Genomic DNA, 72,089 nt, shown 5'->3' on the forward strand with positions numbered 1-72,089 from the left:
AAAGTTGAAGGCCATTCCTTATTCAATCTAAAACTTGAAAAGCAAATTATTTTATGGGAAAGTATTGGGTACTATTATAATTTTTATAAACTTTGGCATATTGGCATGGCTTAATGCCTAATAGTAGGAAACTTTAAAACAAACTAAAGCACTTTTGAAGGATGACTATGTTCTATGTGTTTGTGAGACACTGGAGAAAATAAAGGAATGAATTGACATAGGTGTTGCAATCTGGAAAAAGGCATCACAAATGATAATCCAAACAAGAAGGGAGATGGTAACCCATCTGAAAGAAAATACTGCTTGATGAATACCCTACACACGGATTTTCCTGTCTGTGTCCGATTGAATTGGTGTTTTAGTCAAACTAGTCTTCCTTTTGCTGTAGTCGACTTCAGGTGAGGATTTGTATCGTTCTGCTTTTGGAACCCTAGTATTTCAGGGCAAATCGTCCTTCTCAAAGATCTAACTTTTTAAGGATCTGTGAATATAAATGGTATATTTTCCAGTTCCTGCTGAAAACCAGAACGTATGGATCTTTTTATAGCCCAGCTTTCCTCTAAGTTGTGTGCGATGTTGATAATGGAAGAGAACGGTGAAGAATTAGCGTCTAAATCTAAACGTGCACTCTTTGTCGGAGTGCCCGGGCGCTGCTGGAAATCCGCGGCGGAGCTGGCAGGGCAGGAGGCTGGCGGGAGGGCTGCAGGCAGGCAGGGAGGCAGGCAGGGAGGGAGGGAAGGAGGGAAGGAGGGAGGCGCAGCCGGGCCGGGGCCGGGGCCGGGGCTGGGGCGCCCCTCGCGCGGCTCGAGCGGCGCCGCTTGCGGCTCTCGGAGCGGCCGCCGAGCAGCGCCGGGGGCCGGCGGAGCGGAGCGGAGCGGGGCCGAGCGGCGAGTCCCGGCTGCCGCGGGAATTACCGAGCCAGGCAGCGGAGAGGGGTCGGGCCGGGAGCGCTCGCGGCCGCGGGAAAACACGGCAGAAGTGGCGCGGCTCGGAGGCAGGCTCCCGCCGCACGGCGGGCGCCGCGCAAACCGCGCCGCGCAAATCCCTTCCCGAGGCTCCTGCTCCAGAGAGGAGCAAACTTTCTGGCCTGCCTTCGTGGAGGATCCTAATCCTAAAGACGCTGAGATATTTAATTGTGAAAAAAAAAGACTATTAAGAATTCACAGATTATTGAAAACATCAGTTAATCACCCCACGCCTGTCCTAGAAGAGACAGACAGACGTTGGGGAAAGCGCTGGGGACGGGCTGGTGTGAAATGCAGCAGCCTTGCAAAGTCTTTCTAGCTCCAGCCTGCTATTACAAGAAAAGGATCATGTGAGGATCCTTTGAAAGGCAATGTTCTGACTTAAGCAAGCAACTGCATTAATTGGAAGTCTTGTATTCATACATGCTGGGCTAAATAAAGCAAGCTGGTTTGCTGCGGCAGCCTGGGGAAAATATATAAAACTAACCCTTCAATTACTTTGTCGCTGATTAGAGTATCCATAACAAATGTAAGAGTCCCATGTAGCACAGAACATCTTTCCAAGGCACAGGACAAGCGTCCTAAACAAAACCCAAAACGACCAAAGGTTTTGGGAGGGTTTTTTTGACATTTGGTGGGTGGCGGAGGGAGGCACGAATCGCCACGATTCTCTGCTTTCGAGAGTTGCAGCTACAAGGTATCCCCCCCCTTTTTTTTTTTTTTTTTTTTTTTTTTTAATCCCTGAAGTTAACTTTCATGATGGAGAAAAACTCGGCAGGACAACAAAGCTTTGATCTTTGTGTGAAGAAAGAAAGTAATAGAGTGAAAGTCTCTCCAGAGGGTAATTATTCTTTGGCCGCTCAAGCAAGAAGTTCCCTGTCACTCTTAAGGTTAATATTAAGGTAGCTCGGCTATACTTTCCCATATTTAAAAAAAAAAAAAAAAAAAACAAAAAAAAACAAAAAAAAAACCCCAAACCAACCCTCCCCAGAATGTTATACTATTAATTGCCAATTTGCATATGTGTGCAGCTGCTGTTTTGGCTCCGATCTTCCATCCGATAAGCTTGCTGGAGGTATCACAGAGCACTTGGCAGCTTTCCTATTTGAAAAGAAAGCCTTCCTAACTACAGAACAGCTGATAGTCTATCAGTGATAGACCCTGATGGCGTGAATTACAATTACACTACTTTTCACACTAAATCTGGGTGATAGCTACTTGGAAAGAAGTTTCATCATTTTTTACCACAAACTGGAAAAAGAATTACATGGTCATGCTGTGCTTTTAAAGGCAGTTTGGTTCACTTTTGTCTATTTAACACCTAATTCCGAGGAGTCCATAGGCATCTGGAGATCTGAACGTCGCGTAATGAATTCACTGTTTAGATGGGAGATTTTTTAAATCTACCTCAAATTACATTTATTAACAAGGAGAGCAGGAAGTGTTAGAGTTGTTAGACGCTTCATTTATTAAATAATTTGTGGATATTTTCAGTTGTCATATCCAGAGTCATGGGGGTTTACTTGTTTTTTAATTAGCAATTCCAAAACAATACTACCACAATTTAACAATTCATCACGTAATCTCGGGCTGTTCAGTTCAGCTACTAATGCTAGATAATTCAGATTGTTATTTTGATCTGTTGATAACTCATTTTGTTGTGATAAGAGAACTGCTGCCTTGAAATTAAATGGCATGTTTTCCTATGGACCTTGTTGGGACCTAGAAACCAACTATATAATCTTTGTCTACCTATTTCTTAACATTATGTCTGGTATAGCAAAGCAATAGTAATTTTAAAATGTCACTTATTTGTTTTCTCACTACATGATTAGTCTTTATTTTGCATTAATGTGTTTTCATATACCACTGTGGAGGAGGAGGAGGTGGGGAGAAATGCAAGTGTCAAAGTAAATCTAATTCTACAAGTAAGTAACCCACATTGATGCCGAGGTCATGATGTCTAAACTTTTTCCTTTATATGTCAGAAAGTTAATTTAGTGAGGTGCTACCCTGATAGTAAAATGTAGCTGCTTAAATATCTTATAAAGGCATGGTGGAAAGCCTGACTCCTGATGTAGCTAACCTAACAGAAAATAGACTTTGTTTTCCTTTTTTAGTTTCTTGCTTTATTAGATTTCTCACTCTCACAGATTATCCAAAAACTACCCATTGATTGATCGCCCGTAGAGCTGCATTTGGTGTAAAGAAAAACTTCACAGCTTTATTGGCTCCCAGGAGACAAAACAAACATAACAGGATATTCGTATTAATACAAACAATGCAACAAATGAGAAAACCATCACATTTAAATAAGATGGTAAAATCAGTCCAGTGTACATCCCAGCCTCTGATATAGCAGACATGGAAGTTCAGCTATTCACCAGTGCTCTCAGGCACGGGTCCCTCTGGGAGCTGCGTTATTGCTCACAGCATCTCATCACCACGAACAGTTAACCTCAGGAAATGCCACCGAGTAAAACTTCAGAACCCACTTGAATGGAATTTCACTACAGCTTTGCAACTGTAAATATAAAGGTTGAGATTAGTCTATTTCTTAAAAAATATTTTGAACAAGGGGTGGTTGGGGTTTTTTTGTTCTTTTTGTTTGTTTGTTTGTTTGTTTGTTTTGTGTGTGCTTGGACCTGGAAGCTGTTGCTTATTTATTTTAGGGCATCATATATCTGATCTTAATAAGGCATTTATTTTGGGAAGAGAAAGCGTGAAGGTTCAAACTTTCTGAAGACAAAGAAAGGGATGTGTCCTTTAGCCTAGGCTAAAAAACACAACCCAATGAACAGTTTTATTTTTAAAGAAAGAAACTTTCCTTCCCAGCACAAATCCACCCATGCATGCCATGAGTATTTTTTTTAAAGGAAAGCTAATGCCCTCTTAGCTTCTGTACCAGCTTTGAGGAAAGGTACCAGTTTTGAAGAAAGCAAGCTGGCAAGTTCATTCTCAGTGTTCTTTCCTCCAGAGTCTTCATCACAAGATGCAACCAGCCTGTTACATAGTAACATTTTCTTCACATTTTCTTATAATAACTATTTTAATAGAAAAGTCACTTAGGCCCAATGGGAAATATGGACCTTCTGAAATGCAGTGGGAGTCTTATAATCCTTATCATCTTGCTACCCTCACGCAAAGGCTAGGAAATTTCTGTTCTGCCATTCTGGTGATAGTCTTTTCTGGTGATCTCTGTGATGGGCTACTAAATCAAAGTGAAGCTGAACTTGGTGGCCATGTGATTCTTTTGAGGCCCATAACAAATCTGACAGGTCTCCATTTTCCACTGGATGGTGAGGTTGAAAAAGGCTGAGGGGACTGCCTTTTCATTCTGTGTTTGTAGTGTTCAATGGGCATTTCTTGGCATTCTGCTGTTCTACAGGAAAGAAAAAAACAAGACTAACTTATAAATGGTTGCTGCAGTTGCCCTGGTCACGTTTCAATGGGTTTGTGAGCTTGCATGGATGACTACAGACTCTCTGCCAATGACATCTATGTTGGTCTTTTTGCACACTTGACCATCGATCACCCCACATGCTACGATAACAGAGCTTTGTGTGGAACATTGGGGATTGTCTGTGTGGGTGCTGTTTAGGTCACCTCTTTCATGGGTAGGTCAGTGAGACACATAGAGGGGTAACACACACATGCTTAAATAATAAAATTTAGAAAGTAGAACTGAACTAACTTTAAAAGAATTTGTGAAGCATACAGCATTTTCTTCTCCTAGAGGAGGCATTCACAGGTTACTACACGTCTTCAAAGAGTTGCACTTGCAGTCAGGGCATATAATGCCAAGTTATCACTACACAAAGTAAATTTTAAAATGATGACTCTTAATTTCTTGCTAGGGTGTAGGATGATATTTCATAACCAGCTGATAAAACATTTCATATTACTTTCCAGCTGTGTATTCTTCTTCAGTATTACTTGCTGAAATGCCTCTGTGTGTGCATAGAATTATATGGAATAAAAACTTTGGAAAAATGCAAGGAGTAGTGTGCTGAAAGAGATTTCAGAAATGATACATAGGAATGACACAAAGTATGTTAGAAGTAATGGTAGAAGTATGGAAGAAGTAAATTAAAGGTAGGAGCAAACCTGCTGTTCCTCTTCCCTGGGCAGAAGGAGGTCTAAACCTAGCAGCTTTAATCTGGAAGATTTTTATCATTCTTTGAATACTTAGGGACACTAAACTCCCTGAATAAAGAAATCAGATGAATCCATTCTAATTAGGGATATTCCTGTTGCTGCTGTCTTGTATCACTTGAGGCAACTGGGAATCTATAAGTAACAAGCTTATTTGATTTGTATTAACTGCAGTTAAATGGACACATGGATAAGAACTCTATTAAAAAATCAGTGTATGCGATTTTGGCTGCTGAGTCTCTGTGGGCTTTCACATCTCGGATGGCATGGAGCCCGAGGTTTCTCTCCCGTGATCCTATTGAGCTTGGACGTGGCTTTTTCTACGCCCCCACCCTTATGTCCAGAGTTATGTACATGTTTCCACATATTAAAAATGCAGTCTATACTGCTCAGATTTACAACGCTAAGCCTCTCCAGACATATCCATCACCAGGTCTATGTACACTCTGAACGGTACCATTCCAGCCAGCTAGTTCCTCTGGGCTGGTTCTGTACTGGCAGAGAACTTGCATAAAACTACAGTGATTTTTTTTCTGTTCACTTCACGTTCTGTACCTCCTCCTACAATTGCTGTAATCCCTTTAACCCCACAGAAACCTCCAACACTCTACTGTTGATAAATTGGTAGGTCAGATGGCCTTTCACCTGGTTGTCACCGCTGGAAAAGTGCTAATGGACATTTGTAGATAGGATTGTGACCTGACCAGAGGCTCAGTTTCTGCTGTGCAGGCATGGGCTTGTCGCACAAAGCCTCTAATCCACACCCAGTCTGTCCGTATATTCTTTTGCATGCACATTGACCTCGGGAGTGGTTTCTGTGGTTTTTTCAGGGCAACTGTTATAAGCAGATGTTCTTATAAGAACATCTTATAGTCCATGAACTCAAGGACTTGTTTTATTCTGTTGTCCTGTGTATGTGGAGTAACCCTTGTGATGGTGAGAAAGGAAGTTGATCAATTAAAAACAAACAAACAAACAAAAACCCACAACAAACTACACCCCTCACCAAAAAGAAAAAAAGCCCAAACCAAAAAACAAACCCCAAAGGTTATTTGTCAATTATAAAGAAGAAACTTTGAAAGACTGCATGTCAGCAAGGATAGGAGGGGCAGCAGTGCAGATGTACTGCCTGGGTTCATCCATCATTACCTAGCAAATGAGCCGACTAGCTTGCGGGCAGGTACAGAAGCCCTGGCAGGCAAGCCAGAGAAGAGATTATTTTTGCACATCTTCTGTGAATCTCCAGGGAATTCAGTGGCGTTCCTTATCTCAAAAGCTTGTAATTAAGAGGATGGCATCTTTGGGCTGGAGAATTCCGGAGAAAATCATTTTCACAGCACCTAGAGGGCTCGATGTTGTGCTTGATGACAGATGGGAAACCTTTATGAAGGCTCCATAACCTCTTGCCCTCAGAGACTGTACTTTTGACACTGCAGAAATTGGGAGGATATAGATGTTTTTACTCGGGTGATCGTGTGGTGATTTTTTAAAACAACGAGTCATTTGTTAAAGTATTCTAATGAACTATACAAACAGTGAAAACCTGGCAAAGCTTGTGTCATTGCTGAGAGCGAAAACATAACTATTAACTATAGAGTGTTTTGCTTATGGAGACTTTTCCATTGCAGGCAAATAAGATATAGGAAAAGACTAGCAGATAGAGTTTCATGTTTCATCTTTTCAGATCGTGACCTCAGGAGTGTCATGCCACTTCCATTAATCCTTTTCTCGACTTAAAGATCCCTGTGAATGTGAATAAAGTTGTATTTCAAAAACGAAAGAAAGAGAGAAAGAGAAAACAAAACTCATTCACATTCCGAGTCTGCTTTCTGTCTCACACGTATTACATTTCACAAAACAGATAGAAACAATAGAGCTTATTAAGAAAAACTTGTTTTGAATGGCAAATTAAGCATAATGAAAATACACACGTTTTTACAAGTAGTTATTTTTTACACCAATTGCATATTTTAAACCTTTTTAAACTATGTACTTGTCTCTGCAAAATGTTTTTCTTTTAGCTCATTTGCACCCTATCACCCTGCTATATATTTTTATTTAAAATTTTAATTTGGTCACTTCAGAAACCTGGATAAGCACAGCACCTTGTCTGCGGCCAGGCAGTAACCAATAGGGATGCCTTACCCTGGATATTTATGAGCAATATCAGTGCTGGTTTCTGGGCTGAACAGGCTGATGCATGGGTTGCTCCACATTATGTCTTCTTAGGCAGGGAAAAACTTATTATATTAGAGAAAATATCTTGGCATTCGTCTTTGATACAAATACCTTTTTGGTGCAGTGTAAATCATCAAATAGATATAACAGTTTGTTTCCAGCTTGAAAAATTATATGAAATCAAGAAACAATCCAAGAATCTTTTAATGAAAAGTAAACTCGATCTAATGAAAACTTATTTCTGCCTTTTATCCTTACATACAAATGTATTTGTTTGGCACGGCCTGGTTTTTTGGTAGCAGGGGACCACAAACAAACCATGACAACAGTTTAAAAAAAATACAGATAATAGCAAAGGCAAGTTTTTATCTCCATCCCCCATATCTCTAAATTCAGAAGCACATAAAAAAGGGTGCAGAGTTTATCTCAAATTTTGCTTTATATTGTAAATGCCTTCCTAATATGCACAAACTTATGTATCTAGTATATAAAATCTCTTAAAACATAAAGGACTCAAATGTAGAGCATTAAGGTGGACTGCAATTTTCTATTTCTTAGGTATTACAGCGATCTGGGAATTTATTTTTACAGTCTGAGATGTCAGTATGCCACAGAAGCATGAAAATCTCACCATCTGTATGCTCATGGACAATCTCATCAAGTACACTCAACGACAGACTTAGAATAACAAAATTTAAACGCTATTACTACCGCCTAGCTGTACATACACTCAAATCTACTTTAAATAGCATTCAACCTGAGTTATCATGCTGCTTACCTCAGGCCTAAACCAGTTTATTCCCTTTCAGTGTTTTCTTATCCCCATGAATCCTGCTGTAAACCAGACACATACTATTTGAAATAACATTTGTTTAATTAAATGTGAGGTTACACACAGACTTACATGATTTAATTTGGCCAAGTGCTGATCCATAACCCAGTGAAGGTTCAGGAGTTGAGCAATGGCTTCACCTAGCAGTTTAGCTAATGTGCTGGGCAATGTCCTTCTGGATACGTGTTTCTTGTCAGTGCCAGAAAGCAAGGATATGTTTTAGTTGGAACTCTGTTATAACAGACACTACATAGTTTAGATTAACTCCTTTCAGTAGTACAGCATCAATGTGTTATTGCCTTAACATAAAACATACAGATTATGTAAATCTGTAATAAATACTATTTTGAAGTGTATAGTAATCAAAAATCTTTCAGGGCAGGATGGAATGGAAACTGAGAAATATTGGAGAGTAAACATTCCAACGCTCATTCCTCTGCTTCTCCCTGGCAGAGTGGAGCACTTACAGTAGCTGGGCTGCTAATGCTCCAGCCCCGGGGCTTGCCCTGCGAGTCCTGCCGAGCATGGGCTTCCCGGGAAAGCTAGGGCCAAGAGATCCCCCAGGAGGCATTTCTGCTGTCTCTGCAGACCCTGGTGCACTGTTTGTGAAAGGGAATGATGGTTCCTGATCTGAGAGAAGGCCAGACCTTTTAGTACCTCCTCACAAGGCATACACTGTGTACGTGCAGTCAGGCTTGCAAGGCCAAGCAATCCGAGAGGCAAAAGGCAGTGGTGAAGAGAGGCCACTTGCTTATTGCATGTTTTAGCATTCTGGTCTCTAGTTCCCGTGCAGAGCTGAGAGGCCACTGGAGCCCCTGGAGCCCATCAGTAATTGGCACAGCTCTGCATTTCCCCCATCTCGGCGGCCTGGGCTGGGGTGCGGCAATAGATGGTCTCCGACCGGGCAACCCACGGCGCTGCCGGCTGTGGCCGGGCCTCTGGCGGGAGGGCGCCGGGAGCTCAGCCCGCAGAGCCCGCAGGACTCGCACGCAGAGCTCCTCGCCTCTGCCCCTTGCGGGAGCGCACTGACGGGCTACTGCCAGCCCGTGCGCCGAGGGCGAGCTCCGAAATGTACCACTGATACCCAGCAGCCTGCCAGGTCCCCCGGGTGCCGCCAGCCCCGCCGCGCGGCCCCGCCGGAACTCTCTCTGGGTTACCACCTATGCCGGGTGCGGTGCCGCCTGCTGCGGAGGGGCCGGGTAGCGTTCGGCTTGCCATGCGGCCAGCGAGAAGGAGGGATCGCGGCAGGCAGGCAGGCGGAGGGAAGGAAGGAAGGAGGCCGGGCTGATTAGCATGCAGCAGCGCTCGCAAGCCCGGCTCCATTGTTTTAACACCTCCCCTCTCCTCCGCGCCAATCTGTCACCGTTCAGCAGGCGAACGCTGCTGCCTCGAATGCTGCTCTTCTCAAATGAGACGGATAATTAGCTGCCCCGCACGAATGGCGCACTCTTCTCACCCCTGATTGCTATCACCTTCTTGCTCCTGGCAGTTTTGACACCTCGTAATCAGCCTGCTGCTTTTTCTCTTTTCTTTCCCTATTTCTGATTTTTTTCTCCCCCTTCCTTCTTTTTTTTTCTTTTTTTTTCTTTTTTTTCTTTTTTTTTTTTAATGCAATCCCAGTTGCCATTTGGATTGAGACTCCTCTGTTGAGTTAACCTTGTATGATTGCGGGGGAAAGGGGAGTGTACGGTAGGGAGGGGAAGAAATCGCCTCCTCTGAGTCTCATCTGCTGAGAGAACCATGGGGTGGGGGTAGCAGCATCTCGACTTGATCCTCCACTGCTTTTGTTCGTAAGGGGTAACAGCCTCTCCTGAGCATCCTCTGAATTAATATTATCTCGGATGGGGAAGGATGTGTTGAGCGTGTTGTGTGTTGAGCGACTCCTCCGCTCAGTTAATGAAGAAAAGACTGCATTTCTATTATCTGGTTAGATACAGCCATACGGGGAAGGGATTTTAAAAGCAAGTTCACAAGGCCAGGAAGCTCCTTCTTCCTCCTGGGTAGGCAGGGGAAGGAAGGTAACTTCCTCAGCCTCCTAGAGCGAATTCAGTTTCATGGGAGTCGGAAGAGAGATCTCATTGGAGTGGAGTGCGAGATCGGAGAGGGAACTTTCCTTCTGATTCTAGAGAAATAAGAAATCTCAGTTAATGCTCTGGTGATTTCTGCGAGATTTTTTTAAAAAACAGAGGACTCGTGGAATCTGTCATAGGAGCGTTTTCCTCTCCTCTAACAAGCAGTGACAGTCTAATTACTGGAGCTACGAGCAGCTGTCGAGTTAGCCGGATAGACAGAGCAGCTACATGTGTTCTAGCCGGCCGCCGGCACCGAGCCCTCGCAGCAGGCTGAGGCAGCCGCAGTGTCCCTCAGAGAGCTCCCGATAGGAGCGGGGAGCGGTTTGTTTCCCTGCGAGCGCTGCCTGTGAGCGCGGGGGGCTCACGCGTCGCGCACCGTCAGCGCGGGGCGGGGTGACAATGAACTCGTACGGGAGCCCTGAAACTGCTCCAGCCCCGGGGCTGCCCTGGCGAGCGCTCCGCTGGCCCTGGCGGAGTTGGAATTCGGTAGAACACCTTGGCACGAGTTTGCTGCTCTTCCTGTCCTCTCAAGTTCCTTCCACCATATTTATGATTTTTAATGACATTCTACTTCCCATTTGGATTCAGCCTCCTCTGCCGGGTTGAGCTTGTGTGGAAGAGGGAGGGAAGGGGAGGAATACTGAGCCTCCTCTGGTGAGTGTAATAAAGCAGATGTCCCTGCTGGCAGCAGCAGCCGCCTCCAGGAAAGCTGTACAAGGGGGGCCCGTTCAGGGACCGCACTCGCCTCCCACTTCGAGTCGCTCACAACTGCTTAGCGTGAGATTTATTTATTTATTTATTGTTTATTTAAAAACTAAACTAGTGCTCCTCGCAGTGGTCTGATCGGTGAGCCTATCTGGATGCCCTCAGGCAGCAACAGTTTTACGCACGCAGGATTACACAGCTTCCTAAAATGCAGCACTAGGCAGGAGCCCTCACAGTGGGAGATGGATGGGTTCCGCCGGTCGGCGAGACTTTGGGCAGCCGTGTTTCCCCCACCTCCTGCCGCCCTCCCCGCTGCCCCAGGCTGCCTCCAGCAACAAAGAGCCTTGTGCCTTGTCCCCGCGCGGGGACTCGGGCTCGGCGCAGGGCTCCCGGCTCTGCCAGCTCAAGGGCTCCTGGGGAACCGCATCCACGCGTGGGGGCGGGGGGCACAAACAGATGACTTTATTTTCTTCAAAGGTGATTCGCAGTTTGTGCATCCCTTAATAACGCGAGCTTCTGAGCTCGAATTTCACGGCTGAGAGCACGGGTCGGTGCTGCGTGTCGGGCCGGCTGGAGATGTGCGAATCCCCTCTCTCCTCCCGAGGCTGGAACCTGCGCCTCTGCCGGGCACCACCCCCAGCCGCGCTCTCCGGGGAGGCGCTTCACACCCCGCACGGCGCGGCCCGGCCGAGCATCGCCTCCCCGGCGCTGCGCACCGGCCGCTCCAGAGCTCCGAGGGGTAACAAACTCTCCCTCCAGGTCACGGAGCAGACGTGCTCTGTACAGTGCTGTTTATTACACTACACTCTGCTGACAGCCCGTCACAAACACGACATGTTTAAAATAGAGAAAATAATTGCAGAAAAACCCATTTCTAAAAATTACGCAGCTGTTAATTCTTCCAGAAATTTGTCACCTGCAAACAAATCTTTAAAAAGAAAAGGTGTTGTGCTTTGCTGCTATGAAAATATTAATGCTAATTATCAATAACAGGGCTAAACTCTATATTCAGTTCAAATGCAAAAAGCAAGCACCCTTTATCATTAATTTAAAATACTTGGCAACACCCCTATTTATAAATTTGATATCAGTTAATCCAGAAAATGTGCAAACTTTATCAGACTTCAATGTTTCAACTAAACACAAATTTTAATTGCATTGAGAAAGCCACTATATTTTGGATAAAAATAAATTCACTGAGATTTGGATGATTAAGTTTTCCCCTTTCCTTTCTAGTCTGTACCAGACTTGGGCAATCCATCATAGCAGACCAGAAGGGAAGGCAAATAATCTTCGGTATTATTAGTTTTGGGGAAAATTTAACCTTTTCTATCCTTCATACTTGTTCCCTGAAAGCATTTTTAGTAATTATTAATGCTACAAAGGTACATGAACAAGATAATAATTATTTTTTTATAACATCTAACAGATATTCATAAAATCATTACTGCTGCATTTTGGCAAATGGGTCATTTATATGTTACTTTTGATTACTTGCTTTAGTAAAAAATTCATCTGGGAAAGTCAACCATTCATTTACCACTTAGTAGTGTACAAGCCTATCCTAATTCTGGCACACCTGGATTCAGCTATAATGATAATTTTACAGGAATCTGAATTAAGAGGTTCACTATTTGGAAATTATATAATATAAATGAAAAATGAGGGCCTATTTCTCTTCCTGTTTACTTCAGGGAGAACATAATCACATCACTGGATATTGTCAAAAAAATCCTTGCATTACTCCAATTTTTGCCAGCCAGATTAAGGCATTAATCCTGCAAGTCTATATTCATAAATATAGTCACAACTTCAGGCCTATTCAGGCAAAGATTAATTGGGAAAAAAAAAGTGTTTGACATCACTCTCAAAGTTAATAGTGAAGCATAACAAGCAATAATGTGAATTACAGTACTGAGTGACTTAGTTTCATTTTCCCTTGTCAAAAAACAACTAAAAATGTGCTTATCTGACAAACAATTTCAGTCATGAGTTCTTTTTACAAGAAGTCTTAATTCTTAAACTCTTATCATATCTATTGAATAAAAAAATGTATAAATGTATGCAAAAACAGTGAACCATTGAATTCTCATACATTAAGACTGTACTTTAAAGTGGGAATTGAGATGCCGAAGAAAATCTTCCTTAGATGTTAGAGATGGTGGGAAAACTTCTCGACAGAATTCACATATTCCACACTGATTCAGTTCAGAGTCTGCATATGCTTGTGCCAGCAAATCATTGTCTTGAGGCTGCCAAATGGGCTAAAAGAAACAGAAAATTATTATTGCTGAGGTATACAATATGCTGTAGTTTATATTTATATTAAAAAAATATCTGCCTCTTTAAATTAGGATTGCTTTATACCTGTCTGGCCAGAGATGTTAACTAGAGAGTTCTCATTTAAGAAAAGCAAGATAAGACTTTGTTTTTTTAAAAAGTTCTATAAACACACTATCCTTGCAAATATTTAAAAATATCTTGGTATCTATTAACGATAAATATTGCTATATTGCTATCAGCAGAAGTCTGTAATATCAGTCTGGTACATACTTAAGATTTTCTTTCAGTATTTTACTGAAGAAGTCATAATACACAATAGCCATTTAGCAGAAATGAGAAAATACATTTTTACCTTAGAATAAAATGTTTCTTCTACAGAGTTAATATGATTCATATTTTATTTCCATTCTTATTCACATATAACTTGTTTTCAGTTTACTTCCAAAATAACTACCATGTCATGGCTTAAGGTACTTATTTGCTCTGGCTGCCTTTTAGTATAAATGTGTCACAAATAATCTTGTTTGGGATTCCTCCTGCTATGACAGTGTCAAACTCACTGGAATCATTCTGAATATCTATCCATGCATTCTATCCATATAAACTACATTGGATTTGGTTCAGCAGCTGCACTGCTCTTGGTCCCTGAGCTAGTTAGTTTCAAGCCAGCAAGTCTGTTTATTCAACATTGGAATTCAAGGCACTTGAGCCCAGAGTCTAAGTGTATACTATTTTGAATCGTACCAACTAGGAATCAAAAAGTCTTCTATCAGTTTTCAAAGTTAAAACTTTAGTTTCATAACTTTAGTATTAGCAACCCAAGATCAAATAGTTACATTATATGTCCCGGACAATGAGGTTTTGAGTCAAATAAAAACCAAATGCATCCTGTGGTGAGAACGAAGTAGAAAGAATGGCAGCAAGCTGCTGTGAGCTCTATGTGGGGATGGAACTTAGAAGAGAGTGTGCCCTACAGGGTTTTTTTTGGCTCAGTCTTTTCCTCTTTTTTCACTCATACATGGGTTGGAAGGCAAGGAAGAATACAAAGTAATTTCTTTAGAAGTTTTAAATTTCTTGCTACTGATACCCAAGATTTTTAATTTTCAGCACTTCTTTAAATTTCATCACGCCAAATAGTTAGAATCTATTGTTTATTTCTCCCACAGCAACCCACTGTACAACTAAGCCGACTTTCACAGCATTTAAACCTTCTGTTTAAACCACCCTGAACTTCTTGGGAGTCAATTTCCTGGCCCATTCTGTATTTAAACAGTGTTTAGCTTATCACATAGCAATAGCAGACTTACTGTCTTTCATTATGGTCAGCAATCCATATAATTAAATTGACTAATTAGTAATTAAGTGCAATCACACCACTTTTTTCAGCTCAAAGAGTCTACTTATTGTATGTTGTTGGTGTAAATTGCATATTAAATCTATCTAGACACTGACACACTTAAACAAGTTAACACACTTAAACACACTCCATGAATGTGTTTAGAATTATTTGTTTCTGATATGATGTAAAGCCCCGTTTGAAAAAAAGATAAAATAGTATTGTAAAAACTATTTGGCATCTTGGAAACATAACAAGGGGAGGTACCCATCCAGCAACCCACACACGCAGGCACTTAACTTCCATTTCTTGAGCGTTAAGCTTGTGCTTAATATCCTTGTCAGAACAGAGATCTATTTAAACACACATTCCATTTCAAAAACATTAATATTGAGATTAATAGACTACTGAATTGCTTTTAAAATCATGAACAGACTTAGAAGTATTTTTGGTGGAAACAACTCCCTCAAACTGCAAATACCAATAAACATGTGCATCTATATGAAAGTCTCAGCTAAATGTAGTCTGTAAAATCCTAGGTTCACTAATATCCATGTTTATTTTAATCTACTGCTCTTTTCAGTCACGTTTTTTTTTTAAATTACATTCTAAGAAAACAGTACTGATTTTTTAGATTTAGTATCCACATAGAAGGAAAGAGCTAAATTTATTACACCAACTGAGAGCAGTTCCAAGAACTTGCTGTTGCCAAATCTATTGCATTTATGGGGTTTTCCATTTTATAAGTTAACATATGTAGTAAATACTTGAAAGTTTTATCTACACTAGGAAAAAAAAAAAGAGGTATATAATTCTTTCCTTTTTGGCTTTTCCTTCATTTTTGGAAGGGATGATAGAAGCTGTAAGCAGCATAACCACCCCCTAGAAAGGTGGTAAAAATACTAAGAACAAGTTTATACATAAATTTTGCTAAGGTTAACACAGTGAAAAGGGCATGTATACAAGTAACTTTAAAAAAAGTACTCTTTTAATCTACATATATATTATCTGTGACCAAATCTTTAGCTAAACTTACAGTCAGAGAAAACCTCTAGAGCTGAGTCCAATTAATTGGGAAAAATACTTAAAACCTAGTTTGAAAGCCGCTGAATAAAGGTGATGGATATTTAAATATACTGATATACACAGATGTACATTTAACAGATTCTCAAGCAATACTGGCTTGTTTTAAGCAAACTTCTGAATAAGAAATAACATTTTAATCAATGCAGTGCTATTGTAGATATGACTTTCAAATACTTAACAGTTCACCATTAGCTTTCTTTTTCTCTGCGTGCTAGCATTAGTACATTTTTCTCCACAAAACAGATCACTCACATTTTAAATGCTGGCTCCAAATTAATTTCCTTATTTTGCAGAAATACCAGTGGTCAAGGGCTTGCTGCTATTCAACCACTGTTCTGTACTTTTTTAAGCTGCAGACTCCCCTATCAATTTATAAGCACATACCAGCTGTTTCACTTGCTGTAATGTACAATGCAGGGTGCCATCTATTGAAAAATGAATACACAGACTAACTAGTAAAAGAACAGGCTGGAGAGGGAATACAAAAAAGGAGGATAGTAACAAGCAATGGAGTGAATTCTTTGCAGTTCCACAGGAATTCTACTAGCTGTAAAATAAATGTGGTAATTTGTTTAACTTAGTCACAACTTTAACGGGGGATCCAATGAAAAATACAATAAAAACTGTAATTAATAAGTTGGTAAAGAATTGAGATCTCCTACATTACAAATAGATATTTAAAATAGCTTTTGAAAAATCAAGCTTATAGCAGCAATCTTTCAACGCTTTAAAATTTTCACTCAAAAAGTGGTTTGCAATAGAAAATTAAACTAGATTGGGTAAATTTTTAGTAGAAGAAAACATTAAAGCTATAATGGCCTACAACACTTTCTAAATGCTGGTTTTGCAAGTCATCCAGTGACCAAATGGAGAGGTAAAGCTCTTCTGCTGCATGTACCTTGTCATTAGGAAAGAACATAAACTTCATCCATGTAAATGGTTAAAATAGGTGAATTCCACCCTCACAGAATTCCAAATTATCACTATTTGCTTATTCTTGAAAATCTGTCCTTTCACAAGGTACTAGAAAACCCACAGAAATAAAAAACCAAACAAACACTAAATCAGTCTATAAAGCTCCATAATTTTGCGAGCTTTCATCTGAGACAGGATGTTTCACAAAAGAGGGAAAGTATTCAGAGACACGAGTGTCAGAACACGCCAATATGTTTTACTGCATTACAGCTACTGGGCCTTGTTTTCAGAAGCTCTCATGGACTTCAGGCTGTAAGTGAAATTTAAGCCCAAATTACATACATAAACCTATAATAAAGTATTTTAGTGATCTTTCCTTCATTCAAAAAAATAATTCCTACAATGACAAAAATTTAAGCTTCTTAGAGCAGAGGAATAGGATGTTGTTGATACCTCATATTGAGGAAAAAAGTAGCTTTTTTTTCATAGTGGAAGTATTTATCTGTTTAGCTTTTTAATTGGTTCATTTTTCCAATTCTCTGCTGTACATGAAAAACAATTAAAACAAATGTGTGCCCTATACAACTGAGATCAAGGGTAGAAAGAAAGCAATCTAGGGGGCAATTTAGGATTAATAACAGCTTTGAAATAGATATAGAAGCAATTAATATCTAGATGAACTGAAATTTGTAAAAACATCCAGTGCTTATGTCTGCTTATATTCTTGATATTTCACTGGGAAAGCATCTTGAACACATTCTGCAGTATTAGGAAGAAGAAATGACAAGAGACATTGTCTTAAAAACAGACTGATCAGCTTTCTTAGAGAATATATTAATCTAGTCTCAAAGATCTTTGCAAAATATGTGTCTGAATCATTATAATTTTTTGAAATGTAGAATATTTATAGAAAGATACCTGATGAGGACCTCTGACAGTTGTTCCAGCAGCTTCTAAAGAAAAAATGACTTCAGGTACACCCTGGTTTGTGTGCTTAGGTACAAATGTGAAACCACTGTCTGTTTTTTTTAAACATGGTTTGTCACAGATATTTTCTATGGGCATCTTTGCATGATCTGAGAGGTTTGTTTTGTCAACAGTGGTTAAACTGTGTAAAGCTGAGGCCATGAGATCAATGCCATGAGCTTCAAATGAGTTAGGTTCCAATTTACTGAGGTTAACAGCACGGTCTCTGTGCTCCAGGTTAAAATGATGATCTTGAAGCATGTTTTCAGATATACCAGCACAAGGAACTGTTGGTTTTTCCTGAGTGCTCTGCAAGAAAGCAGAGTCATTGTCTGTAGGTGGAAACTTGACATTAAATTTAGAAAGTGATTCTACAGAGTTGTTGTCCTCATCTTGGCCCACTCCTCTTGGTGTGATAGATGTGATGCATGATGCACCTCTATTTATATCCTTTATAACCCGAGGCTTAAAAAGCTCTTCTGCTTGTTCATCAGTTTTATCTGTGCACTGTATCGGCATGGAAAACTGTATTTCTGTGAAGAAAGAATGGAGAAAATATTTAACAGTCCATTGAAATATAGTCATTAAAAATGTGGTGTTGGTGTATGTATTTTTTTTCTTACTTCCCTGCTTTTTTAACTGTTTATTTTCTCTTTAAAATCAGATTGAGTTGTAGTTCTCTTTCACAAACATCAGTTCTGACACAAAAACTATCAGAACAGAAATAGAAGGAAATACTCCCTTCCAGTAATTATATTTCTCTTTGATTCATGGCTATAAACATTTTCATTTTATTGAAAATTATGTTGTCCCATACTCTTAACACATACTTGCATATTCACTGAAGTGTTCTGGCAGAAATAGAAGCTGGAACCCAAACCACTTCACACAGTGCCAAGAACATGCAAGGCACCATGAGCACGATTTTAGAAGGTATTCAGGTACCCAACTCCCACTGGTTTCCAAATTAGTTAAATATTTAAACTGAATAGCTATTCAGAAATGGGACCATGTTTTCCCTTTGTTTTGAGAATTCACCCTTCATTTTTGGCACTATATTAATAAAAACGGTAATGGTTACTCCTAACCAGGTCAGAGAGTAACTTAGGTAAAAAACTGATTGTACAGCAGCCTTCTGGCAGTGGAACATGGAAGTAACAAATCAAACATTAAATCTATATAGCTTTTGTCATGTATACCTTTACACACAGGTGATTTAAGCACTTTTTTTATTATCTATAATGCTTACATAATGTATGGATTATCACACAGTTGAGTTAGGCACTTTGCTGGGAATCAAAACCATTCTTGTAAAGTAAGTTGCCAAACACACTTCCCCCAAAATTCCCACCCTCAAATAATAACGTTATTAGCATACAATCAGACTACCACAATACAGTTCAGAGCAATTTGAAGCAAGGAGATACCTGCTAATGCTTCATGTAACAAAACTTCAGTAATGGATGACCTAAATTAAAATCAAATGCTGAAATCAGCACCTTTTGCTTCAGCTGTGTGCATTTGGCAGGTGTTTATTGAAATCACTTAATATATTGAGTCTGATCCTACTATTAAGGAAAGTTAGTAGAGAATACCCATAGTATTACATTGTATTACCCAGAGCTTACATTGTATTAAAGGTAAGCATTAGCAGAACTGGCCATTCGGGATCTCTCACAGTTTCAAAAATATCAAGCCTTCCCTATGTCTTCAGGAAGTATTGGATTAAGCTCTTGTCCCATATAAGAAAAGAGTATTTAAAAGTCTGCACAAGGAAGTCTAGAAACGAAGTCCTCTGACTCTCCTCAGTCCTGCAGTTTTCCTCTAACAGATATGGGGCTAGAGGCATTCATAGCAGACATCTTTTGAACTGACAGCTAAATTAAAAGCAAGCAAGTGCTGTCATTCACACAGTATGATGGGATATCACATGTAGTAAGTGCCTGCCTCTCACTCCAAGGGACAAAACAATTACAAGAGCCATTGATGTGATGACTGTCTTTTATAGCATGTGATTTGGAGCATTCGTCATAGAATGCCAAAACTGGCGGTGCGTTTTCTTGGTGAAATACTGAGCACCATGTGAACAGACTTGAAAAAGGCAGATGGTAAACAGTGGAAGTACTTCTATGTATGTGTAATTTGCAGTATTTTCAAATATAAAGCAAAGCTTTCAAACAGTTGAATCACAATAAGAGCTTAAGTATGATATTACCAGTTTCAGGTTCTGGCTTTATCTTAAATATACTCAGTTGGTCTGTTTGTTCTCTGGCTAGCATACATATTCGATGACACTCTTCTTTCATGTCCTGGAAAATAGTCTCCAGATTCTCTCTGGAAGATCAAAATTGTAAATTAAAGAGTCAACCAATTCAGCTTGTTGTGACCTTTAATCTAGTCACACCCACAAACGAGAGAAAAACAATAGTATAAGCTACTTTTCTTGGATATCTTGCTCCTCAACATATGTATACATATTTTTTGTTCTCCTCAGTAAAAGCAAGCAGAAAAAAAGAAAAGGAAATGTTGTCAAAGAGTTGTTTAGTCATATCATACACATATATATCTGAACATAGGAACTGACCCTGCAAGGACCACCCCCAAAAATCCAGCGTTTCAGTTCTTTTAGTCTTTCAGGTATTTTGTGGAAGAGTTTATCTTTCCCAAGGGTACTGTTTCCGCCTCAGTTCTAGGGAAAATAAGATGCTGCCACTATGAACATTGTTTGCTGTCATTGCCAGTGCACTCCAGACTGCAGAAGAAGGAACACACAAGCATTTGTTATGGCTCTTTCCTTCTCTGTCTACCTGGCATTTTGGGGAGGAGTTTGTCAACTCATGCCCTCTGGTTTCATACAATATGATATAACTTTTCTTTTTATTCTGAGACATTTATTGTATTATGTATTTTCCAGAGTATCATATGGGAATGTGATATTTAGTTATCTGCACTGAGAATGGTAAAAATAGTTCATGCTGGTGTGAGTTTCTGCAAAGGCACTGTTATTTAGTTACTGATGCTTCCATAGAATTCCACTGTGGAATTTTGATAAACTTGCTGAGTAATTTATATTTTTAAACACAATATAATGGATTTTATAAAATGAACTTCAAAGATGAAAAAGTCAAGTTGTCTTCTCTTTTGCATCTTTTCATCAAAAGATCTCAAAAGGGATTTTTCTTTAATCCAGTGAATTGGTTTTTTATTGCTTATTCATACAGCAATCTGACTGTATTCCTACTTCTGTTGTGTTTCTCTTTCTGAAGACACAAATGTCTATTTGTATCTCATTTGAAAAAAATATGTACAGAAGTAGTTAAAATTATTACTGTTAACACATTCTGATGATTTTCCAGAAGTTTTGATAAATAAGAAATAGAAAAAAAAAATAAAGGTTCTATTCAGAACTTTAAAATATAGCTATGATTAGATGAAGCAGTCTTAATTTGCTAGACATTTGTGATACTATAATCTTAATCTATAAGATTACTAGCAATCTTACCAGTCGCATACCTCCTTCCAAGAAAACAGTAAAGTAAGGAAGCTATTTGAGAGCAGAGGGACAGAAGACAGGTAAAAGTTTTTAATTTTTTAGATATAAATCAAAAAGACAGGTCTTTCTCACATTACAGTCTTATTTCCTCTCTTTCTTATCATAAAAAGAGTAGTGAGCCAGACTAAAGATCCATGTGGTTCACCTAGCCTAAGTATGGGAGTGGTCAAAAGCAGATGCCTAGGCAAGAGAATAAAAAGAAAGCAAGAAATTGATACTTTCCCTTAATAACTCCCCTAATATCACCTTAGAGAATCTTCTATTTGACTGCAGCAAAGTTGTTAAAAGTGGCATTACTGGCCATCCTATGAAAAATACAAACCTAAGACTTTGTTCAATATTTTTCTGAAATCACTGGCAGAAGAGGAAATCTACAGCTTTTGATGCCTTGGCCATAGCAGGGGCTTGCTGCCTTTGGCTTACAGATAAACTTCATTTCAAACTATCCCATTTGGGATGGATCAGGCCAAGAATTATTTCTTCATGCTGCCTATCAGAGAGCTTCCTGGCAGCACAGCAGGCTCTGTGCTGTGCTGCCATCAGTTAATCCATAATGGCTGTACATTCCTGCCCCGAAGAGTTAATGCAAGGCAGTGAATGCTTATGCAAACCCCAGCATTAACACCCACTGCCGTTTCCTGGAGTTTAACCTCCTGCTGAACCGAGTGGATATCTTCCTCCCTCCCAGCTTAGCCCTCCATACTTGTAAAGACCCAGCTATGCTTCCACATAGCTGTTGGCTCTATTATCTTCCTGCATTAACTCTTTGACCTTCGATGCTGCCCCCTCCCTACTCCCTGCCCAGCCAGTTCTTAATGCACTGTGCAGAAAAGAGGGCAATAGCTGGCCTTACTCAATTGCAGAAAAGCCAAAAGCAAATTTGAAAAATGCTGCAGAAGTATTTACCTTTCAGGTGAAATACCAGAGATCCCTAGAGATAATTCAGGCTTATCTGGAACAACTTTCTTACTTTTCACCTTGAAGTAAAAGATGAAAATATTGAGCACGTTAGCGTATTAATTTTGCGCTTCACCTTGATATGAATAAAAATGTCATGGAGTCCTTCACCTAGTCCTGTTGAAAGCTCTCAAAGCATTGTCAAAATGACAAAAGCAGTTTGTGTGAAATTCCTAGTTCCTTTTAGGTTCACTTATTAACTCAGTGTGGCATTTCTCTGCTCATACTCCCTTGAAATGGAACTAGTTCTAAGAATATTGCTTGATTGTAATTAGTTTTCAGTCATGTATAAGGTAAGGTTCAGTCTTTTGTATAAGCTTGTTACCAAGCTATTTTACCTCTTAAAAATCAATTTATTCACTGAAAATTTCAATGAACACATCGGAAGCTAATATGTCAGGAGTTCTAGCAGTTTTTAAAATAAGTTATTAACTTTGACTACCACCGTGTGGTTCACTCCAGTATTACATAGTGTTACATCTGCCAGGCATTAAGGGAAGTTTTCATAATAACCAGTCACTAAGCTGCAGTTCCACTAGAGCTACATTACCAGATGGCCTGAGTAGTTCATATGTGCTCCAAGTCAGACACGAACTTGAGCACGCCTGCCAAATCAGCTGATTTCAAAGATGTGTAAGCTCAGAAATCTGTATAAGCTGATCCATTGCCTATAACCACAGGCATGTCTTACCTGTAAGGCTGAAGTGCAGCTGCAGCTCCTGCAGATTCATTTGAGCTGCCTTACACCCAGCAACACAGGATACAAGTCCTTGCTACAGTAAACTAAGCAATGCTTAGGAGGTCTAATAGCAACAAGTTCTGTGTTGCTGCGCTCTTATGCTCACCTGTGTTCACTTTAAATTAGGCAGCTAATATGTGTATATGTGGTTAGATTCACATCAATGACTGCACTCTAGCTATCCCACAAGGACAGAATAGCACCCTGGATGCTATTCTGCAATAAAAATAGGGAGCTAATCTGGAGTTTTGACAAATATGATAATTTTCAATACATACCATAAAATAATTAACATACCAACTAACCAATAAGTATTTAATGGTGTTCCCTATGTGCTTTGTATAATTTGACAATTTCCTAGTAATTATAGAATGATGACATTTAAAATAAATTTTTCAGAATAATTAGTATGAATTCCAAACATTTCATGTTTGAAAGCAGTAATAATTTACAAATGTTTGTCTTTATTTTATCTCTACTTGGTTTCTTATCTTACCTCCCTTTTATACGCTGGCTTCTGTATACCCTTTTGTGCTTCATTTAATTCTTGCAATTTGCTTTCCAGATTTCTTATTTTATCATCTTGATTGGAAATAATAGATAAAAGCTTCCTTTCCTTTTGATTGCTTTTGTCCTCAAGTTGCTTCAATTTCATGCTCTCACTGTCTAACTGTTCCTAAAAAATAATTTTAGAAACACCAGTACAATTAATAAATTTGAGGCTTGTGGAATATCATTATTCAGCAGTCTATAATAAGCTAAATGTATGTTTTGCATCACAAGTAAGCATCAGTCTTGTTTATTACATTAATAATTTTCAATTGATAGTGAAGACCTTCTACCACCACACATAGCTGTAACTCGTCATAGGTGATTACTCAAAACAACTGTATCTTTCTCAAAGTCATATTCATGTTTATACAAAATCAAGATACTTTCTTGATTCACTTACTATATCATTTACATTAACATTTTATGTATAATATTTTGCATATATGATACATAAAATAGTATTTAATTAATTTCAATCTTATACCATTTTGAACATGTTGATAATTCTGCAAATTGAGCAAACCCAAGAACACAATCACACAATCACAGAATCCTAGATTATCTCCAATTGGAAGGGACCCATAAGGATCATTGAGTCCAGCTCCCTGCTCCTCGCAGGACTACCTAAACCTAAACCACAGAACTTAGAGCATTGTCCAGAGAGGCTCAGTGCCATGACATCTCCCCTGGAGAGCCTGTTCCAGTGACCAGCAACGGTCTCAGTGAAGGACCCTTTCCTAATGTCCAGCCTGAGCTTCCCCTAATGTGACTTCATGTCCTGTCACTGCTCACCAGAGAGGAGAGGAGAGCAGCACCTCCGCATCCATCGCTGCCCTTGAGGGAGTCAACTGCGATGAGGTCACCCCTGAGCCTTCTCTTTTCCAGGCTCAACAAACAAGTGACCTCAGCTGCTCCTCCTAATTCTTGCCTTTAAACCTTTTCACCATCTTGGTCACCCTCCTGTGGACATGCTCCAATAGTCTGATGTCCTTTTTGTGGCACCCAGAACTGCACACAGTGCTCGAGGTGGGGCTACAGCACTGCAGAGCAGAGCGGGACAATCCCATCCCTTGCCTGGCTGGCGATGCGGTGCCTGATGCCTCCCAGGACAGAGCTGGCCCTTTTGGCTGCCAAGGGACACTGTGGACTCCTATCAAATTGCCAGCAACCCAAACTGCAGGTCTCTTTCTGTAGGGCTGCTCTCCCTCCTCCAATCCTCCAATCTTTATGTATAACCAGGATTGTATTGCAAATATTTCAGTCCTATAAAGATTTGTGGAAAAAGCGCTGGCTGCTCCCACTTCGATGATCCATCTAGGAATTCATGGAACTTTTAACTATATGGGATTTTTGTGGAATAAAGAAGAAAATAACAAACAAAATTTTTTAATATGTTGAAAGATAGTAATTGCAAAAATTTTCAAGAAACAACCAACAGTTAAAAACTGCTACTATGAAAACCTTATGGTTGTTAGTTTATGCAATCTAGGGAACTGTATCAAGTGTCACAGAAAGTGTCCCCAAGCCCCATGATTGTCTCTGCAAGAGAAGTAAGCCCAAAGGGTTAACTCTTAAAGAAGAATGTATGAGAATATAGTCTGTAGACAGGGAGGGTAAGATGAAGAGGAAAGGAGCAACCATGTGCTTTTTCAAGATCTTTTGTTTTATTTTCAAATGGAACTTACATAGGGTGAGGTTGTGCATTTGGAGATCAGATGGGTAGGGGCTACCCTGCTAGACAAAGACAGCCATGCAGTAGTAAGAGCTTCAATGCAACTCCAGACCTGGGTTGCATCTTGAAGGTCCAGATTAAGCCTCTTCTGCTCAGCGACTTCAAAACATTGTCTAAAAATGGCATGTTTCAATCCCAGCAGAACTCCTTAATCCTAACTCTACTATGCTTTGCATTTCTGACAGGTCAAATTCAATTTCCCATTTAAACATAAAGTAAGGAGATACAGCTTCTCCTGTGTTTTCCTTCATAATTTGCTGGAAATCCAAACACCTAAGAAAAAGCTTTCATCAAAGATAGTACTTGCCCTTGAGACACAATTGTATCTTAAGGACAGTAAAATAACTCACTGAGCCTTTGATACAGCATAATTTATCTCTCTAATTCACATGTGGGTTTACAAAGGCCCTCAGATAACTGGAAACCCTGAAGAAATGGCCAGCAGTTCTCCCCCATTTCTCCTACATCTGCAGGAAGCGAGGACAAGATTTAAACAAGCAGGGAAGAAAGCCACATGAGAAGAGCCATGTTACAGTGAAGACATATCAGTATATGCTGATGGAAATCATCATTCCTGTGCACCATCAGGATACCAGGCAAAACACTGGAGAAGCAATTACACCTTTTGGGATCTTTCAGTAACACAACCCTTCATAGCTTGATGATCTTAAGATTTCTAATACTGTGCCTGGCAGTTTGCAATGATGTGGTAACCCTTCTAAACTGGCTGAAAATTACAAAGCTAATGCTTGATAAGCTTCATAAACTTTATACATTTTATAAATATGTCACACAGGTCTTTTAAGCATTATGGTATTAGCTGTCAGCAAAGTGGTCATGTATATATTATGAACAAATCAGTATCTTTTCTTTTGCAGAGGCTTCATAGGATCAGAGGATAATTGAAATTGGAAGGGACTTCCAGGATTCTCTAGCTTCTAAACAAATCAGGGTCAGTTACAATGTCTGATCAGGTTACTCAATTTAAACTTGAATTTCTCAAGGATGAAGACTGCACTTTTCCCATGCCTGGCTGTCCTCATGGTGAAATGTTTTCCGCTATGTTCAGTCTGAACCTTTCCTGTTTCATCTGCCCGTTGTCTCTTATCCTCCTGCCATGCACTGATGCCTTAAGTTTTAACTTTCATATTTTCCAGATTCTGCACTGTATTAGTATGTAACTCTGAACTTCATATAAAGTGTTAGCAAGTTCTCTTCACAGTTTTGTTAAACAAAACAATCCTTTTCCAGCCTGAGAACCGAGGACACCGTTGTAGCTTCAGGCCCAAAAAGTGTAAACAATGGCAAATTGAGGAGAGCAATCTGGGAGGATGGGACTTCATAACCTGAAGCTGTAATTGGACAATTAACTCAAATATGTAAATGGACCAAAACTTAAAAAAGTGTGAAAACTCGTGGTTGGGATCCACCTTGGGTGGAGCCACGGCCGGGCTCGTGGACTGCCCAAGGTGTATCCTTTACAGGCCTTTTAATAAACACCTACTTTACTCTTTAACACTGTCTAGCCTCTGTCCTAGGCAACCTCTCTAGGCATCAACAACACCATTAAGAGCCTGGCTCCATCTGCCTGATAACCTGAATATAGGTATTGGAATGCTGTTCACTTTCCCCAAAGCCACCTTCGGGGAAAGGTTGGACAAGAGCAGATTTTGCACCTTCTCATGGGATATGTACTCTAGCCCCCAGTTAGCTCAGTGGGGCTTCTGCTGAATTCACTGTAGTTTGTCAATGTTTTTCCCATACTGGAGGTCCCTAAGCCCAGTGTATTATTCCAAATGCAGTTCAGTGAACACTGAATAGAGGGAGATACTCACTTCCCTGGGTGTGCTAGCTGTGCTCCTGTTAATACAACACAGGGAGCTGTTACCCTTCTTTTCTGTCAGGACACGCTCCTGGCTCATGCTCAGCTTGCTGTCTAACAAGATCCCAGCCCTTTTCCAGCAGAGCTGCTCCACAGCCAGTCAGCCCTCAGACTGTACTGCAGCAAAGGCAGGTCCCTTTATTTTTCCCTAATGTGTGCTATAATGGTCTATATTTCAGTGGCTTCCTAAAACAAACAAATGGTCAGGTAGTTTCAAGAAAAAACACAATTCAACTGATGAATTATTCAACTGATGACTACTATAAATGGTCTCAAGGAATATTAACTGCGACTTTTAACAGTTTCCCCACAAACTCTTCTTTATTATTGGGTAGAGATAGATTAAACAGATGAAGCAATAGGATAAAAGGCTTTCAATACCAGAATTTCTTATATCTTATATTAGGGCCTAATCCTGCTGCATACACCGTACCAGCAGCAAATAACAGCTACATGCACAATATTATCAGCCACCAAAAAAATCAAGTCCAGCTTTCTTTGCATTAAAGACAGGAAACAAAGTGACACTAATGAAGCTGGTATGGACTGGAACATGGAACTCCACAAGACTGCTGCAGTAGCTGCTCTTGGTTACATAAGTAATTTTAGCCCTATAATTTAGAACACAAAGATGGCTACTATATGTCTGCCATTCCTCTGCCTATGTTCTGCACAAAAGAGCTAAACATTTATTGTAGGATGAAGAGTTTTGAAATGTATAATATTTGTATCATTCATCCTTGACACACAGTTTCTTCCTCCTTTTTATGGCACAAGAAACTCTTGACAAACCAATTCCAGACAGTGTTTAATACTGAGGTTCTTGAACCAGCAACATGGGAACATAAGCATGTTTTCTTGTCACAGGAGCTGACTTTAGCTTCATGTCTTATTAAGTTCACAAAGATTCTGATATCTGTTCTAAAAAGTAGAAGCTTGACATCATCTCATCTCTAAGGTTTTTGGTTTGCTGCACAGCTTTGGCTCTGAGACAGTGTCTGGATCCCAGTTCTTCCTACTTAATAAAGTTTAGCCAGGGTCTCAAAACTAGACAGCAATACAGGCACCTTTGGTCTTCTTGGGCAGAGGGCTGAAAAATTCTGGTAATGATGTATATAGTTGGGTACTGACCACCGAGCCAATCTGGCCACTCACTTCTTTCAGTGAAGACAAATGTGAACAAAAAAAATCTCAAAGCGTTTTATGACACACAGGCAAGAGACCTTGACAGCAGCATATAAAATACACATGTATGACCACCTACTAGAAAACAACGAAAAGATAGCTCCTCCTCCCTCATTTTAAACCTCTGAAATTCAAGCTCTAATCATGCACCTATTACAATCAATTCAGGATTTCTATTGACTTTACTGCAGGACAGAATACAGTCCACTGAAAAATCCCACTGGATTTAGCAAATGACAGTTTCAAAAGGTTTCAATAAACCCAAGCATCTTCTGCCATGGGAGAGACTCTGAATTTCAAGGACAGTGTAGAGGACAATGGCTGTAGGAATAATTTATTTGGTTTAGAGCAGATTGTGGATAGAATATTATTAGAAAAATACAGGCTTTCAAAATAGAATATTCAAACTTCCAAATTTCAGTACCTGAAAAAGCCAATACTTTATGAATTACGCACAAGAAAACTATACTGGGTCAGTGACAGGATGGTGGATTTTCAGTTTAAAAGATGTCAAAATATGACATCTGAGGAAAAAAAAGTACAAGGAAACAGGAGACATTCATGATATATCCGTTAATAAATTCCCAGATCTTCTTAGTAATAGTTTCCATCTATTTATTAACTCTCAACAGATGTCTCTTCCACAGAGTTGTCCAATTTTCCCTTGAAGCATGAATTCCACTGGCTTACTGTGGTTTTTTTTTTTTTGTTCAATCAAAAGATAGCTTGTGTAGAAACACTGCTGTATATCTTCCCTCGTAGCCATGAATTGCATGGCCAAGACACAGCCAGAGCTAGTACAAGTGTGTGTGCCTCTGCTGTGCTGTCTGGACATTTTTGTATCATTCTTGCCAGATCAGTGCAAGTTTACTAGACACAATGCCAAACATTATGGTCCTCCTTGCATTGGAAGGATGGTGCATATATATCCATGTGCCTCTGCAGAAGGCAGCCTTTGTCCAGTCAAACATACTTTCCCAAGCTCCATGCTTTTTCCTAGTAACAGGAACAGAGAATAGGCTGGGTCAACCCAGCTTTGCATGGGTTTAAATCTCTACACATCCCCTCTAAAAATACCTTATTTGAATAGCAATGTGCCTGGGTTTAAATGCATCACCATGCAGACAGACTTATATAGTTCATTCTGCATGGAAGTATTTCAGAAATATTTCTGTTCATGGAATAGAAGAAGCAAAATCCAGATGAAATGCCTGTTGCTGAGAGGTAGCTGCAGCAATGGGCTACACAAAACAAATATGCAGATAAAGAAAATAACCTACATTCCATTAGGAAAATAGCTCCAGAAATGATGATTCCAGCTTCTCATGCATTGCCTATAATCTCCTGTAGAGATCACATTATTTCAGTGTTTCCCCATAGGATGATCAGGTAACACACCTTCCTTTCATTCCTAACTCATATGACTATGTTGCTTAAAACTATTGTTCTTTTGTAAGCATTCAGAAAGAAGACTATGAAATACTAGACTTGGTCAGTCTTCATGTGCAACCATAAGATCTAATTTTTATCCAGCTCAAGACAGCAAACTGCAAAAATAGACCAAGATGTTCCATCAAAGAATTAACCCTTCAGCTGTGTTTTAATGCAAGTGAGTGCAAAGATAAGGAAAGAAATGACATCTTATAATTACAGATTCTGATGTAGAAAAAATATAAAAAGACTTTATTTTAAATAGAATAGGAGTGTATAGAAATATTTGCTGGCAGTATGTTTAAAATGTTTGCAAAGGCTTGGTCTCATATAAGATTCCTTCAGGATAGCTAAGTAAGCACCAGTAATTCAATGAAATTACTTTTGGATCTAAGGGAATTGCATTTCTGATAAAAAATGTGTTTCTGTGAATTTATCACAATTAATTTGTTTGTAGCTTAGGAAATAAATCCTGAAATTGACTCTTTAATTCTAATGCCTGATTTCTCACAAGGGTCTTTTAAAGACCCTTAGGAAGTCTCTGCTATGGAGATTCACATTCAAAAATAAGAGACTATGTTACAAGACAGCTCTCAAAAAAACCAGTGAGATGACTTACAATAAGAACAATGCCACTTTGTACATTTCTGTCACTGTCTTTTCTCAATATGTAAAATGCATTCAAGGCATTTCCCAGCTATTCTGGGCTATTACTTTATGACACACAGGCAAGAGACCTTGACAGCAGCATATAAAATACACTCAATAGGCTGTAGTGAAAATCTTTATGTTACTTCAATGAGGAGAGGCAGAAAAGACATCATCTTAACACTGGCTATTTAAAAAACCCAAACAAATCAGCATCTCCCGAGCAATGGATTGTTCACTTCCCACTCCACAACTTTTGGAGTGCAGATTCTCCATTTCTTGCAAAAACACAGAGACCGTTTGCAATGTGAAATGCTCTTGTAAGAAAGAAAAAGCCCTTTTATGAGTTTTGGCAAGGTAAGAAATAAATAATCAACTAAGCTCCTGCTTTGTGGTCAAAACTGTTCCACAGAGCTTGATGGCCAAACAGAGATTTCGCTGGGAAGGACCAAAGATAATGCTTAGTTCACCTAAACAGGCTGCAGTGGCACAAAGCTCATGTACTTCATGTGTGGTGTCTTATCTTCTTTTTCGCCAGGGATTAATGCACGTGATGGTATTTCTTGTTCTGTTCAAAGGCACCCATAAATATCTCACTTATCTTTTAGGTTCTCACAGCACAAAAGTGAATTTACTGCAGGTGACATACCTTTAGGAGTTTTTCTCTTTGCTTTGCTATATTCAGTTTTTCAGAGAGCTGCCTGAAAGGTAAGTTGGATGTTTCAATGTCTTCATGCATCAGAATGTAAGGATGTGCATTGCCTTAAAGAAAAAAAAAAGCCACTGACTATTGCTGCATTTTTCATGGTCAGCTTCTAAGTAAAAGCAAAATCAAAAGAAGCGAGACTCATAGCTTCTTCATAGACTTCTTTATGTTCTTTGAGCAAGCCTTCATATTAAACAAGCAAGAGATGCTAAATTCTGTGGTTAGAGACAGATGCAAGACTAAATCGGCAATAAAGAAATGTACATGTACTCTTAGAAATAAAAGTCAGCCACTTTGCTAGTATTTATGAAAACCAGGAGTGTTAGGCTAGTGTGAATAAATATTTAATGAGCATGGCAGATTAACACATGGTTACTTTGACTCTTTTCTCTTATTTGTGTAATACAGTCAAACAGTGAAAAATTATCCATCAATGACTATTTGATCTGAAAGAGAATTACCTGCTTATAAAGTTCTGCTTATGCAGTAAGATTAGCATCACAAGATTCATCTAACATAAAAGACATACAATCATACCACTCACATCTAGAACAACCCGAGATATACTTTTTAACAGGTAAGTGTAAAAATAATTATGTAACAATTAAAAAAAATGTAGCAAATTATTTGAACCCATATTTTCATAACTTTTATTGGCTTCAGTGTAAGCAGATTCTACCTCTATAGAAAATCTCACCATTTCTTGAAGAGGATAAAGAGAGACCCCAGAAGTGTTGAATTTTATAAATAGATCTTGAAACAGCACATTTGTGTTAACTCTCACATTCACAGGAAAGTATGATACTCATTTGAAATATGTATATTGTAAAAACTTTGAAGCAACAAAGTCAGAACTATTCATCAGTGCAACACAGCATAAAAAGCAATCGTGTAAACTGGAGTACATACCTCTATTAGCATTCAGAGCAGCCAACTGTGATTTCAGTTTTGCAATAATGCTGTTTTGAAGCTCTATCTTTTCCTGCTGTTCACGTATTTGCTGCATGTAGTTTTCTGTCTGCAAATATAATTTAATTAGCATTAATCTTATTCTGTTTTGACTAGGGGTCTCCTATTTGGCATATAAAAAGCAGCTCTGATTTTTAAAGATAACAGTAGTTGTGGTTGTCTGAGTAAAAACCTTTGGCAAGTCCATCTTTTTGTAGAAAAGGTATTATAGGAAACAACCTCTGAGTTTTAATAACTATTTCAGCTGTGGCAGTTGTAAAGGGTAACTTTTAAGTTAGGATTCTTCATTTACAGATGTAGAATACATTGTGCTCAAATTAAAATTTGAGTATTCTTCAGAATGCTTGTCAGTTTATCTATAGAAAAAAGTAATTTTCTCCTGCATATTTTCTAACAAATAATATAAAAATAGGCTTTTAAAAATGTAGATTTTAGATGGAAAACAACAACATCGTTTATTTCATACAACAAATACTCTGTAAACAATTTTGACTGCCTATGAACAGTTTTGTACATTTCTTTGAATGTAGTGGACTAGTTTTTCTAACCTACATAATGGGGCTGGGGAGGAAGGTAGGCATAAAGCTCCATCCTTTGTCTCCAATACTACAACTCATGCTATAAAAGGCCACACAGGCTCCTTTAATAATACTGCTTGTATTTTATCAAACTGTAAATTTTGCTAGACAGTCCATTAATCGAATGAATGGCCAGGTGGCAGGAAGTTGCTAATATTCGAAACTATTATTTCATTAGCACATGCTTAATGCTGCAGTTACAGCAGTGCTAAAAACAAGCAAGAAAACTTGTGAAATCCCAACAAGAAAACTTTCAGGAATGCACTGAATGTTTCTGCAATTAGGAATATGTCTATTACTGAAGAGGTCACCACCTGCCACCATCTGGGACAAGACTCAGCATTGTTTTCATGTCTGTTAATACTTTAGCCATAGTGCTATCTAATTCTCAAATCTCAGCCACATTTAAATTCTATACCCTCCTACTGTCCGCTGTGTTTGTCTGTAAAGCAGGCAAGAAAAAAAATCCACAAGCAAAATTGATTTTAAAAGGCCAGGTAGTAGTTGTGCTATGAGATTTTTTTTTTTTTTGTTGTGCTTAAAAAAAAAAAAAAAAAAAGTGATCAAAGAGCAGTACACTCCAGCAGCTATAAGAGACCTCATGAAGCAGAAAAATCACTGAGAACCAAATTGAAAATGTACAACAGCAATGTCTTGTCAACACTTCTGTACAGAGCACAGACATGACAGCTAAAACAGACAGAAGAGAAGATGCTTTTGACAGCCAGTGTGCACAAATTATTCCTTGAGTCAGATGGCAGCAACAAGTTACCAACTAGAAGATCTGCATGACAACCAACCATCCATCTGTATCAAACACCATCTGGCCGAGATGACTCTGGCTTCTGTGTGCTTGACATGGCTCCCAGCTCTAGAGACTGGCAAAACAAGTGGCCTATCGGTAACTTAAGTAGTAAACTGTTAACAACAGCATGGTGGACAATCCAACAGTGTGTGGAGGCCACACAATGAACAGAGGAAGTTACTAGAGTAAAGCACTGTACAAAGGTCATTCAAAAAACAGAGGAGTTTGGTTCAAAAAAAGCAACAAAAATAATAAACCCCAAGTAATTTTAGTATCAACTCTTCTTGAAAAAAATATTTTTGTTCTCTTTTGAAATCATAAAATTCAACTGAAAGTTTGATTAGGACAAAGATTTAAACTGGTAGTAATCCTTTACCAAAGGCTTTAGATTTTTAATTTCTGAACCGGTGAAAATGCAGAGAGCAATCTTGCAAGCATTTAGTTCACTTAGCAGTGATGATCTCACACTTCTCTGGCTTTCTTGTCTGGATCTTGGAAGGACTATCTCATTTTGCACTCAATGCTTTGTTTCTTGGTCAGAAGATTCTTTCATGTAGTTTTAGATTATTCAGGAGTATTAACTTAACTGGCTTTTCTTCAAATAGTTAATAGCTCACCCTAAGAGACAGAATTTAAAAGATTCCTAAACATTCTAAAATGTCTTGCCTTTTGTTAATTAGTTGAAATTTCAGCACAAAAATCACACTACTTATGCTTGTTCTGTAAAGAGACCCGTACAGATTTACACCAGCACTGCTGCAAGCCTATGAATAGAGACAGACTGTACAGTGGATGACTGCACACATGACTGACTTGAAGTGTGTTTGTTCTGTGATGCCTTGGCTAGTTAATTTTGCCATGCAAGGAGATAGCAAGATTGGACCCAGATATCAGAATATTCTCTATTAGATCCTTCCCTGCTTCCAATTCTACTACTGCTCCATAACTTGACATGGAATATGGTTCATTTGCCCCTGAGCTAAGTCCCAGCCTACCAGCTCTACTGAGTATCAGAAAGTTCTGTAGCAATGAAAACATTCAAGCTTTCCTGTAACAGAGGTTCCATTGCTGGGCAGAATATGTATGATAAAAAAAACTATGACAAAGCCCAAACCTGATAGCTTTGAAATATGCTGTCCTACTTGAGAAGTTCCAGAGGAGTTTTGACTGAACTAATGTTTTCTGCAACAGACTAACTAAAACTTCAAATGTGCTTCTTGGTGGTCAGAATGCCTCCAGAAACTTTCTGTTACTCCATTAACGAATAAATGTACTGGTTATCTTTAAAAGAGGAATACTTATTCTAGCAACTTTCAGGTACATTTGTCACAAAGATTGTTTAATTTAAGCTATTTACATTAATAATATAAAAATTATTTTTTAAGAATGCAAATTAAATTCCAAAATGTACTTTGTTAAAGTAAGGAAAATTTTATATACATTTTTGCTGTGTTTACATTATAAGACTTCATTAACCCTCCAAAACAGACAACACTTTTCCAACCTTTAAAACTATTAAAAATACAAAAAGAAATTCTAAGGTCAAAAACCAGAAACCCACCTACTAAATTCATAGCCTAGTGACTTGCTTTGCTGTGTATTGACATGGTTTCATAATGGCAATTTCCAACTTTAACAGATGCACTAAAGTGTGCATAGTTAAAGTGAAACTGGTATCTACATGTACTACCATCCCCCATGGGAAGGATGGCTTTAAAGATGGAATTCAGCTTCCAACACCTACTTTTTGCTGTAGCTCTTTCACAGCATGGTCTCTCTCCATGCATGCTTGTCGATAGGCTTCATAAGCTTTGTTAAGCTGCTCTCCAATGTTTTTGTCCATAGTTCCCAATGTTGTTTCATCACATGGTCAAGTTAACAGACCTGGAAAGTAATCAGAAGGAAAAAGAACACTAAGAAACAGCAGTACATAACTAAAAACATATATAGCATGACTTGTACCACTGTTGTATTCAACTGATACGTGCAGTATTTCTGACCATTAGCAGCATAACTTGAACTATAGCTCTGTTCACCTCAATGTTTAATTTTATGTCCAGGGATGGGTTTAAACAACAGACAAATAAAAGCAGCTTAACTCTTAATCCAATTCTGGATGTATAGAATGTATAAATGTATCTTTAATTACAGTGTTTAAGATTAAGACTTAAAATTGGTGCAGATTACCAGTTACCAGATTTTATATGATCTCCAAAAGTTTAACATTTGCATAATTGTGAAATAAAGACAGTATTAATGAGCAAAGCTTAACTCAGCTTTTGGCATTGTGTGGAAAAATCATGCTATGGAAAGCCAGTGTCCAGAGACAGAGTCCTGGAACTTGATTAGAATAAAGGGAGGGAGAGTCCCCTGGGGCACATCGCTGGGCATTGCTGCCCGTGGGGTTTTCTCTCAGTTTCGGAGGTGCAGCCTCCTTTTATCCTGAACACCCGGCTGCATGATGCCCCCTTCCTTACCCCACTGGCTGAGGTACTAGGAAGGTACAGCCTTCCCAAACTCCCTACCACATATACCCCCTTGAACCTGTCATTTTATCCCAAAGTTCAGACACTCAGGCTTGTAAGGATCCATTTGTTTTAGGAGTCAAACTGTCTGGGCTGTGCAACAAACTTGCTGCTTGAAGTTGGTAAAGACATTGAGACCCATTTCAAAGATCTTAACATCCATACCCTCAACCAAGGAATTGTTTGTAAAAACATTAGCACACATCTTTCCCATCAGCATTAAGAAAAAAGATAAAAACTCAATTAGGTCACAAAAACCTATCCCATTCTGTGCCAAATTTGAAAATGTCAACACAAGCTACCCTAAGGTAGACTTAAAACATCTTTTATCTAAAAATCAATGATATCAACCAGTAAGAATTATCAAGACTTGGACCTTTTTATCCAATATTATGAACTTTTTACACTTTGTGTACAATTTCAGTAACTGCCAAAACTACAGCTATCAACTTTGACACATAAGGCTAGAACACTACTAAATGTCAGAATCCAATTTCAAGAACTTTGCAAACACAGGTAATCTACTTCTATAGTAATATATGATACTAATTTTAAGAGTTCAAAATTTAGCATAATACAAGTTCAGTAGAGAACAAGTTAGTCAAGTCTCAACCCCACCCTAGAGCAAAAAAATAGCAATTTCATTTCTCGTCTATTTCTTATTTTAAAAAGTGTGGACTGCCACTATCATCTCTCACTATCTCCTGAGATTATGCATAAATCACAAATACTACTAAAGAAAGTGACATGAGGATAAACCCGGCAAGAAGAGTATAAGTGTAACTTGCCTTGGACACTGCTCAAAATTCTGAAGATTGCAGCTTGATGATTTTGTTCATGTTTCCTTGCTTTTGAATATATTCCCTATCACAGGGCTTGAATACACAAAGGTGGTCTAACTTTTCTAAAAGGTTCAAAAGACTACTGTATGAACATCACAGTTTTTTGTCCTGCAAATTTTATTTTACTGGTATGTTCTGACAGGAAAAGCAATTGTATCTCACCTCTGGCTTGGCTGTACTTCAATAGCAGCAAAGCAAATTCTTTAATGACTTGGAATCTTTTAGGGATCCTTTGATGTTATAAATATTACTGAAATCCAAGTTTACAAGTTTTGCATCAAAGGCCTACATTGTTTCACATGAAAGGCTTTGTTTGTTTGACTTGTTTTGTTTTCCTAAATACCAGTTCAGTAATTTATAATCCCTGATGGTGCATAGTGTCTCAAAGCATTGTTAGTAACACAGGCTACTTCATCCACCTTCTTCCTCCCTGAAATGGTACCCTTCAATAAATGGAATACTCATGCTCATATCTGGGGCACACCTTTAACTAAATGGGTAGGCTTTCTTTCCTTTTCAGATGGAGGACTGTTCTGTGTAGTTCAATGAATAAAATCAGATATTATATTTGCCTTCAGGGACAGGTGCTAAACTGCAGAGAGCATTGTTATAGCTGAAAGTGACTGAAAGCATGTTCTCACAATCTTTAAAACTTGTGAAGTTTGCATCAGTATTGATTTTGTACTCATCTGAAATCCTCCAATGTTAACAACTTGCCTAGTAAATGGCATGTCCTGTACATATGAGGTAACTTCAAAAAATGAGTACAATGGGATCTAAAAAACTATGTTCAGCTTCTAATGGAGAGAATAGGGCTCAGCTCCACGTGACTCACAGTTCACAGAAAATGAAGGTTTTAATTTCATTCATGCAAACTCAAACCTCCATTTGAACAGCAGTATTTAAAACTTATACCTGATTTCCCACCTTTTAGTCATTCATTGCAAATGGAAACATTAAGAAACAGTGCTTCTGTCATTTGGACTGATGGTATCAAAAGTAATTGATTCAGCAGGCAGAACTGTAGCACAGTGCCTGATTTTCTACTTTGGATGGAAAAATAATTTACTGGTAGCTCCCTAAACTTCAGACTCCATGCAAAGAAAGGTCAGTGAAAGTCATTACTAGTGACATTTGAAGATGGCACTGTAACTAGAAGAATTGGTCCTATATTTGCCCCATACCCCAGACATTCTTCTTTGACCTTACCCTTCCCTTTCTTCCAGCACGAGCAACCTTTCTGTAAATTGTATCAGCAAACCAATCCAGTTTAAAACTAAACACTAAATGTATTTTTGCTGCATTAGTTTTAATGCAGGTCAGATCCACAGACCACTTCAAATGGCACGGTAACACAAGGGAGCCTGCACAGGGACAGAAATCAGCAATAGGCAGAGAGAACTATGTTCAACAGCAGCACTGTTTTATGTGTTTGAATTGTAACATGAAGTCACAGTTGTGTAACAGTGTCACAAGTCTGCACTAAGGATAGGCCAGCCTTCCCACACCTCTGGCCGCACATTTTTGCTGCTTTACTGGTCCCGCTATCAGTACTTCTATGCTACACAGCTGAGTATGCCAAAGTAGCTCCTTACTTCCTCAAAAAAGCAACAACAAACCCCCTAAAAAAACCAACCTCGGAATTAAAACTGGAGCTAGCTCACTGCAAGGCTGCTGGAGCACTACTACCAGCACAAGGAGGCAGTGGGAACATGCGACTAGCCGTGGGCAGGACTGCCGCAGTCTACATTTAGATTGGATTAAACTACTCTGTAGTCACACCCCGGGTTGCCTGCTGCTGGAATAAATAACTGCTTCTTATGTTATCTGTCTCATATCCAGAACTCCTTGCAGTTAGAAAAACTGGCTCATTTTCCTGCTTCTCCTCCATAGGCATCAATATTTATCAGGGAATTTGCCAACTGTTCCTTGTCATTTACCCTTCTCCCTGCATCCAATGAAGAGGAAAAAACTCCCTCCCAACAGCCCTAAAAAACCCCCCCAAAAACCAACAAACAAAAAAACCCCAACCCAAATATCTCCACTATTTTAATCAGTTATGATTAGTTATGCTGTATCCAAATGGCAGCTGGAACATAATTCAGCTCAAAGCTGACAATCCTGATCTTCAACACCTTACATTGTGGATATTCATTAGATTCTAAAGGCTTTCACAGTCATTAACAGCAATATATAGCAGAAATGCAGCACTACAAAATGCTGCATTTATTCTAAGAGGGTCAGAATTAAGAGATTAGTTACAGAAGTTGTCCTGCAAGTGTGAATACCTATGAGTGCTATGCTGCTGGAGCTATGGCAATGATAACTGGAATTTCATATTTGAGTAAAGACTTGTACACTGGATAACCACTAGGTACACCTAATGTTTAAGACAAACTTCTAAGTAAACAACAAATGAAATCTGCAGATTATATTAAAATACTTGCTTAAAATCAGAAATATTTTGCTGATATAGGTGGTGGGAAGAAAAGTAGTAATATGCATTTTCTTAATCAAATGCCAAAAAAGCTCCAACACAAAGATTAGCAACATATTTCTGCTGCAATCCCAGCTCACAGCTCACCAGAGTTTTCATACTAGTTTTCATATTGCCTCTATTGCCATACTATTTTCATATTGCCTTTAAATTGTGAAACAAAGGTTTTAGCTAATCATGTGTATATGCACATTAATTCATAATACACTTTCCTACCTCTCATAGTTTCATGAGAGATGAGAACACAGGGGCCATCCAACCGAAAGTACTTCTCTACATATTTCTGCTCTCAAAACAGATGTTTCAATTGCTATATTTTCTAAGTTACACTGTCATCATCTTGGGAACAGGAAGCCTGTTGAGATAATAATTTGTGAGAGACTGAGAGCTCATTGAACTTTTATGTGTTTTTTTTTTCCCTTATTTTTTTCTGAGTAGACACAATTCCTGCTTTGCCCGACGGCGGGGCGCGTCGTTAACACAGCAGGAGCCCCTGACGGCACAGCAGGGTTAGCGCTGGGCAGCCCCGGTGCGCTCAGGGCTGGGGACGGCGATTCCCGCAGCGCTGGGTCTCGCTCCCCCCGCCGCGCTGCCGCCTCTTCCTGCTCCTGCGCTCGCCGCCCGGGCCAGCGCCTCCCGGCAGCGAGCCCGCTGCTCCCGTCCCCCGATTCCCCGCTCCCGGAGCGCCTCCGCACGCAAACGACGCGCCCCCGGCCCCGCTCCCGAGCCGGGCCGAGCGGCGCCGAGGGGGAAGCGGCGCCGCCGGGAGCGGGGGGCGGAAGCGCGGCCCGGGAGCCCCGCTCGGGATCCCCTGGCGCGCACTGCGGCCCCGGGCCGAGCCCCGCGCTCCCGCGGCAGCGCCCGAGCGCGTGCTTTCCAAAGCGACTCAGACTTACGAGCGCCGCACGGAGCCCGCGGCCGCTCCCGGCACAGGGCGCTCGCTCCTGCCCGGGCGCCTTAACCCAGGAACCAGAACCGACTTCCTGCCGTGCCTCTCCCCGCCCTGTGACGGGTGCTGCCCGCGCTGAGTCGGGGCAGGGCAGGGCAGCGGCCGCCGGAGCCGCCGGGTTCGCTCAGGGACGGCGCCTTCCTCGTCCGCCCCGCGCAAGGCTGGGAGCCCGTCCGCTCGCCCCCGGCTGTCGGGCAGTGCCTCTTCAGGCTGCAGAAGACTTCTCAAGCAGCCTCTGCGCTGCTCCCGACGTCCCCAGGCCTCTCCTGTTTCTGTCTGTGATTTGTAAATAACACTAGTTACATTTGTGATATACTTCTCATGCTCACGGTATTTTCTCTCTGAAGGGTCTGTTGTAGGTTACTAGAGAGGCATTTCCCTGCCTGCGTTTATTTCATGCAGGCAATGAATACTATAACTAGGAATATAATGGAAACAAACAGTTTTAATTTTGCTACTGCCTGAAGCCCTTCTCTCTTCAGGTCACATGTATAAGAACAACTTTCTATCCTGACGGTGTGTAGGAGGATGGGAGCTGATGGGAGAACATGAGGCATTTGCTACATACTTGCGCAGGATACCATCGCAGAGCCAGCGGCAGAGAAGCACTACAGATTTTGAGTTAAACTCTGCTGTCTCTGAACCCCGGTGAACAATACCCATGCACCCGAGCTGCGGTGTTTGTTCTAGGGCAGAGCTTTTTGCTTTGCCCACTCACAGATCAGAACTTGCATTCCGGCAATTTCAACCTATCTACCCTGGGCGCCTGCCCTTGGAAGCTTGGGGACTGAGCTCAAACATAGCCACAGAAAAAGTAGCCAGGTGTTGCTCTCTATGCTGTTTTGAAGATTATTTCTCTTATAATTTATCTTTCCTGCAAAGACTTCAGCAACTCTTTTGGTCTGTTTTGGCCTGTACTAAGGCTAAAGAGACTTACAGGCAGATAGCTTAATGAGCCTATACATATACTTCCTGTTTGGCCATTTTTAAGAATTTCAGGTGAGGTCCTAATGAACTATTAAGATTCAGAGAGAGTTTGCTCTTTTAGCACATTTTCAAGAAAGGGGAATTCAATTTCCTTTCTCAGAGACAGTGCTTGAGACGTCCAAGTTAAGGTTTCATTCAATGGGATCTAAAAAAAATAAAATAGGGTGTAGGGAAAAATGTCTATTGTTTCTCTTTTAATTCAGCATGTTAAATTTTTAGTCAGTTTTGGCAAGCAGTTACGCTCTTAAAATTATAATGGATATTCAGCTGAAACATAACCTGCATTTCTTAAATTCAGATCAATAAATGCAATATAATTTAACTGCTGCTGTATTTAAAATGGATAATGTGCAGAAAAGTACAAGTAGGTGTTTTCTGATGATAAACATGCCTCAATTAAAATTATGGCCACCTGAATTCAAATAGCCATAACATGTATACCACCTCTGAAATACTATCATTGCATGTTAGTTGTTTTAGGAGGAAAAATTGTTTATTTAATTCTAGGAATGTACTTAATGTAAATTTGCTGGGAAGGTCTTAAACTCAGCAACTCAAAACTGGCGACTGTCTACAAACATGACTTTTCAAATCACATGGATTAATCTCTTAGTGCTTTTTCAGTAATATTCTTTCACAGTAAAACATGGGAGAAGCTGTTTTTTCCTCTCTCTTCATTATTTAGTGCCTTCTTTCTTTACATTTCCTCCCCCAAAACAATAAGGTATATTTTACAAGCTTTACAGTAACCCATCTTGATAATCTTAGAGACTTCAAACCTTTGAATAAATTAAATAGAAGAAAAGAAAAATACCCATGAAAATAGTACAAACCCTCCATTTCATAGCTAACTTGATCTCTGATCTTTTTGAGCATTTTCTGCTCTACGGTCAATGACTAAATTACTTTTTGTTCTTTTCTGCCTCATCTTGCTTTCTTTTTTTTTGTTTTTCTGCTCCTTCCTATTCCGTTTCTGTACTCCCTTCCCTACAGCTATTTCAGGAACAGTTTTCTGTATTTCTGCCCCACATCAATATTTCATACTTTTATGTCATTGTCAAGGCAGGATTGCTTTCCTATATGTAATCCTCACAAGATAGCTGGAAAGAGGCAGCACATATCAGTGTATTAAAAATGATTTAGGATTTTAGGAAACTACTGATCTTAAAAACAGTTGCAAACCACTTATCTGGGGTTTGGGAGTGGTGGCGCAGGGCTTCTTGTATTTTAATACTTTATTTCCCTTTGTGTTCAGAGTCAGAGAAAGTCTTACTTTGACTACTTATGCTTAGAAATTTAGAGTGAGAGTTTTTGTTGTTGTTGTTGTTGGTAGGGGGTTTTGTTTGGGTTTTTTGTTTGTTTTTTTTTCTTGGTGATTGGGAATAAGCAAGTTGATACTTTTTTCATCATGAAAATTCGAGTTTGTGCTCAGTGGGTCAAACAGCCTATTTAAATACTTACATCATGCATGTGCAGTTTACTGTTTTACTTCTGAAATGGTGTTTTAACAGGAGTTTTCCTTAGTGTGCTGATGTGTTAACACTGCTCGTTGGTTACACTGCGCTGAGGTCAGGGGAGGAACTCACTGCTTTTGTGAGATGCTGCTGCTGGAGCAGCTGGCAAAGGGCTGTAGTTCATCAAAGGTTTCATCTGATTCCTTTTTATGACTCTCTAAGCTTATAAATGCAAATTGGCTTCTGCTAGAAAGAGGTTAAAATATTTGTTGCAAGTTTAATGTAGCCATTCGTTCAGACGCTAGGTGGCTCACGTCAGATGTTAAACCTTTTCCAGAACTTAGAGACTGTGGTCCCAAAGGAGTGTGCTGGGTGCTGAAAGAGTCTCTGTTGCTCTGGGGTGTTTCACCGTTCTTTTAATCTATTGCTGCTTTAGCAAAATGTGCTTTAACAAGCGTGTTTTGATCTTGAAATGCCTTTCCTGGTCAGAAAATGAGAACTGTGGATTAATTTAGACCAAATGCTGTCATTCCTTAGTCTGAAGGAAGTTGAGGCTGATCATTTTTTTCCCCACCATCAAGAATAGTGGTTGATGAGCCTGTGTAAACCTTAGTATGTCATTTGCCTATAGGTTGTAACAGACATAATAAGTTTCTGTATTACAGAAACTAAAGGATATTTAACCAAAATGCAGACACACATATTTGGAGCACTATAAGCAACATAAAGGTAATGTCGTATACTTTTTCTGTGTATCTGAATGCTGAAGCTGATAAGTCTAATTTACTCATTGTCTTTGCAAAGTGTAGGAACAAAAGGTTTGGATTCTCTTTTCTCATTTCTTTAGTAACAGTATAGGCAATCTTTATGTTCCCTGGAGGAGTATCAACAGGATTATGAAATGTGGTTTTGTGCTTCTTATGACTAATATTAGCTGGGAACTTCCACTGAGAAATACCCAACTGAAGAACTTCCTTAAATGCAAGAGTGTGCAGAGAGTCATTCTCTGAAACAGAGACCTTAGCAGAAACAGTCTGCAAACCGGTTTTGAACCCAGTGCAACATTCTTTATTTCTGTAAGTGATGTCAATGATTTCTGGAGGCTCCCTACCCTGGAGGAAGGTTACCCTGCATGAAAAAGAAGCAGTGCATGAACAGGCAACCCTACCTGCATGGGAACACCTAACATACAGAGCAGCTGTTGGACCAAATATAATGCATACTTTTTAATATGTTGTGAAGAAAAAGCCCATGATGATAATGACACCAAAAGAAGGTAGCAACAGCTTTGGAAAACAAATGCTATTCCTCTATATAGAATATAACCTGTGTTACACGTGGAGGGAGTAAAAAAGGGGGAGTGTATTACTTCTTTGAGAAGAATTGCCAATCCACTGATTCTTAGTTAAGCTCCAAATAAACTGTGTTAGGCAGACCCTTAAGCTCTGTTTTATTGTAATTGTGTCTCTCCCCACTTCCCCTCAAACCACCGAAACTGAGTTCTGTAGAGCAATGCAGGGAAACCGCCTTGAAAAATTAATTTTCTAGCATAAGTGCCTTATTGCCATAGAGGCAAGTATTCAGGAAATTTAACATATAATCATTAATTCCCTAGATCTGTCAATGTGAAAAAGTGAGATATTATGGTATTAACTACATTATATAGGCCTTTTTCCTTTGTTCCATGCTAAAATTCATTAAATTTTGATAACTCATTTGTAGAGAACTACATTATATAGAGTATCTAATATAAGAAAACATGATTGATAAACAGAGCCTTTGCACTGTTTATTGAATGTTTCTTGATCCCAAGCTTGTATTTAGGTTTTCAGTGTGGAGTAAGAGTGGAAGAAGTCAGGGAAGATGTTTTGAATTGAAACATACAATTTCTGGAATCTTATGACCTCTTTTGCTCTTCTACAAAAAGGGGAGCTGTGTCATGCAGCAAGACCACAGATTCCACAGTATTATTTTTGTTTCTGTCATGTCATAGAATTCCAAAGTTTGGGGAGAAGGAGGAGACAGGTGTTGATGAAAAGTCATTACATTAATGGACCTGTGTAGTACACCTCTGGAATTTCTTGTCAGAACTGTTCAGGATGTGAAAATTTTGGTGTTCAGGGGGAGATTGGACAAGTAAATACTTGAGAGATTCGATGAGGGAAACTAAAGAGACAGGCAGCATCAATCTCAGGAAGTTCTCTGACCTGAAAATAGCTGGCAGCTGGGAGAAGACTCTGAGGAAGTATTACATATGCTTGCCCTGTTCTCATTCTTCCCAGGGCATTGATTTCTAGCCACTGCTGAAGAGAAGATGGGTCTGAACCAATGTGGCATATGTTCTTACGTTAATGACTTCATGCTGATAAAAATGTGTAGGAATTTCTCTACATTAAACAACCTCCTGTAAAAGACCTGATTCTGTAGAAGTATAGGGAACATTACTATTGCAGAAGCTCCAAAAGATCTTAGAAAATTCATTCATAATAATTTCTGAATATTTTGAGAATATCCATTTGAAAGATAGAACCTTTGGGCAAGTTTTTAAAGATATTTAATCTGGTTTCTCTCAAATATGCTGTGTATAATTTGACTGCATTTCTAATTGAAATGTGATGACCAGCAGATCAGCTGCATAATATTGTAACTGCTCACGAGGCTTAACAGAAGGTTTGTTGTGTAAATACACAGGTGACCTTCTTCTCCTGTGTAACCTTTTAACAAAACCACTATAGTGAAAAAAAGCTTTTGGAATTAATTCATCTCTGTAATATTTTTTTTTGTGATATAGTTTAACTCCTCATTTTAATTTTTAAATATTTGTATAAATGAAAAGGTGGTTTTGTGACTTCAACAAAGCATTTTTCTTGATTCTCACTCATAATCTTCCTGTGAGAGTTTGGTGGATCTGAGCTTGACTACTTAGAGTGGCAAGACAAAATAAGAATCTCAGATTAATGTTTTTGTAAGTCTCAAAATGTACCATTGCAATGAAGTTCTAAACTGAATAAACAAAAAAAAAAAAAAAAACCCCAAACCCCAAAACCAAACAAAAATAAAAATATATAAAATTGAGCAGTCATTGAGCAGTCAGGCTGCTCAAGTTTTAACTAAAATTTCTTGATATCTGCATGCACCAAGGAGAAATCAGCAGCTGTGCCTGCTGAATTTTGTGGTAAATCTTTCCCAACTCTAAGCAAAGAAAGCTTGAAGCCATGTGCTGTGTAACTCATCGTGTTTTGACACTGTGCTGGGTTGAATAAAGTCTCATCATCTGTGAAGCTAAGAGGAGTTAATGATAATAAAAATTCAGACCAGCTTCTTGCAAATGATATTTGTTCTTACCATGCAGTAAACAGGAATATATGTATAAAACATAAAGAAATGAAAATATTATTCATTGTGTGTTGTCAGTTCTAATACAGAAATTACATCAATGGTAATAACTCTGACTTTCTAGATGAGCTATCACACTTCAAGATTTATTCCTGGTGAAGTAGAGAGAGAAACACATGATCAATGGGTTTGGGCCTTTTTGCATAATTAGTGGCAAAATGCCTGTGCACACACACATGCACACACTCACTTCGTCTGGCACAGCTTCAGTCTTCTGATACATCAGCTGCTAAGACATTTTCCTATCCGTAGCTGCTTCCTCTGAGTGAAAACACACCTGCTCTTCTAGCATTGTATCCACTTATTGTTGGCTTTCTGGAAGCAAAAATGTACGAGAATTTTGGCTTGTAGCAGAGATCTGAATTAGAATGGGATAATTCCAGTCTTATAAAAACAATTATACATTAATTTGTATTTATTAATTACCAATTTACTTCTTTAGATACATACCAAGGGTCTAGAATGGCATGTTCAAAGTGGCATTTTGTTCATATTATTTTCTTCCTTCAAATACTCTTACTTGAACAGGTTTTGGCCATTTTGGCAGCTCTTAATATGAGGGATAAAACCAGGAAAGATAAATTCATACATGTCAGGTTGGTTGGGAGTAAGAAAATGAAGTACCAGAGGACTTCCTTCCCTGGTGCTTGGCCTTACCTTTCTGTCCATACTGACAGCTGTCTCTAAACCAATCTTTTAAAAGATGTGACCTACACTATGGCCTGGAACTTAAAGAAGCGTTCTCAAGTTTTTTCTCCAAATTCTTCAGAGGCAATGGACAGATAAAGTATTGTTCTATCATTCCCACCCCTCATACACTTGTATCTTCCAACCTATCCCTTCCTACTTTGTTGACAGATGGTAGAGTAGCTGAAGACAAGAATCAGAAAAGGAGTTTATGGTTATGGTACCAGTGGCTTCGTGGGGGCTGCTACAGCCTCTGGTACAAAACTTTGCTACACAGAATGTAGAGCTTGCTGAAAAGCAGTGTTTTAAGTATAGCTGCTGTCTCTGGGTAATACTCTGTAGCTCTGAATCCTTTCTAGTCACATCTCCTGGAGATGAGAATTAGATTTTGCATGGACTAATTGGGAGAGATCACAGAGACTATATTTCTCTCTTGGCTACAACAATCTTTGGGTTCCAGTCTCCTTTTAACAATGTTTACATGTTTTTTGGCACAGCAGGCAGTAGGTCATTCCCACTTTTCTGCTTTTGACAATCAGTTTTACTGACTGATTTTCTACTTTACTGGTGCCTAGAACAGCCCTCTGAAGATACCATCCTTGCCAAAGGCAGCATCAGCTTTACCTAAACCATTTCTAACATATGTTTGCCTGTTTTGAAGATCTATATTGGTGATAAAGATTTCACAGCCTCCCAAGGGACCTTCTGTTCTTTCTTACAGATTTTTTTTTCTAAATCTCTAATTATTCTTCAGTTGAACCACATTTTCCACAAGGTACAATGAACAAACTGGACTACATGATCCAGCTGATGTTCCACCATAGTTTTCAACAAATACATGCTGACTGTTTTATATCTGTAAAACGGGACAAAAACTTAAGTTTTTAAGGAAACTTGTTTAATTATTTGCTCCAGTATTTTTCTCAGGAAGAAAGACAGAACAGTATGTAATTTCCTGATTTCTTCTCTTCTCTGCTCTTAAAGATAAACATGATATCTGTTCTTTTTCATTCTTTTAGAAGCTCATCTGTTCTCCACAAGTTCTCAAAGATTTATTGCTAATGACTCCAAAATGTTTTTATTCTGTACTCTAAGTATCCTGAAAGGAATTTGTTCAAACTCAGCTGGTTTGAAAATATTTTATCTAAGTTATTGCCCTGTCCTGTGTTCTCTTTCCTTGTCTCTGAGATTACTTAGCCAGCTGATTGAGGCTGACCCTTCTAGTGAGAAAAAGTAAAAAAGGTATGAGCTTTTTTGACATAATCTCTAATAATATTTTTCTCCACTGAGTAGCTGATCTCCCTTTCCTTTGTCTTTGTCTTGCTATGAAGATATTACAGGAATACATCCTTCTTTCGCAGCTACTTATCCCATTTTGACTTTTCTGATTTTGCTATTTTTTACATTCTTTTACACTCATTAGTAACTTTATTGAACTTAATTTATCTAGAAAAACCTTCTTATTGTTATTTCGCACGTTGGTAATTTTTGAAGTGTATTTCTTGCTTTGTCCCTTGCATTAGGGGGGTTTGTTTTATCTCCTCTTTCTCTAAAGGAGATGGAAAATCTCTTAAACTCCTTCATTTATTTTTTTCAAGGATCATGATGATATCTAAATACTAGGTTTAGGAGCTAAAATGTCTGTGTAGATGTAGTCCTAACTAACTTGCCAGAAATCACACTGTGCATTTATGTTAGAGATGGGTTTGAAGCATAGAAACGTCTTGCTCACATCAGTGGCTTCTGTTCCTACTTAATGTTTGATCTTATTAAAGCAGTATTTGGTTATTATCTGATTTCTGTAGGTTTATTTTATGCTATCAAATTTCCTTACTTACCAGTTCTTCTTTGCGTGCCCTTCATTGTCCTTGATTATTTCTACATTGTATTGTGGGAAAGAAAAAAAGTTTCAGTACGTATTTTTCCCATCTGGTTAGTCCAGCACTCTTCTTAATTAGTAAAATGCCATCCTGTCGGATTCTCTCCTGCCAGGAAGTCATTCAGCTCTGAAATCACTTCTTCACCTCCATCGTATATTTTAACATTTGAAAAAAGCAAAAGTCTAAGGTACTGTATTCTTCCTTACAACAGAAAAAGCAAAATCAACTATAGCAATGCTAATTAAGAGTAGTTTAGGATTAATTTGTATTTAAACAAGGCCTCATGGGATTTCAGAACGTGTACTCAGAATGCCATAAAATATGTAACAACGCTTCTTAATTAATATTCCTTCATTTGGGAATAATGAAAAGCAGCAAAACAGGTACAACCTCTTCCTTACTCTTTCCCCAGAGTTTATGCAATGCCCAATCTGCTTTCCCAACTCCAAAGGTCAGCTCCTTCTTAGTTTTGGGCAATACTAGACTGGATCAAGCATAATTTTATTCTCTTTCTTGAGTATTAAACCTCTTTTTTCCACTATAAAGCCACTTACAGACAATGTGTTGTGTATTAACTCATAACCCAAATGTCTGGCTACAGCAGTTATGTTGCAAAGACATAATTATTTTGTTTCTTTTCCATTGTGTCAAGAGAAAAGTCAGCCATTTAAAAACTGATGTATGGTTTAATTATTTTATTTTTAAAATGATTGTCATTTCAATAAAAATGCTTAAATTAGTCAGTACAATTACACTGATTTAGATGAAAAAGTAAATAATTGTTAAAACAGCATTCTTTCAAAAAAAAAAAAGACAGTCTCAAGGAGAAACCTAAACCACATCTGTATTCAAAATAGCTAAAAATATAACTAAAGGTATTTGAATAGTTTGTAAGTAATTAGGAAACAGGAAAAAGCCACAAAGTTACAAACCTTCATAAAATTTCAATTTTAGGTGGAATTTGCTGTAGAGGAATTAAATAGGAGATAATTATTTATATAATTTTAAAGTAGATTATAGCATTTTTCTATATTTTTAATTTTCTTTGTAACTGCTATAGAATATATGATTTTTCTTTTAATTTCTGTAGGAATTTTTCCTTTAACACGGAAATAATCTGAAAATAACTCTCAACAGTAATTACACCCACTAGGTATTTCTCCCAGAATATGTCTCCTGTATTTTGACTCCTCTGTGATAAGGGCTGTGCTATGTTTTCTGGACAGCTGGCAGGAGTGTTTAGGCCAGCTTTAAATAAAATGGAGCAGAAGTAGGAAAGGTAAAGTTAACTACTCAGAGAATCTTCTATGCATAAAACTCGCTTCCCTAGGCAACATCAATTTCGAGTTGGTGTTGGGATCTCCAGATCAATTAGGGATTTCTGCCATGCAGGAACTTCTACTTTTGTGGAAGAAAGCAAGGGAAAAAGAGATGACAAAACCAATACTCAGTTCTGTAGATGTGACTGTTCCAAGGTGTGAAAAAGCTGGGTAAGATCATTCTATATACCAGGTTTTAGGTTTTACCACTAATATCTTAGCAGAGGTGGAAAGCAGTTATGGTTTTTGTTCCATAGGGTGGCTTGTGAAAATTGGTGTTAATTGAATGATACAAATTCTTGTTGAGTAAAGGCCATATCCATAGTATGGAGCTAGGCTAAAATGTTATGCGAATGAAATGCAAAATGTAATGCTAGTTCAACATAATTCTTATTTATGCTTCTACCCCAGCTAAAGAAACAGAAGACGCCCAGGCATCACTTTGGTAGTTAAGCAAAGCTTTCCTCTTATTTCCAGCAACATACCATGTAAGATGTCAACATTTCAGCCAGTAGGCAGAGACTCAGTGAATGTTCCTTGGTTCCCTGAAGCTCTCCCTAGCATGCTTACACTCTTTTCTCATACTGGAGTCACTCCAAAAAATAAGTATATCAAAGCCAGTATTTAAGAACATGGAAACAACACCCCCCCAACTGGTCTTTATTAATCACTGTCTCTTTGGACAGTATTTTGCTTCCCTAAGCGTTTGTCAGATTTGTGCCCCAGGCATGCATACTTGAGAAATAGAGTTTTATTTGGGTATTAAATAACATAATACATCTCATTAGTAATAAGCTGCTTCTTCTGACAGAACATAAGACTTATTAAACATGACTGTTGAGTTCATTCAGTGTCTAAACAGGACCTTGCTGCAAATCCCAGTCTACTTGAGCAGACATGCAATAAAATGCCATGGGTAATACCTCATTATATCATTAGGAATAATGATAATAAACAGTGATAATGAACCTCTTGGCCACTTTTCTATTAAAAGAAATGAGAGGATATATCTCACTTCTGGAAAAAACAGCAGTTGATGAGAGGTTAATATGGATATATAATATAATGAAAAAAATGAATTGTGGAGAGATGTCAGCAGTTATTTCATCTATAATAGTAATATTTCGTTACATTACAAATACAGTTTCCACTTGTATTCCTACCTTTGGTGACCAATTAATATGCAAAGGGTATTTTAGGAAGAGTACTGTATATTGGGATTTTTTTGCCAACAAAGCTGGGCAATGCTAGGTAAAGCTTTCTTTCTTTCAGCATGCATTGATATTTCTTTGTTTGTTCTTTTCCCCTTAGAATCCCTTCCATTCCTTTTAGATCCTCCTGTTTTCATCTCTGCTGCCTCTGCATGTCTTATAAGAGTTTCTCAGTTTTTGCTGTGCCTTTGCCCAGACCCCACCAACTCTCTCTAACTCAGCCATTCCTTCATATTCTGCTTCTTGTGCCTCAGAAACCCCCTAGCCTTTGAATGGTGTAGCTACTGCAACTTCTCTGATTTTTCAAGCAGCAACCTGAAGGAGCTGTGATTGTTGTTAGCTTTAAGTTCTTTCTAAAGAGTGGCTGCAGTTGTAACAAGACAAATTCTATTTGCCAAGATGCTCTCTTGCTCTTGACTATTAAAGTAACAAAGGACACTGGATTGTGGAAAAATAAAAGAGAATGTGTTGAAGCAGATTCTAGAAGTGATAGCAAGTAAAGAGAGGATTTCTTGGGTTCTAGCCTGCATAGCGCTCGTTACTTCTCTGCCATCTTTGCCTTTTCTCCGTAGTGCAAATTTTTCACTGTCTGATCTCACTGCCTTCACAACCTCCAGTGTAAAGCTCAAACTGAACCTTTAAATCCACTCAGCATTCAGAATATACTAGATGGGGGTTTGAACCAAATTGTTCTTGTTGTTGTTTAAAATGGTAAGTTTTCAAAATGAATTGATTTGAAAGCAAATATCTATTTACGTTTTTTCAGTGTTTGAGAGCCCTACAAATGTTGGCCTGGCAGCAAGGGTAATGAATATACAATTATTATACTATCAAATTTATTTATTTTACCAAATTTACTTATTTTAGCAGATTTCTTTATCGTTTTTATCTCTCCCCCATTTCATTTTGACATCTGGCTGTATTTAGTGGTAGGGGAATGTTAAAAATAACCCAAAAAACCTGCTTGGCTAAGGTTGAGTAAAGGGCTTCTAGAAAACAAAAACTGACTTGCTGTTTGCGGGGGGGACTAATTTAGAAAAATGACATTTACTTTAAGACTATCCAGTTCTTCTTGGATTTTTCCTCTGTGCTTCAGGTCCCATTTCCCTATTATTTTTAACTTTTTTCTTGCTAATCCTTGAGGATGAGCATGCATACATTGCTAGTTAGTAAGTATTCATGTCTACATGAATAATGCAAAGGATATAAATAGGCTCCCGGAAAATACAAAAGCACTAAAAGATTTGAAATGCTGTTAAATAGAAAAGGTGTTTTTGGAAATTATTAAAAGTGCTGTCTTCTTATGATCTTAACTTTCATAATTTTTGTGTGCATATCATAAAACAGCATGATTCATTAAATGCCTAGTTTGGCATTTGGTTTCATCATATGTTTCTGAATATCAAAACAATAGACATATTACCTCAACGGGTTTTTTTCTTATAATAGGCTTTTAACAGAATATTACAGATGGTGCTTCTTGATTGCTCACAAAATTTCAGGTTTGTAGTTTTCCCAATAATTTTCTTATATAATGGATTTCAAGACTTCGTGTTAGGCCATTGAGACAGGGGTGAACTTCTAGATGAAACCCAGAGTTGTTAAAGTGAAAGGAATAATAGAGAGTACTTAAATTTTATCTCTGGACGATGCTCTCAAATTCATCAGATTTTGCGTCAATACAGTCTTGAAACTTGGATTGTCTCTTGGTCATTCGTAATGTCACATAATTACCATTCACATTCTGATAATTTCCTCTTGGCAACTCAACTACAAAAAGACAGTGTACAGTAGGTATGAACATGGACAGGCAATTTTGAAAGAAAATGGAAGCATTGCTTGGGCATGCAAGGATGGAAATAGGAAGACCAGAGCTAGAGCTGGAACTGAAACTGAAAGAAATGTGGGCAGCAAAAAAAAGCTGAACAAACTCGTGGGGGTACGCTGGCAACAGATGGAAGATCTCAGAAAATGGGTCCCCTTGATGAGTGGAGCAGGCAATCTAATACTGACGATGACACCAAGGATGTCTTGTTTCTTTCTGTCTTCATTGGCAAGGTCTGCTGTCAGGCCCCACAGATCTCTGTTCCCAGCAGCAGAGTTCATGGCAGACAGTTACTGTCCACAACAGACAACCTAATCAGAATCAGCTTGAGAAACAGGGCGTGTGTTAACACCATAGGATTTATCTGGTATTGCTGAGGGAGCTGATTGGTTTTCTTCAATGTAAGGTGTCTCTAAAAGATAGTTTGAAAAGTCATGATTATTAAGGAAAATTCCTGCTGACTAGCAAAAACCCAAATATTATGCCCATCTTCTGAAAAGGCAAGGAGGAGAATCTGATAAACTGCAGATCTGTATTCCTACCTGAAGTATAGGAATGAGGTATTTACAAACACATAATTTATAAAGAGATAGGATGGTGTGATCTAGACAAACATTTTCATAAGGCTTCATAAGGCTTTTTTATTGCATTTTCATAAATAGGTTTGGACTCTTTATTTTCTTGCTGTCATAATTCTTCCTGAAAAAATTATTTTGAAAATATTTACATATGACAGCTGGCTTCCACACTGAGTCTTTTCCACAGAATATTGATGGCAAGGACTACAAACTAAATACTATTAGGTGTCCATCAGCTTGGATACAACTTGCCCTTTGAATTATGGATTCAACTCCTGACATTGTTCAGTCAATCACTTGCCTGGTCTAGAAGCAAGTCGATTTAATTTTGGAATTTGGTGTAATATTAACAAAGCAGAACTAGCAAGGAGAAAGAGTAGGTTTTATTTTGGTTTTAAATGAGTTCCATTTTACCTTCTGCTTAAGAGATGACCTACCCTGGTCTACATTGTCTCCTTTTCTTCTTTTTCACCAGCCACAGATGAATAGAGTACTACCTGCAACCTATTTTTATCTTTCTTTCCTTTTGGCAACAATCTGTGAGATTTTTCATCAGAGCTAAGATCAGAGCCTTGGACTTGCTAAGGTCCTTTATAGTGAGTATCACATTACCGAGCTTGATAATGTCTAAAATTAATTTTTTTTTTTAAAAATCTTTGAACTGATATTCTAAATTTCTCAAAACCAGGTAGTTCTTAGCAAAAGGCTTTATTATTGCTTCCTGACCCAAGCAAACTGCTGGTGTTTTGAGACCTTTTATGATAACATGAAGAAGTTAATTAATGGTTGAGAATGTTTTGGGGTTCTTTGTTTTGTTTTCTGGTCAGGTAATACAAAGTCTTTTTCAGTACATACTTTATGAATAAACAACATCAGACAGTTTGCTAACAGTTTCTCTGACTGACTTTCCAGTTACTCCTGCTCCCCGAGGGAGCTGCTTTGACTCCCTTCTAAGGTCTAGCACATGACTGTCTCACGCTTTGCCCTTTTAAAATTTGCAGCCACTCCAAAGAGGAACCTTGGCTTAGAGCATTACTGTTTATCAGATCTGTGTACAATCTAGTGCCATTTGTTTCCATGATAGTTTCTAGCTGTCTCATTAAAATGTTTCTTCCAATTAGGATAACCAAGAATTACCTGACTCTAATTAGGTTTCTGTTTGCTTGCAGATCAAACACAGACTTGATGGCTTAATGGTTTCCAGTATAAATATATCCTAAACCTTTCTAGTGCATATAAATGTACATAGATTTCACTTCTTCACAGCAAAAACAGAAGCTCTTTATTCCTCTTCACTTCTTCTGGTTTCTTTTTTTTTTTTTCAACTCTTTAATTTAGTATGCAACAGCAGATGGGTATAACCCCTGTTTTGTACTACACTCTGTCTTGATGCTTGCTACATTTTCTGCTCTCTTTGCCTATACCCAGTGTACCAGTGTTAATGATGACAACTTCTTTACCTGGGCACACTTTGAGAGGAAGCTCTGTGGTTTATTCACAAGGGAATGAAAACATTCTGAGCATTCTCTTCATTATTTGCCATTGACTTTCTAACCTGCTCAAAAGTAGGCATTTTTTCACCAAGTTCTTCCATCATCTGACCTGTACTTTTGGTACTAGCAGGGGAACCTCCAGGCAGATCAGCAAATCAGGCTTTGTGATTTGCTCAGGTCTTTTTGCCCTGCACCAGTGAAGATTACTCAAAAGACTCCATCAACACAGTGCTGTAAATCAATGTTCAAGCGAGAATGATTGACTTCACAAGATATCTGATGAAGGTGTAAATTTATTGTGTGATAAGTTTGCCTGCTATGTGTAATCTTTTGGTGACTGACTAAGCTGCTTTTGAAAACATTTCCTTTCCATTCATCAAGCCTCAGTTTCATCTATTAAATAGTAATTGTTCTATAGAGAGAAATTTAGAGAAATCTAAATCAGTTTATAATTTCTCTTCAGTACAGCAATTTGTGTTATCATTTTATATGTTGACATTTAGAGAACTTTTTTGTTATTTGCAGATTATAATACAGGCTGGAGACTTCAGTGGGAAGTCAGGTTTGTGGGTATATGCTGAAAGGAACTTCTGCAGGAAAAGGAGCAATAGCAAGAAAACATTTAATCCAAACATATTTGCACAAAGATAATCATTAGTACATAAAAGTTTTACTATCAACTATGGATTTTATAAGAAGCTAACTTATTTATTCACAAATTCCATGGCTTTAAGTACCTTTTTTTCTATAGTTCCAATGGGATAAAGAAGCTAACATCTTGATTACAAAAACCACAAACAAACAGCAACAAACTCCCCAAACCCAGGAAGAGCAAAAAGAACTGAAGTCCTGTAACATATGATAAAGAAAAGAATCTGTGTCTGACAAAAGGAGTGAAGATAAAAAATCATACATGGTTTGGTGAAAATCAAGTTTCATATGGTCAGGGTCCCTTTTTTTTTTTCCCAGTGATGCGTTCAGGTCAGGCCAAAATAGCTACATTTCTTGGCATTTCACTTGGTATAATAAAATGCTACAGGATCTCCCCCCTTTTCTCCCATAGCACACTTACTAGATTAGTCCAAATTCCTTTACTCAAATCTGGTAGTTCTGGCATATGGGCTACCAGCTGCCCATAAAACCGTGGTTATCTTCATTTTACAACAGGAAGAAAGCCTTTTTAGTGAAACACTACACATATATTTTATCGCATGCCTATTTTTATTTGAGTTTCTTTCCTCTCTTATCTCTCAACACATTTAGATTTCAGATCATGAGTTTTGAATTGTTTTGAACTAAACAAAACAGAAATGTCTTTGCAGCAATATGCTGCAGCTTTAAGTGTCATAGTCTGACCTATGGGAGAGAAAGGAGGAGAGCACCATATCTATCCCATAGCTTTCATCTCAGGCAACCAGGGGTGCTTCTCAAACACTGAGTGAGGAGAGGTATATTCAGGATAAGCTGTCTTCTTCAGTGATGACCATCCACAAAGTCACTTAGAAGCTTATTACCATTTCTGGAGTACACCAGACACAATGAGTAATTTTAATACATTTTCAGTCTTCCAGTACTGAGAAATCAGTCACTACAGATATAAAACTGCAAAGCTCTGTGTTCTTTGGTAGTGTGATGCTCTCATTTGTGCTACGGATGTAAAACTTTTAGTTACATTTCCTGTTCAGAGACTGTTTAAATTTTCAGAATGGCAGACGGGTGGATTTTTTGCCTTACAATGAGAAGTAAAAAGCAGCAGTGCAACACTCACTAACAGGTTTTTGTATTTTTTTACTGAGATAGCAACTATTGAAATGTCAATATCTATTCATCTGATTTGTTCATCTGCATCTCCACAGGCCGTGGATGTCCCTGGCCTCTTTTTTTTCTAATCAGATGGCAGTCACAACTGCTTTTTCACATGTTCTGTATTTGTAAATTATACACAGATTTTAAATGGATCTCATGCACAGTGCGATCATTTAAAACATTTATATCAAACCCCCCTATTTTTTAGGGGAAATATATTAGGAAATATATTCTCCCCGACCCAACCATTTTAGGCAAGTAGAAGTAAAACATTTTTCCTTAGCTAATACATTCTTATACTTTTTTTTTCTCTGTATTTCTGTGAGAGAGATTTTTCAGGAAATTATTGTTGAGATATCAGATCTTTAGAGATACATGGGCTGGAGATTAAGAACAGAACTGATAGAGTAAACGCTCAGGTTCCTATTTTCTCCTCTAGGGGCAGGAATATTGATGAAGCGGACCTAGACAGAAAGGTACAATGATACAATGATGAGAAAAGATGCACTTCTGTAGCATTATATTTACAATCAGAGGGTTGTTTAGGTTAGAAGAGGCCTCTGAAGTTTATTTAGCCCAACATCATGCTCAAAAAAGAGTCAACTTCAAAGTTGAATGCAGTTCATGAGGAACTCACCCATTTAAGTTCCAAAAATTTTGAAAAAGTGGCAATTCCCTAACTTCTCTGAGCAGCAACACTACATTGCTTTTCCAAATGTCCTTGCTAATACAGCCTTTGTCCCCACAAGTGCCCAGCTGCTGATTCACGTTCCATGTTCAGCAGGATCCCAGATCCTTTCCTGCAGAGATGCTCTTGGTCTCATGTTCTTTCTCTCCTCCGCTCCCAGCTTCTCCCTTCCTTTCCCAATAACATTTCAGGCATTTGCTTGGTTCTTGTTGTTTTGTTTTGGTAAGGTCTATGGGTTCTGTAAATAAACTTATCCTGTATGCCCTTTCTTTGCTATAAAACTTCCTGTTCATCCTGTGGGGTTGGGAAAGAGTACAAGGCCTGTGCATTAGTTTTCCCTTGGTGAAGCTGCTGATCTGAAGGAGCTCAGCCACTTCCCTGAAGATTGAATGAAAGCCCTCATGTCCTCATGAAGAATTCCAGAAAAGTTCTCCAGACTTAAAACTCATTTTTTATTTGAGAGGTTAGCAATATTTGAATAGATTCCAAAAATAGTCCTTGGCTTCATCTCTCACAATTCACCATGTATGTATTTTTCATATGTAGTTTCTAGAGTTTAACAGGTTAAGGTTTAGGAGATTAATCTGAGAAACTACACAGGAAGTACATGCAGCATATCAATAAAACCTTGAAAACAGATTTACTTATGGATTGTATAATGTGGACAGTGAAAATATTATAGGAATAAGAGAGTTTCATGTTGCAGTGGTAGTAAAGGAGCAGGAAGGTTATTGAACTAATTGTATAATAAGTTATTAAAAGAACTGCTATGGTGACAGATGGAAATAAACACTGCTGCATGAATAATAATCATGTTTTCCCCTACCCAGAGATCAACTCTAGACGTTCTGTCTGAATTAATTTTCCTTTAAGTTAAGAGAAAAAAAGAAACAGAAAACAAAAGAATTAAATCCCTACATATGTCTCCTCTGTAATGTACTTTCTGTGCACTGTAATACAATTTTCCCTCAAAAACGAAAGCTATCTTTGAGTACCAGACATTTAGAAATGTATGTGTATAAGACATGAAAAGCACTGGCAATAACATACCTCATTGCATCAGTAAGGATTCAAACAATAATTACAGCTAAAAACCCTACAGAAACAACTCAAACAAAAAACAACCACAAAAGTTGCCCAAAAAATTATTGTCCATCACAATAAATTAATTACAAAAACCAGGCTTACATTCTGCATAGAAATTATGAGCATATGAAAATAGAAACCACATTCTGATACCTTTATGTATACTAATATTCCACTTCTCCCTGCATAAATAAATTATTCTTCATTTTTCTCTTCCCATCTTCACATTTTCTTCAAATCAAAGTAAAATTTTCAGGACAGTCAGCAATGTTTTCAGTGTATTTGTGCAGTATGTGAACTCTCAAAGTCTGAGACCTCTGGTGCACTGTCACAACAAAGATAAGAGCTGAAGTAGTAATTGTGTAACAAAGCAGGGGAGTAATTTTGTAATTTTTATGTAAGTGTAATTCACATTGGTTTTGAGATAAGTTTTTCCAAATGTTATGAATACAGGATTAGAGAGGTGGTAGTTCAAATCTCTGTATTAGCTCTGCTTTCCAGTAGCCAAGGTTTGTCTGTTGCCTATTTCAATGTAGGGCCTCTTTTATTTTCCATTTTGTAAAGCACTAAGCATAATCTTTGGCTTAAATAAATGATGAGTTTTAAAAAAGAAATACCCCTCAGACCTTGGCTTTCAGACCTGTGCACTGATCTTGTTTGTATTGCTAGATTCAACTCTGATTTCTTATGTTTTTAAGCATGTTGAGTTAAATACTTGAGTTGTGTACTCATCTCACACATCTTGCTCTTTAATCTAAGTTTTCTTCAGAAGGCAGCAGAGAGGTCTGGCAGTGCTTGGGTTCTTTGCAAGGTTCAAATGCTGTATTTTTTACTTGGTATCTCTTATTTCAGTGAGATTTTGAGAAGAAAAAAGCAGTCTGTCTTTAAGAAGATTCAGTTAGGTAGCCCAACAGAATTTTGTGGGTACTTTTTATAGATATTTAGACATGCTAGCGATGTAATGCTGAGAAACCAAGAGCTTAGATAGTCACACTGTCACCACAGGCTATAAATAATCTCTCTCTTTTTTTTTTTTTTAATATGAAGAGTTTTCATTGCCACCTAGCATCAGGATAAAATTTTCATGTGACCCTGTAAAAAACACTTTTTCTTCCTGACCTTTCTTTTCTTCTGCTTTTCCTTTGGCTAATGCTTCATGCTTGAGCTCTTGATTTAATTTAGATGGATAAATCTTCAGTAGCAAATAATTCACTCTGAACTACAATGTTCTATTTACAGCACATACAAATGATGAATAATAGCATCATCTCTCAATGAACTACAGACTTCTAGTTTGTACACATAGTGCAAACCAGTTTTTATCTAGATTTTATATTCATATCAAAGGGAAGAAATAGACTTTTTGATCTCCTTTACAAAGTAAAGAGAGAAATCTCCTGCACCTGCAATAGCTCTAGAAAAGAAAATATTCTGGTTTGGCTTCAACTACTGTGAGCAAACCCTTGACTAAAGCTTTGAGTGGTGGGACATCAGTATAATTCAGGAGAACTTGTATACCTTGTCTCCTCCTTTGGAAAATCTCAATGACATACATTTTGATCCCTTCAAAATGTAATATAGGAAACACATATTTTAAAGGTAGATCTGATGATCTTCAGACGCAGAGAAGCTCAAGAGAAGGTTGAGCTGTAAGCAATTAATCAATTTGTTGAGGGTATCTTGTTTGTTTTATGTGTCTGTGAGTGTGAATGCCAGGGAGGAAGAAACCAGCAGAGAAGAACAACTTGACCACCATGATTTCTGTTAAAAAATTATGATCCCTTGACATCCTGTAGACACATTTGACGCCCACCCATTTTAGGATTATCCCACATTTAGCACTGCTACTTTCTTCGGTTCCTTAAGCCTCCCATTGCTATTTTCTGCACAATACAAAATTGTGTATCTGTAAAGGCACTGTGACTTGAGTGATCCATTTGAAATTAAAGTAGAACTATAATGCATTTTCCCCACCTCCCACGTGCCTATTTTTACCACTTCTCTTGTTCTGACTCACAGAAGATGTGAAGGGAAGTGCTGAGGCCTTGCCTAACATTCAGTGTCCCAGGAAACCACTGCCCTCCCACTCAGTTTGCCTCTGCACAGGCAGTGCTGTGTGAGCAAGCTGCTGCCATCGTGTGCTGAGCCCCAGAGCGTGGCTGCAGCCAGGATCCAGCTCCAAGGGCAGCACCGAGTCCTCAGGACTCAGCTGATCCAGGTGTTTGTGCTAACGTATTGCGTCTGTTAGGTAGCTCAGTTCTCACAGGGCTCTAAGACCTGCAGACAGGGGAAATGTTTTTAATGTGTACAGATATCCCAAAGGCGATCACAATAGCTGGGACACTGGGGCACAGTTGGAAACTAAAACAAGAAGAATGGGACAACACTGTTACATAAGTGCCAAAGGAGAAAGGTTGTCTAAAAATCTGTGTACTTTACATTTGAGGTATTTTTTCCCCAACCATGTTAGAAGCTTAGATAGTCAAAATTCCTAAATTTCAAAATTCCTCAAAGAAACCTTTATTTCTCCCTAACTGTCCCAAGAACTTATACTTTACTTCTGTGTTTTTCTCTACAAACACTGAAAAAAAGAAGCAGTCCTATAGATTAGGGACCTATGTGCAGGTTGTCATCTCCCGAAGAAATGCTCTTGTTTCTTGTCCTAAGTCAGGTTCTTGCTTATACGTTTCTTTTCTGGCTCCTAGAAACTTGCAGTCAGCAGGATCATGTCTGTGCTCAAAACTCACAGTGAGTCAGCAGAAATGAAATTGGTCTAAAGAAAAGCTCCCAGAGAGGAAGACCCATTCTATTGGTTTGCTTCTGATTTTCCTTCAGTCCTGATCCTGGAATCTGAGCTGTGACTTTCTAATTCCAGCTGGAATCATCCTGCCTTGATCTATTGCATTTCTGCTGGTTCCTCATCTTGGAGTCTTCTGGTTGACTGAACTTCTGCATATCTTTCTGCTTTTTCCATTTGGGTCAATGAATGTGGACACTCTAGTGCACAAACCGGGCTTTTTATTTGTCCTTAGCAGTTCCTGGCTTTCAGCTGTTGTGTGTGGTTTGCATTTGCACATCAAATCCAGGCCAGGCCTTGCCATGCAGGTATTGTCAGACCTGCAGTTGGTAACTGCTGAGCACCCAGGCTTTGTAGTGCTGGAGTCGTTCTGTAGACATGGGCAAAATGTCTTCTGTATCCACATAGCAAGACAGCAAAAGTGTACCTTCAGGTGAATATTTTTATAAAATTCTTATAGAGTCTTACAAATCAGTAAGTCACTCTTATCAAGCCAATATATAGTCACATTACAATAATTTGAGGGAACTTGAAAAGTGTATAAAAAAATATTAACTCCTTCAAACTATTAACACTTTTAAAGACCAACTTCATGCAAATGGGGCGAATTATATCCAAAAATTGCCATTTCTTTAACATATGCAAATAAATGCAAACCACAAAACCAACTACCTAAGAATGCCCTGTATTAGAGGATGTTTTTGATCTGCTAAGCTATATAATAATGTGAAAATATTTAAAATTAAAATAATTGAATATTATTTGCAGCATATGTGGTGTAAATACTGAACTTCAATGTATTTTTTCTAATATTTTCTTAATTTTACAATTAAATCTCACTGATGTAATGTCCAGTTTCTGTACTTACAGAGCATAAAGTGTACGAAGTATGCAATGTTTTTATCTCACTGAATGATGAATTCTAACACCCGCATTAAGCTGCAAATTATTCTGCTAGTTGACAAAGTAAACCAGGATCACTGTGTCCCAATAGTTCCTGCTGAAAACTGGAAAAGTCCAATTTTTTGAAAGTGAAGTTTTTTGGCAGAAGAAAATAATATCCTGGCAATAGCAGGTACAGTAAAGGACTATGTCAAGTTATATGGGCAGATTTTGAAATATAGGGTCTGGTGTTTAGCACTGCTATTTAAAGACATTCTGGCAGGTTTAAATATTTTAATACATCTCAATCTAGATATGTTTTTTTAAAATTTAGAAATAATCTATATTTGTCTTATTCTGGTATTGTGGCTTTTAATGATGACCAGACTAACATCCCCACAAAATGACTATTTATGTTGTAGGCCAGTGCAACTGGCCTGAGATTTCTGGCCACATTTCTGTTGTGTTTAGTGTGGTCATGTTTCTCTTTCTGGTTCAGAAAAAACAACTACTATAGTTGTGAATATTAAAGAAGAAAATACAAGATGAAAAATTGAATGAAAAGAAGAGCAACAGCTGGAATGAGTGCGAGAATTGAGAACTGGAGAAGAAAATTTAATGAGATTAGCAGAAAAGGAAAACTTGAGAGTAGGAGATAGGGTGGGAAGTAATCCACAGAAAATTTTTATACCCAATATTGTGTTTCTTAATGGATAAAATATGTTGTCAAAATTTTTACTCACAAATTATTATGGGATTTTCTTCTTTGAGCTTACATGAGGGGTGAAGGTCGCACTGATTCCTTTCCTGATTTGTTTTTATGTATTGCTCAAACTCAGTGTGAAGTGTTGAAGAGAATTTCAGAGTTTACTTATAATAAATACAAGTCACAGCCTTCTTATGGTTTTTGGTATCAATGATTCCTTGAAATTTTTGAGATTGATGAGGCTCAAGTAAACATTTTTTTCTGTAATTGCAAAGAAGTTGGACCTAAATGCTGTTCCAACTTATGGAATTTAGATCCTAATTATTAGTGGACATGCAATTTGTATAAATTGAAATATGCACACTAAAATTTAAATATTTAAAATAATATAATTTGCTTATATCTTTCAGGACTTCATTTCCTATGTGCTACCCTTTTGAATAAATAATTTTTTCTGTATGTTTTATCTTTGACATATGCAAATATAAAAAAAAAGAAAAAATAGCAAGCAATTTAAAATGGAGAATATGGTTGCAGAATACAGCTTTCTTTTCTTGTTTTGTATATTGACAACCTTCTAATCTTTGGCAAGAGTCATCCTGAGCTTTGGAATCAGGTTTAGCAGAGAAATAAATAAATGCAAAATACCCCCAAACACCTAACCTTTCAAAACAGTATGAAGGATAGAGCTGTAATGTGTCAATATTTCAAAATTGCTTCAGTCTGGAATGCTTCAAATCCATGATGTCCAAGTCAATAAAGTACAGAGTGCTTTTCTCTTAATTCCCTTCAATACTAAAGTCTAAGTGTCTCCCTTTTCAGTGTAACTATCCTAAAAGAATTACCAGTAGAGAGCCCACCTTTTCATTTGGCAAGAGAGTGACCTGAATTTTGCAGAGCTAGCTGTCCTACTTGCCTCTGGAATTCAACAAAAATAACTGCAATTAATATTTCTTCTGCCATATGCCATTGTACAGTAGCAGATGATTTTATTATTACCTTATTTAAAATTAGTTTTTTTAATTGATGATCTTTTATAAAATAATAACATTTTTCGTGACTGGCAGGAGGTATATAAACAAATATATGAAGACCAGTTGCATTCAATTTCAAGACTTGGTAACTCAGATAATTATGCAGAAGTAATTAATTAAAAATCTGTTTATCAACAGTAGTCTGTAGCTGCAGCATTTCATCCCAGAGACATTAACAAAGGCTTATTACCTGCTTTAAAATACCTGTTGTATTTTATCTCCAAGGCAAATCAATAGGCAGAATATGGAAAAAAATGCCATTTCCACAACTAACAGTTAACAAAACTTGCAAGAACTTTTAACATCTGTTACCAATTAATTTTCCTGGCTTAAATGAAGATAAATTCTAAATGGAAATGGGATGTGCAAACCAACAGCATTTATGCTTCTAATGCACAGAAAAGCTATGTGAAAATGAGTTTTGAAATACAAAGAAATTTAAGGAATTAAAGAATTAAAATAATTATTTAAGTTATAATTGATTATTCTCAGTAAAGTATTCACTGTGCACTTGTAAGTGTTGTGGGTGAATGAAATCTACCTGTTGAAGAACTGTGCTGATGCAATTTGGTTTATTACTCTATTACTTTTCTTCATTTTTGTTCTTTCATGTATTTTTTTAATGTTATGTTTTGAAGACCAGGTATTCATTTACTATTACTTGTATTCATATAGAAATGTTAAATACCAAAAGTAGCAGTTTTGCTTTGAAAAAGTGTTGTTTCACATTTTTGCCCAAGTTTATAGTATATTCACATATGGGAATGGCTTGATATCTAGTACTTAGTGTGTGAAGTCTCAACGCTTCATCCAGGAAAATGTAGTTCTGAACCTGAGAGGTTTGTATTTCTGTTCATCAGTATGTCTAAAACATTATTATATGAAAAAAATATTTAAAACAAGATTTTTATAGATCTAAACTGCAGAATAGAAAAGTAAGCTGACTTCAAGATGTGCTCATGGAGTCTCTTCATTCCCATTTCTTTCTAAATACTAAAGTCTGATTAAACCAGTAGCTATGGCTACATAAGTACAACAGTTTCTTGTGGAATCCATAGATGAAATCCTGTTCCCAATGCAATCAGTTACATAAAGTGATTCCAGCATGACTCAGATACCTGCAAAGGTAACTGTCATGATCCTGAAGATATTCATACACTCTGTTTACATAGATGTAAAATTAGTCATATACCTAAATATTGACAGGGTTTGAGTCACTGTCAAAAGGCTATTGTGATGATTTTTTTAAATAATAAAATCTTTCTCTACTTTTTACACCTGTTGGTAACTGCTTGTTAATAACTCCCCCTTTTTATGGAATTCAAAAAATTCTTCCAATCTCAAGAGATTGGGGCTTATATGTGTTTATTAACAAAATTGTGTGCTGAGGTACATTTCTATTAATATTGCCAAATCATATTTAAACAAATTTTAGAAGTAAAATGTAATTGCTTAATTAGTGTATTTTAGTTTTTGATCAGTAGTGGAGAAGAAGGTCTGGTTCAAGGAGGCAGAAATACTGACTACTGGATTTTGCTGCAGGTGTGAAGCACATTCCCTTTTCAGAAAAGCTACATTTACTTATATACTAGCCATACCTTAAAAATGTATGAAGCAAGGCAAAGTGAGAATTATACACTGTGCTCAGTGTAGCATAACATAAAATAAATTCAGCAACAAAGAAATGAGATAGTTCCAAAAGTACATTGTATTGCCTGCTCACAGGAAATTATAGGTAAAGAGAAGTGACAGTCAAGGGTTAAATTACGAAATTTTGCAATTTATTTCTCATCATTTATGAGATTGTTAAATGTCAGAAAGTGGACTTTTTTTTCACTATCAGTATAAAACTGAACATACTGTGAGACATAAGGTAGCAGGTGTCTTGGCTCTAAACTATCAAGTCTGTGGGCATTCTGTTATAACAGGTGCTCCAAAAATTTGAACAGATTTTAACAAGAGCTGTATGGGCTTTTTAATTAGCCTGGTTACTCAGCATGTGGAGAAAGCACTAGGTATGTGCTTAAAACACCATTGTATCTTGCAAACAAATGTTTCACATACCCATAGTCATTCTTTTGCTTATTATCTTTAAATTCCTTTCTATCTGATGCTAGGATTTGATTCTGATATTCATTTTTCTTATAATCTGTATCCTACCTGAAAAGAATCATCATACTAAAAAAAAGTGTTGAATAACATATATTCTTCCATTTGGAAGGAAGCATTTAGAAACTTGGATTTACCTGATACTTAGCTGTGATTTTACTTGGCATTACAGAACTATGAGAAGGCACACAGAAAAGAAATTCTGTGCTCTGAATCTCTCAGTCTTAACTACAAAGTGTCTTCACTTTCAGTACTGCTTTTCCCATTATTATTAAGTACATAATCAGATTTTGTAGAAGAGACAGTGCAATAAACTGGAGAATAAAACCAAAATAATAAAAAATGCTTTGATTTTACAATCATTATGACTGATTAGATATGATTTGATAGATACAATTTGAGAAATTCATGTAAATGCATGACTATGGCCTGTAACATAAAAAATGGTCTCATATAATTTCATTTGTGTTATATTGTAGATTTCAAAAGAATAAGCCAAAGAATGTCACGTTAGAGGGGGAAGAAAAAAGAAAGTGGTGGCTTACATAAGATTTTTGTGCAAAATGTCATGTGGTGAAACCAAAGATTTTAATTTATAGATAGCTTTATTTTCATATGAAATTATTTTACTAGCTGTGCTTGCAATACTGACATTAGTATCTGTGGCTGGTATTTATCTAGAGATCATTGCATCTATAATGACTTTGTTTTTATAAAGTTTAATGTTGCACATCTTAAATTACAGAAATAAGGGGTTTATTTTTTTAAACTCAGAAGAGATTGTTGAGAAATTATGTGGAGGATTTCACACTTGAAACATTTGTGTCAAAATATCTTTAACCACTTGGCCTAAGATTAAAAATACCAAGACACATTTTGATCCGTATAAAATGCACGCTTTAAAAAGGGTGCTTAATTTAAAAAACGCTTATATCTGCATTTTTAAAGGAACTTCTCTCTTACATAAATTAATGTAAGAAATATACATTTTATGGTTTCACTGTGAATTCATCCTCTTTCTTTGTGCTGTTGTTTATTTGCTCAGCAGTAATATACAAAATTGTAGTCAATGATCGCTTATTACCTGAAGTAATAATTACTAACACCCCCACCATACTTTTTAAAATTTAGAAATGTGAACCAATTTACAAGTTTGATGGAACAGAAAGATGGATATGTATTTCTGCTGTAAATGAAAGGAGCACATATTCCTGTAGATGCTATTTTGCAAACCTAATAACGAAAACATGGTGAAAACACAGCAGAAAAAGTGATATTATTTGTTAGCCACCCAAAATCCCTACAGATTTTGTAATTTGTTTGCTGCTGATGAATAAGACCCTTGCCATTACATTTCTGTAAGGTAACATGGATAAGAAATGCAGATTACATTGCAGCTAAGACTGTGGCTTGAGCGTTGGTTGCCTTGGGCACTATGACCAGTTTGATTTCTGACTGCACCAGTTCCCAGCACCATGTCCTGCTCTGTAACCATCTCTTGGTTGTGCCAGTGCAGTTGATTGTGGAGTATAAGGCAAATTTCCCTTCTTTTTTTTTTTTTTTGAAAGTGGATGTATTAAGCCAATAACACCACTAAATTTAATGTATTATCAAACTGTGGTCTCATTTGCTGCAAAAGTATAACCTACATACAAATGAATTCTGCTGGGGCTCTAGCAATTCTGAAAATAATTAAATTCTGAAATAGCAGATCTCGAGAAGATGACTCTTTCAGGAAGACTTTGAAGGGGTAATAACTTAGAAAAAGTAGTCTTCCTCCTTACTACCATTTTTTTTTTCCCAAGTAAGCATCCTCCTTTCAGCCTTTCAAGGGCTAGAGAAGAGTGACCACTTTAGCCTGATTTTCTAGACTCATCATCATGTTACCTGAATAATCATGCAAATTGAGATTATAAGCATCGTCCCTGCTGAAGGGTGATTTGCAATACTGAAGTGCCCTGTAGGAAAATATGTAATGAGATTCAGGTAGCAATGGAAGACAAATACAAGAAATGAAATTGGAGGAGGATGTCAATATAAAATTAGAAATCATTACAGCAATAGTGAGTAATGAGGGCTAAGAGATGAAAACATATGGAATTGCAGCAACCTATTTCTAAATTTGAGAGGCCTAGTCAGTTATTGATCAGAATTAGAAATAGCCATTTTTTTAGACCTGCAGTTAAAAAAAAAGAAGTCTACTTGTCAAAATTTAGCTGTGTTTTAATGCAATATTTACCTTGCAAATGTGTCAGATCTAATTGGATGTTGCATTAAGATAGATGCTAGGTGCAAGTGATGAGTAAAATGGTGGAAGGTGATGTTTACATTTTGAAGCCTTTCTGGTATTTATATTAGGTATAAATATATAGGTTAAACTAAATATAGGGAATATGTGCAGAATACAACCCATGTTAAGGATTTCATCTGTAAGGCAAGATTTGAGAAAGGCTTCAGCCTTTATAAGTTTGTCACTGGAGTAGCTATGGCAGATACAATTATGTAATAAAAACTATGAGGCTGTGTGCCCCATCTATGTAGCTAGAAATCTAGAAAAACTACTTACCAGTATAAATTCTGTGTATGGCAATTCCATTAACTAATATTAAAAATATTACAACTGTAAAACCTTGTGAAGATGTAGGACTAAGTCATGCTTCTTATTGATATTAATAGTTTCAACAGTTTATATTAAGCACAGGAGAGCAATATGGAATTAAATTAAGACATTCATTTAAATATTTGGAAGATTGCAGTCCTTGAAGAAACTCTTGAAAATATAACTAAAACTTAGCTGATTGGATAAGAGCCTTTTGTATTCAAAGAAAAGTTAATAATTCCATAGATCACTGGTAGGGTATTAAATTATATGCTTCACAGTCACCATTTTTTATTTCCCCCTGAATTTTACCATATCACTGACTTCTCCTTCTCAGGGACACATCGTATAGGCTTTCTAGAATGTGCCCATTTTTAGTAAATTTCAGCCTAAAATTGACTTTTACAGAAAAAGCTGTGATTGTGAAGAGCAGAAAAATTTAATGAAAAATGAAGAGTTAAACACTAATTACAGTTTATGTTTTTAACATTCATTTTGGCAGTTCTCACTATCTTTTATTGTACAGTGTCTGGGGTCAATTAGGATTCGGTTGATCTTGGAGTCAGTTGACAATGCTGTTTATGATTAGATAGAGGAAAGGGAAAAGGTTGATGTTTTCTCTCTCTTCCTCATTAGGGCTGGCTGACTGAGCCAATTTTATTGCTATCTTAAAGGCAGTTAAAGAGGTCATGTGACTGTTTCCTAAATGAATTGTTTTGCAAAATACTCTTGTCTTTGTAAGGATACTCCATCGTTAGGATGGATAAGTGGTTGTTATTAAAATTTTTAAGTATGCAATTCGTCATTCTGATAGACAAAGAAAAGCATGTGAATTATTTTACCTTTCACGCTGTAATCTAGAAACTGTTAAGGATTCAAATTTTAAACCACTTGTGTGCAGTTTTGCAGAATCTGAACTAAAGAGATCACAGAATCAACCTCAAATTTAGTCTCAAATTGTAATCTTCAAGAGCTATTAAACAGCACTTTCTGTGAAGTAATACAATTGATATGAATATTTTAATACCAGACCTTTAAAATACTTGCCTTTTTGCTGCTTGATGGTTTGTTTAATAATCATTCATGGTAGCATAAAAGTATTGAATATACTTTACAGCATTCTAAGAAAAAGCAGTTAGCAGTAGAATTGATGTATATTTTAACAGCCTTGAAACTAATTTTTAAAATTGGCTGTGCCTACTGTAGTTATATAATGTAAGTAATCTTAATTCATTAATGTCTTTGTTATTTTAGACATATTTCTTCTGTTTATACTGCAATATTTGTTTCATGTTTAGTGCAGCACTGACTCCACTAATATTAAATTAAAGGTGAAATGGATATTACTTTGCAGAAAATTTAGTACAAATATTTAATAATGTTTTTAATTTGGTAGTTCTTTTTTGATATTAAGTAATGAATATATATTTATAGAATGGAATGTAAATTGTATGATACATTTTAATCATACTAATAGAAGATAAAAAACAGCAGCCCTCTAGTTCAATAATTTGAAATGAATGTAAACTGACATTTGAGAGTTCTTGGTTGAAAAAAACGAAAAAAGCAACAAAAGATAAAAGAAAGAAGAAACTGTAAATGAAACATGAAAGGGAAAGTCCCAACAGTTCTAATTAAAGATATTTCAACGTTAGGACTGCAGCATCCACCCACATGTCATTCTTGCATGACATGTAACAGAAGATCACCAGCTCTGTCTTCCTTGTACAAAATATTTTTTCCTATAATTGTTTATCAATAACAGCAAAAGTGAGAGTTTTTGCATAATCGGATTCATAAATTGTACAGAAAAGCAGTAATTATAGTAAAGCTGCCTGTAACCAAAAAGTGTTTGTTAAAGTAACTTTCAAGAAATGCTGCCAGCCATGTATTAGCCAGTATTTTACTGCCTGCACTGGTTTCTTTCATCAAGTAGGAGATAAAGGAGCAGCCTGGAGAAGGTGACTAGCTCATTGCATATGTAAAAAAAGTAAAATGCGTGTTTCCTTTATCTCACTCGAAGGACAGAAGTGAAAACAAAAAGCCAAGCATATTCATGACAGTGGCAGATGGTGCCAACCTTGCACAGCTATTTTCTTTGATTATTGGCTACTTATACTTTTAAAAATGTGAGACAAAGCCAGAAAGCTGTGGTTCTAGAAGAAGATAAGAAAATCACACTGACATAGGTCATTGTCCTGAATATAATCCAAATTTGTTTTAGATTTCTATAGAATTTTCTCAGATTTCTCCTTCTACTTTGCCTAAAATGAATACAGATCACATTAATATTCACACAATATTGGACAGTTTGTGATTAGGTGGAATAAATTTGCCTGTGGCATTTTAGAAAATATTTAATTATCATAGTCTTTAAGAACTGCCTTTTTCTGTTCAAAGAATAATATTAACTCACAATAGTCAGTATTTTATTAGTTTAATCACTGTCAAACAGTGAGCATGGATTTTGAATTATGAATATCCAGTTCTGAAAACTACATTTACTGTGCTGAATCATATGAAAAAACTTTGGAAAATAATTAATGCTGGATTCAGAGTAGAGGCATATTTCAAAGTGTCTGAGTAAACATCAGGAGGTTTTTGAGTACTTTTATTTCTTTATTTACTTATCAGAAGATTCTGTGTATTATGGTCGCAGTTAGATGCATGTTTAATGAAAATAAAAGCTACAGCCAAGTTAGAATGAAAGAGAAAGGAAAGTGTACCAAGGCCCCATTTATGATTCTTGATTCTAAGACCCTTTCAAGCAAGAAGATCCAAAGGGGAAATGAACACCTTTTCCACCAAGTGAATGAATCACACTGCTTTTACAAAGGATCTAGAGAATGAATAGGAGAGTTTAGGACCAAAACACTGAGACCAAATGAACTCTTTCCTACATAGGAATGTGACCACTCATGCTCCTCTTAAAGAGTAGATTTTCTCTACCACCAGTAGAAGAAAAGTCAAGCAAACATGAATGGATGCTGAGCTCAGAAGGAGCCCCCACTACCAGAGAAAACACCACTGTTGTTCCCAAAGCAGAAGGAACATATTATACAAATTAGATTAGTCTAGTAATCAGGGCTGAAGAGATTTTTATTGCCATGTAAAGCCACTTGGATTTTGTAATTCTTGTATCTGGAGCAGAGCTTTACTGCTTACCACCCATAGATCTGTATGCTCATGCTGATGTGACTGTGTTACAAAGGATACTCTTTGTGAAGAGAAACATCAGGTCACAGAACCTATGATTCTTTATTATTTGTTACAAATAACTATTGCAAAATTGGAAAATGTGTGAGATGTTTGTGTTTTAGTCTTAACCAGTTGCTGGTTTTGCTCATATGAGTGAAACATATGGGGTCTTGTAAGTGATATGGTTTCTTGATAAGTGATAAGCTTATACCATGCCTTGCATCATCTAAAAGAAATCTCTGTTGTAACAATTCTAGCTTTAATGATTCCAATTTACTTCTTACTATAAGAAATACAGCAATGAAATTTTA

At 37.8% G+C, this 72,089-nt stretch overlaps 1 protein-coding gene across 2 annotated transcripts; it reads right to left on the minus strand.

Annotated features, from left to right (window-relative positions):
• Positions 1 to 10,942: 10,942 nt before the first annotated feature.
• TANK (TRAF family member associated NFKB activator) lies at positions 10,943 to 40,074 on the minus strand. 2 transcript variants are annotated; one of them, XM_058809813.1, is made up of 10 exons: positions 39,991 to 40,059; positions 39,311 to 39,449; positions 34,975 to 35,114; positions 31,788 to 31,896; positions 30,822 to 30,934; positions 23,239 to 23,418; positions 21,953 to 22,023; positions 19,709 to 19,827; positions 17,446 to 18,026; positions 10,944 to 13,171 (listed from the first exon to the last, which is right to left on the minus strand). In XM_058809813.1, exons 3-10 carry the CDS (start codon positions 35,071 to 35,073, stop codon positions 13,004 to 13,006), a joined length of 1,440 nt encoding a protein of 479 aa, XP_058665796.1. In that variant the 5' UTR covers positions 35,074 to 35,114; positions 39,311 to 39,449; positions 39,991 to 40,059; the 3' UTR covers positions 10,944 to 13,003. The 2 variants fall into 2 exon arrangements, with proteins under 2 accessions (XP_058665797.1, XP_058665796.1); XM_058809814.1 differs by lacking the exon at positions 39,311 to 39,449 and having other exon boundaries at positions 10,943 to 13,171; positions 39,991 to 40,074.
• Between the last annotated feature and the right edge of the window lie 32,015 nt (positions 40,075 to 72,089).

The sequence above is a fragment of the Ammospiza caudacuta genome, chromosome 8 (genome assembly GCF_027887145.1).
Source record: "Ammospiza caudacuta isolate bAmmCau1 chromosome 8, bAmmCau1.pri, whole genome shotgun sequence".
NCBI classification, from domain to species: Eukaryota; Metazoa; Chordata; class Aves; order Passeriformes; family Passerellidae; genus Ammospiza; species Ammospiza caudacuta.

Excerpts from the sequence above, each read along its gene's own strand:
- TANK (XM_058809814.1), bottom strand. The coding sequence starts at position 35,073 with ATGGACAAAAACATTGGAGAGCAGCTTAACAAAGCTTATGAAGCCTAT. Across the intron at positions 31,897-34,974 it reads TGAAAGAGCTACAGCAAAAA|ACAGAAAACTACATGCAGCA; the intron begins GTAGGTGTTGGA and ends TTATATTTGCAG. Across the intron at positions 13,172-17,445 it reads CTGTCAGAGGTCCTCATCAG|CCCATTTGGCAGCCTCAAGA; the intron begins GTATCTTTCTAT and ends TGTTTCTTTTAG.